Source organism: Eumetopias jubatus, unplaced genomic scaffold, assembly GCF_037043125.1.
Source record: "Eumetopias jubatus isolate StellerSeaLion01/CBP00866 unplaced genomic scaffold, mEumJub1_p1.0 scaffold_2, whole genome shotgun sequence".
Taxonomy (NCBI): Eukaryota; Metazoa; Chordata; class Mammalia; order Carnivora; family Otariidae; genus Eumetopias; species Eumetopias jubatus.
The window spans coordinates 45002682-45071775 of NW_028274808.1; the positions used below are offsets into that span (position 1 = coordinate 45002682).

The 69094-nt window shown below is 43.3% G+C and overlaps 1 protein-coding gene and 1 pseudogene across 5 annotated transcripts; both read right to left on the reverse strand.

The window, feature by feature from the left end:
* Positions 1 to 9700: 9700 nt before the first annotated feature.
* On the reverse strand, positions 9701 to 48858 carry ENTPD4 (ectonucleoside triphosphate diphosphohydrolase 4). Of its 5 annotated transcripts, none has more exons than XM_028114326.2 (13): positions 48686 to 48858; positions 39647 to 39745; positions 38017 to 38214; positions 37314 to 37519; positions 34287 to 34437; positions 33595 to 33698; positions 26338 to 26397; positions 25733 to 25863; positions 23668 to 23834; positions 19893 to 20217; positions 18028 to 18113; positions 16922 to 17083; positions 9701 to 14940 (listed from the first exon to the last, which is right to left on the reverse strand). In XM_028114326.2, exons 2-13 carry the CDS (start codon positions 39652 to 39654, stop codon positions 14595 to 14597), a joined length of 1944 nt encoding a protein of 647 aa, XP_027970127.1. In that variant the 5' UTR covers positions 39655 to 39745; positions 48686 to 48858; the 3' UTR covers positions 9701 to 14594. The 5 variants fall into 5 exon arrangements, with proteins under 5 accessions (XP_027970127.1, XP_027970126.1, XP_087877122.1 ...); XM_028114325.2 differs by having other exon boundaries at positions 25709 to 25863; XM_028114328.2 differs by having other exon boundaries at positions 14651 to 15023.
* Positions 22691 to 23290, reverse strand: LOC148164827 (ubiquinol-cytochrome c reductase complex assembly factor 2 pseudogene; annotated as a pseudogene).
* Positions 48859 to 69094: the final 20236 nt, after the last annotated feature.

The window sequence follows — 69094 nt, forward strand, 5'->3', positions numbered from 1 at the left end:
TAACCTTGGGGTGAGAAAGAATTTCCTAAACTAAAAACCAAAAGCAGAAACCACAAAGATAATTGATATATTTTATTGTGTTAAAATTAAGAACTTCTGTCCATCAAAATACAGCTTTAAGAAAGTGAGAAAGCAAGCTACAAACTAGAAGATAATTTGTAACAAATATAGCCCCTAAATGTTAATATTAATAACTTTATTGTTTGATCTATTATACAAATATATAAAAATTGATAATATATTTTTGAAATCATTTAATAATAAATGAATTACCAGAAACTTGCTCATCTATTAACAATGTATCAAAGACAGCTTTGTAAGGTCTAAATAATACATTTAGACCTAACTCACTCCTTTTAATTACTGTACTATTTTGTAGCATGGAGGTTTCATGATTTATTCAGCCATTCATTCCACAGTGGATGAGCATTCAGATGATTCCATTTTTGCGATCACAAGCAATTCTGTGTTTAGGAGTGTTTGCTATGGAGACAGATTGCCTAGGTTGGAATCCTAGTTTCACCCTAGCTATGTGCTTTACCAAGCTGCTAGACTTAACTTTCATTCCTTATGTGAAATGTGGGGATAGTAATAACTCTTGCTTTGTGGGATTGTTGTAGGGATTAAATGAGGTTATGCACATAAGGAGGAGTGTAGAACCATGCCTGGCTACATCATGAAAGCTCAGGAATGTCAGCTATATATCCTGTAATGTAGACACATTTTTAAAAAGATTTATTCATTTATTTGAGAGAGAGAAAGAACGAGAGAGAGAGAATGTGCTTGCATGCATGTGCGCACACAGCGAGAGGAGGAGCAGAGGGAGAGTTTTTTAAAAATATTTTATTTATTTATTTGAGAGAGAGAGAGGGAGGGAGAGGGAGAGCACAGAGAGAGAAGTAGGCTCCCCACCGAGCAGGGAGCCCGATGTGGGGGCTCAATCCCAGGACCCTGGGATCATGACCTGAGCCAAAGGCAGATGCTTAACTGACTGAGCCACCCAGGCGCCCCTAAGTTATATTTTCTAATTCTCTTGCCAATGTATAGAAATGCAATTGCTCTTTGGATATTAAAACCTTGCTAGCTCTCTTATTAATTCTAACAAATAATCTTTTATTAGAATCCAGGTAGGCAAGCATATTATTTGTGAAAAATGATGCTTTTGTTTCTTCGTTTCCAGTTCTTATAATTTTGTTCGTTTTCTTTGGCCTCATGAGCAGACCTGGTCATTCAGTAAGAGGCTGAATAGAGGTGGTTGTAGTAGGAAGCCTAATTTTGTTTCTGATTGTAGACAGAATGTGTAACTTTTCACCATTACAAATCAGGCTGACTGCAGGCTGGGGTACATAACACTTAACAGGGTCAGGGAGCTCCCTTCTGTTCCTTGTTTGTCTGAAGATTTTATTATTACAGGTATGTTGAATTTTATCACATATATTTCCTGTACCTATTGATGTGATCTTTGCCTTTAATTAAGGTATTGGAATTACAGAAATACATTTCTCAGTTTTTCCTTTTCCTACTGTCTTTTTCTAGTTTTAGCATTAGGCTAGCCTCACGGAAGGAGTTGGGGAGTGTTCCCTCTATTTCATACAATCTGGAAAAGTTTGCATAAGACAGGAATTATCTGTTCTTTGAATACTGGTAGAATTTTCCTATAAAAGTACCTGGCCCAGTGAGAAGATTTCAAATTACTAATCCATTCTTTTATGAATGTAGGACTATTCAAATTCCTTATTTCTTCTTGAATCAGTTTTGGAAAAGTTATAATCGTATGGGATTTTGTTTGTTTCATCCAAGTTTTTAAACATAGTGGCATTAATATATTCATAATTTTCTCTTATCGTTTTAATATCTGCTTTATTTGTAGTTATAGCTTTTATTCATAAAATTGTTTATTTGTGCCTTCTCTTTTTTTCTTGAACAATTTTGAGGAAAGTTTGTTCATTGTATCAGTCTTTTCAAAGCACGAACTTCTGGCTTTGCTGATCTATTTCTATGCTTACTGTTTGCTTTATCCTATTTTTTCATTGTTATCCTTTTTTCTACTTAGTTTATTAAATTTTACCATTTATGTCTTTCTAATGTATACGTTTTAAGGCTATAAATATTCTTCTTAAGCAGAACATTAGCCACGCCCTTGCAAGTTTTCAGATTTAGTATTTCATTAACGGTCAGTTCTAATTATTCTCTAATTCTCAGTATGGTTTCTTCTTTGGTACACAGATTGCTTAGAAATGTGTTTTAATTTTTCAAACATTAAGGGTTTAAAAATGATCTTTTGTCATTAATTTCTGACATAAAGATATTGTGGTCAGAAAACGTGGCCGGTGTGAAATAAATTGCTGAAAATTTGCTAAGCTTAGATTTTGTAAATGTTCCATATGGGCTTGAAAAGTGTGTGTTCTATAAACATTCATGTATTAAGTTTGCTTGGCATGTTGTTCAAGTGTGGTAAACTGATTTTTGCTGCTTGATCTATTAATAACTAGAAGTGTTAAAACCTACTGCCATGGCGAATTTGTCCATTTCTCACACTGGATTTCCTACATTTGTCCGATTAACCATGTCATCTCAAGAACCATTTCTTTCTAGAAGATGCTTAATAAATGTTCCCCCACTGTTGTGGGTTAAGTTCTGTCCCCCGAAAAGATATGATAAGGTCCTAACACCAGGACCTGTGAACCCGACCTCGTTTGGAAATCAGGATCGGCAGATGGGATGGACTTAAAATGAGGTTGTACTGGATTAGGGTAGGCCCTAAATGATAAGTGTCCTTGTAAGGAGAGATCTGAAGACACAGAAGAGACCCAGAGAAAAAGGATGTGAAGATGAGGGCAGGGCTGGAGCGATGCTGTCACAGCCAAGGGCGCCGAGGGTGTCAGGCAACCACTGGGAAGAGGTGAGGAGGGACCCTTCTCTAGAGCCTTGGTGGGGAGGGTGGGCTTTCAGCCTCCAGAACCATGAGAGTAAATTTCTGTTGTTTTAGGGCACCCAATTTTGTGGTGATTTGTTGGGGCAGCCACTGGAATCTAATGTACCTGCTATTCCAGTGGGTTGACCTGAAGTGAATTTCTTGCTAGCCGGCCGCTCACACCTCACTGCCATGGCTTGGAGTCCTCTGTGTGGGAGTCGAGGGATGAGTCTGTCATGCTCAAGCTCAGCTCTCCAGGTCTTCTCAGGCCAACCTCTGCTCTGGTGAGCAAGCAGTGCGAACACCCAGTGTTATCCCCGGGAGCTACCTGGTCTTCCCCACTAACATGAGTACTTCTAGTTTGGGATTATGTTGCAAAGGACACATTGCTTCTTCAGTAGGGCAGTTTGGGTTCTCACGGGGAGCAAGAGAGCGCGGGACTTAGAGCAGCCACTAGGTGGCGACATTTCTTCCCGCAGCTGGTCCGCACGCAGACTCAGTCCTTGACCGGGGGCTGCCCGGCACCTGCCACTCAGGCCCCCGGTCCGGCTCTCAGGGGAAACTATCAGGACAGGATGGCCGAAGCTGCACCTGGAAACTTATATCCAAGAAAAAGGGTGTATCTGATACTTGATTGGTGACTGATTTGATGGAGAGAGAGCGTGATAAGAAATCATCTAGAATGTTTCCAGGTTTCTGGTCTGAGTTACCAGCTGGTGCATAGAGAGAGGAGGTATGGGGGGAGGAGGGGTTCATATTTGGACATGAGTTTCAGGATCCTGTGGGACACCTAAGTAACGTCTGGTAGGAAACAGAAATCAGGGTCGGTAACTCCCAAGAGGAGTCTGGAAGGAAATGAAAGGCAGAGGGTGGGATCTTGGAGGCAGGATGCATTTTCTTAAAATTAGCCCCAGCATAGTGTAGGGTCTAGAGTAGGGGCTGGAAAACTGCCCGTGGGAAGAATTGGCCTACCACTGCTTTTTGTGAAGAAAAAAAAAAAAAAGTTTTATTGGAAGAAAGCTACACCCATTCATTTACATATGGTCTATGACACATTGCACACTATAAAAGCAGTGAAGTAAGTTTTGGCCAGAAGTCGTATGATCTGCAAAGCTAAAGTATTTACTAGCTGGCCCTTTGGTGAAAACTTTTGCTGACTCCTGGTCTAGAGCAGCACTTCTCCACCTTCACTGTGTATTACAAATGACCTGCAGACCTTGTAAAATGAAGAATCTGGTTCAGAAGGTCTGAGACCAGCCTTCTACCAGGCTTCTGTGATTCTGATACCACGGGTCTCGGGACCATGCTTTGAGAAGGGCCTAGAGCAGTGCTGTCCAATAGAAACGTAAGTGCACAAGTCACATTTCTAGTTGTCCATATTAAAAAAGTAAAAATAGGTGGCAATCATCTGTTATTTAACTCAATATAACCAAAATATTATGTCTTATGTAACCAATATGAACAAATTGAGATATTTCACTTAATTTTGTGTGCTAAGTCTTTGAAGTCTGTTGTGTGTTTTGCACTTACAGCCCATCTCAATTGGGACTGGCCACATTTCATGTCTAGAGTAGACAGGGGCCAGGCTGCCAGATTCCCAATCCCAGCCCCCATCTTACTAGCTGTGTAGCTACGGGCAAGTTATGTAACCTCTCCATGTCAGTTTTTCCACCAATAAAATGAACATCATAAATGCACCTCCTCCTGATGTTGTCTTCAGGATCATGTAAATTAATAAAGTGTTTAACAGCCCGCCGGGCACATCGTGGACCACTATTACACAGTTGGGATGATTCTGTACAGGAAGCACTTTCTTTCCCCCCACAGTAAAGGAAGGAGTCTGAGCCCTGCTTCCTGCCTCACGCCCTGGGGGTAGAGGGTGGAGTTAAGCATATTCCTCAGTTCTCAGCCCACAGTTACCCCCTGCCATAAGGATCTTTTTTTCTTTCATTCCACAAATATTTATTGAGCCTTTACTGTGTATCAGATCCTGGGTCAGGCACTAGGGATAGAACACTGAAATGAACACAGAAACCCTCTGTCCCCATGGATTACATTCTAGTAGAGAGCTTCACAATGAACATAATGAATGTAGAGTATGCTAGAAGGTGGCACCATGGGGGAAAAATGAAAGCAGAGTAAGGAGGATGGACAGTGCTGGGGAGAGGAAGAAGTATCAGTTTTAAGTAGGTGGCTGGCTGGGACTTCTTGGGGCAGCAAGTCATTGACGGTCTCAAGGCCAATGAGTCTGGAGCAGTGAGTCAAGGAGAGAAATGACAGGTGTCAGAGAGGTGTGCCACTGGGGAAGCATACCCTGTATGCTCATAGGCCATTACAAAAAGTTTGGTTCTTCCTTTGAGTGTAATAGACAGCCACCTGGTCGGATGCTGCCGAACAAGAGTTATTACCCGAATGAAGTTTTTCAAGGCTGCCATGTTGAAGGGACAGGATGGGAGTGGGGTAACCAACCACCCCCGTTGGCCCTGAAACGAGGCTTTACTGGGACGTGAGGCTCTCAGTACTACAACCAGGAAAGACCTGTGCAAACACATGTGGTTGGTCAGCTGAAAACCGAGACCAGTTTTATCCTTTGTCCTCCTTCCATAACCAATCAAGTGTCCTCAAAACATCCATTTTAACGTTTGAGAGACACCAATAGGCTACATTGCGTACCCTCATGACACAGTGTTGTGGGCCATAGTGCCATAAATGGCATTATGCTATAAGCCTTGTTTCTTTGTTAAGTGTTCAACATTATTTTTAAGATCCACCCATGCTGTTGTACTGACCTCTAGGTCATTGTTTTTAACAGCTGCTTAGTAGTCTATTGTAGGCACCTGCCACTGACTGATCCAAGACCGTGCTTGCCTCCAGCAACGGCAGCTTGAGTAACACAGTGGAAACCATCGTTCTGCAGCCGCCCTATGGCCCCCAGTAGACATTTCTCCAGGAAGCACTGGCACTTGGACATACGCACAGCCAAGTTTTCAAGCGCCTCCAGAGGGGCGCCTGGGTGGCTCAGTTGTTGAGCGTCTGCCTTCAGCTCAGGTCATGATCCCAGGGTCCTGGGATCGGGTCCTGCATCGGGCTCCCTGCTCGGCAGGAAGCCTGCTTCTCCTTCTTCCACTCCCCCTGCTTGTGGTCCCTCTCTCGTTGTGTCTGTCAAATAAATAAATAAAATATTTAAAAAAAAAAAAATAAAGTGCCTCCAGCTTGATTTCTAGAGTGCCTGTAGTTTACCCCACGACCAGCAATACAGAAGTTACTGTCCCCACATCACTGCTGACCCTTAAAGTTTGGCATTCGAGGGACTCTTTATTTTCATTTGCATTTCTCTGGCGTCCTCATTGATCTCTTCTTGTTAACCATTTGGGCCTGCCCTTCTGTGAACCACCTATTAAGACCCATAGCCCATTTTTCTTCCGACTTCCTTTTTCTTGTTGACTTGCAAGAAACCTTGTAAATATATATTAATCCCTTGTCCATTGTAGTCACTGCAAATACCTTCTTGGTCTGCCATCTGTTAGCTTTGACTATGGTGGCTGAACAGAAATCCTTACTTCTGGAGTTTCTTTTTTTCCTTTTTTATTATTTTTAAGATTTTATTCATTTGAGAGAGACAGAGCACAAGCAGGGGGAGAGGCAGAGAGAGGGAGAAGCAGACTCCCCACTGAGCTGGGAGCTGGACATGGGGCTTGATCCCAGGACCTGGAGATCATGACCGGAGCCGAAGGCAGACACTTGACCATCTGAGCCACCCAGGTGCACACTTTCTTTTTTTTTAAGATTTTTATTTGAGAGAGTGAGAGCTTTAGAGGGAGAGGGAGAAGCAGGCTCCCCGCTGAGCAGGGACCACCCCCCCCAATGTGGGGCTCTATCCCAGGACCCTGGGATCATGACCTGAGCCAAAGGCAGATGCTTAACCAACTGAGCCACCCCGGAGCCCCTCTTCTGGTATTTCCTTATTCATCCTTTCTCCCTTACATTTGGTGCTTTACGAGGTGTGTGTGTGTGTGGGGGGGGTGTTAAAAAGCGACTGACTTTTAAGGATAATTTAGAGTAAAAAAAATTCTGAAGTTATGCTTAGAATAAGATCAATATACAGAAATCATTTCCTCTAAGTTGGCTTTGGGAAACATCCATCTTACTTTATCCCTACTCATTTCTACCTGATTCTGGGGTTTCTTTCTCCTTTTTGCCAGGACTGAGTGGGTTAAGAAGAAAGGAAGCCACTTGAAGTAACTTTGATTTTCCTAAGTTTTTCTAAACAGAGCTCTAAGATGCACCGCTCCCTGAGCGAACTCCACGGTGGGAGGAGGAAGCCGGGGGACTGCTGAGCGCCCTGGAGCCCCATGTCCCCCTGCCCATCACGCCCCGGGCGGTGCTAAAACGGCACAAAGCTCGGAAATCCTGAAAGAAGAAAGCTGACGGAGCATGAGAGATGTGTAAAGAGAACTGCTTCGTAAACCCTAGGAACCTAAAGTGGTGATGTGACAAAGAAACCAGATTTTGATTAGAACAAATATTTAGGAAGAACTATATGCTACAAAGTCTTTCTTCATCGGCTTAGTTATGAATATAAAAATACAGGGAGCAAGCACATCATGACCCACGTGCAGGGAGCTTCAGGGCGGACAGACACGCTGACGGACCCCAGGGCCACCGAAGGCTGAAAGTGATCTAAGCATGTAACTTGAACAGAATGGAGACAGGCCAGGAAATTCCAGAAAATCCTCTTGTGCTGCTCATGACCGGAATAAACAACTTCACAAGGCTAGGTAGAACCCATTAAATATTTACGTTTCTCAGTCTTTTTGAATCTCAGATCTAAGTAATAAAAAAAGCTTATGCCGGGTAGAAAAGCTGCAATTTTAGGAGAAAGTACGGGCAGTGGTTCCTGGAGTTGAAGCTGTGAAATCACAGGCAAAAAGAGCATGATTCATCTTTCCAAAATTGCCCACTTCAAGCCTTGATTACCACAGAGGCCAAAAAAAGGTGAAAGGTGGTATCAAAACTACCAATTAAAAGCCTGTGAGAACAGCGAGACGAGCCAGCCTGGGTACTTTCTAGAAATAATGCAGTGAAAGTTAGTCCCACACCGGGAATGAGGCGGGCACTGTCTTCTGATCACCTGGCCACAGACCAACTCTTCCTCCTTCTCCTTTTTTTCAGGAGAAAAAAAAAAGTGTCCTTTCCCCTCCATTTAGCTGAGTTTATGTATTTAGACAAGACGCCTGTCTTTTGTGACCATCACCATTATGTTCTGTGAGGAGCCTTCGGTATTTTTCTCAGGGCAGAAATCCTTCTGAAGGCTGGGTTTTCTTGTTTAGGCTTACTTGGGTCTCTTAACACACAACAGGCTGTTGACAGAAACGGTTAAGTGGCCGTGAAGTCTGGAGCCCAAAGGTAATTCACTGCCAAACAGGATCAAGGGTGAAGGGCAAAGGTAGGAGGCCAGAGCGGCCCCGATCTGGGCTGTCGCAGGGTTTAGTCCACTTTAATGGACGCATTCAGAGACAGAGGCAATGCTGCACCGGGCAGGAGAAACCAACAGCTTGTTAAGAACAAATGAAAATGCCTTGACAGGTCACCTCTCCTTTTGTTACGAGGAGGTGAGATGGCCCGCAGAGGCCATCGGGCTCCCAGACAAGGTGGGGCTGGGAGGACACCTCAAGGTATTTGGTTTCACGCAGACGCGGATGCTCCAGGCAAACTGCCATGTAGGCCTTTGGGATAAAAGGACACTCCTTTGTCCTCTGATGACCTTTCCGTAAGAAGACGTCTGACTCTGACAGAGATGACGTTCACGTCTCTGCTCCCAGACCAGTGTGAGTGCCAAAACCTGTGCAAACCATTAGCATTTCAGGATCTCAAAAAAAAAAAAAAAAAAAAAAAGAGCCACTGGTGCATTCCAGATTCATGGGACAAATGGAAATAGATAACAAACAAACAGAAATCCCAAACCACTGCCTTTCGGCCCTGGTAACATACGCAGCCGTCAGAAACAGGTACTTACTTCTCTTTAATCAAGTGGAGTAAAATTTAGACATCTTTAGATGCCTTACGTATTTCATGTATTGACCCTTAGGCCCAAAGACCTACATTTACCGCCCTACCTCAGAAATTATTTAAGTCTGTTCTCTTTCAACATTGTCATGCCCTTGCTCCTGCCTTCCAAGCCCCGTGCCTCTGTGCTCACCCCACTCTCCCATTTTGCTCTGCTCGTCCCTCACCCCTTCTCGGACATCTTTCTTAGGCTCTTCTTTTTGTTGTTAACAGCCGGCCCCTTCCCTCTCCATCTGTCTCTATCCTCTGTTTTTTGGGTTATGTCTCAGGCTCACCTCGCCCCCGCCCCAGGGAAAACCTCTATTTTCTATATTCTCAAGTAGCTGAAAAAAAAGTTGTCATTTCTAATAGTTACTAGTAACAATAGTGAGATTCACATTTCTCTGGAAATAAGCCAATGACTTTAAGCCTAGATCTAACTGCAGAATCATGTAATATAAAGTTAGCATTGTAATAGCTACTTATAAGAAAAAACATGTAAAAGTTGGTTAATTTCCATTTTCTGGGCTATATTCCATAGTTCACAGGTATTTTAAAATGATAACTCTATCAACAGTTGTCTCAGAATGGCTGTTATTGTTGATGCATGGGTGGATACTACACCTCGGTAAATATTTCTCCCTGGGAAATGCTTGGCTTTTGTGCCGCAGAACACAGAGAACCCTCCCTCCAGACAACAGGGCTTCCTTATACGCACACAAATACAGCAAATGAGGAGTGTGCAGTCAGATTCAGACGATTTATTGTACTGAATTTAGATTCAAGTTCAACTAAACATTCTAACAGGTAACAAGATTCGAACAGCAGAGAAAAATCTATTTCAGTCATAAGAAAGCAAGCTCACAAAGAGTCTATGGGCGAGCGGATGAGCTTTCATTTTATTGGCTCTCGACACCCATCTGTGTGTAAGTGTGGTAACATGAAGCGGCAGAACATGGAAAATGATATGACACCACAATACCCCAAAGATGATTATTCTTACTTTGAATGGTAAACATCATTTAAATAATAATTACAAAAAACATTTAAAAGATCCAGTTTTTGTAATTCCTAACTGTAAAATATCATCTCAGTAACAGCACAAAGAATTCTCCTGGGTTGGTCATATCATTCATTACTGAACAGGAAAATCAGTATCATAAAAAATGAAACATGGAAGTAGAAATAAATAACAAAATAATTTACGTGTAGGTAGTTTTGCTGCATTGCACATAACCACACAAAATCCTAAAGCTGATTTTTTTTTTTTTTAAGTTTAGAAAACACATTTGCCTTTTTTTCGAGCTTCCTGCTAAGTGATGCATGCTTCTTCTAAAGAAAACTATGTGGGCCTGATCTTTAAAACTTAAGTATCTGTCAATCTAGATCTTGCCTGAGTGCACAGGTGTGGACAATGGGTGGCGAACAAGCGACCTTCCCAGGCTCTGGGGGGTGGGGGAGCAGGGTGCAGGGGGGGCCAGGCCTAGCAGCAGGCAGCTTCTCCAGCTTACCCCCAGGCCTAATGCCAGTAGTTTAGGGCGGAAATATGCAAAAAGCACTGGTACAAAATGGGTGTGTTTGTACTCAAACTGTGATGTCCCTCAGTGGACTCTAAAATCTTCACTCAAGTCCTTGGGGGGTTTAGCAAGAAGTAACACACAGCACGAGGATGGGAGAACAGTGTTGCCTGTAGCACTTCTAGCAAGGCTCAAGAGAGAGTGTTTTTCTTCCACAAGGCTCTTTTTTCAATGACAGCCTAGCTGGATATAGTATCCTTGGCTGCATATTTTTCTCGTTTAGTGCTCTGAATATATCATGCCAGTCCTTTCTGGCCTGCCAGGTCTCTGTGGATAGGTCTGCTGCCAGTCTAATGTTTCTACCATTGTAGGTTACAGATCTCTTGTACCGAGCTTTCAGGATTTTCTCTTTGTCTCTGAGACTCGTAAGATTGACTATTAGATGTCGGCGTGTAGACCTATTTTTATCGATTTTGAGAGGGGTTCTCTGTGCCTCCTGGATTTTGATGCCTGTTTCCTTCCCCAAATTAGCGAAGTTCTCTGCTATAATTTGCTCCAATATACCTTCTGCCCCTCTCTTTCTTCTTCTTCTGGGATCCCAATTATTCTAATGTTTCATCTTATGGTATCAGTTATCTCTCGAATTCTGCCCTCGTGATCCAGTAGTTATCTTTTTCTCAGCTTCTTTATTTTCCATCATTTGGTCTTCTATATCACTAATTCTCTCTTCTGCCTCCTTTATCCTAGCAGTTAGAGCCTCCATTTTTGATTGCACCTCATTAATAGCCTTTTTGATTTCGACTTGGTTAGATTTTAGTTCTTTTATTTCTCCAGAAAGGGTTTCTCTAATAACTTCCATGCTTTTTTCAAGCCCAGCTAGTATCTTTAAAATTATCATTCTGAACTCTAGTTCCGACATCTTACTAATGTCCATATTGAGTAGGTCCCTGGCAGTCGGTACTGCCTCTTGTTCTTTTTGTTGAGGTGATTTTTTCTGTGTTGTCATTTTGTCGAGAGGAGAATAGATGAATGAGAGAACAAAATGCTAACAGGTTAACAATGTCCCAGAAAATATACACTCAACAAATCAGAAAAGACCTTCCAGAAAGTGGTCGCTTTTCTGTTCAGAGAGTTGTTGCTATTCCTTTCTTCGATCTCCTGTTGAGTTCGTAGGTGTTCAGAATGGTTTGATCCATATCCAGCTGAATTCCTGGGACCAGACAAAATCCAGGTCTCCTACTCCTCTGCCATCTTGCTCCACCCCCTCTTCCACAAGGCTCTTAGCAAGTTTCCACTGGTCCAATTTCTTTTGCTTCCTATTTTCCAAGCATTCCCAGTTCCCTGCCTTCTTGGCCAGCCCTTAATTGATATGAATTCTTCTCCTGAATTAAGCTCCTCCCATGCTTGCCTCGCAGCCTGGCCCTCCACAGCATCAGAAAGAGCCACGTGCGAACCTCTTGAGACCACAGGCCTCTCAGCACCACACGATGGGCCCTCCCGAACAGCACTTTTTAAACCTGTCGGGGAGGACATGTTTGCTGGCTTAGGAGAAAACGGATCTTGAAAATAAAGGGAAAGATGAAGTGGAATTCTGGTGCATACTCAAATATTTTAAGATTGAAGTTTGGTCTCTTCTCTTGCACGTCTTTCCAGGCCCACAAATGGTAACTAGCGTCCTGAATTAAGAGAATGCCAATGCATATTCTTTCTTGAATGGGGTTGTCCGTGCAGGGGTCAGCGAACGTCTTAACGGGACGTTTGTCCATAAAGGGACATTTAGTAAGTATTTTAGGCTCTACAGGTCACATACAGTCTCTGTTGCATGTTCTTCCGTTTTTTTCTTTACTAACCCTTTCAGAATTGAAAAACCACTCGCAGCTCAAGAGTCTTCTAGGTTTTCCCTGTGGCCAATAGTGTGCCAAGGAGTTCTTTGACAGGGGAACATGGGCACTTAACTATGTAAAGTATAAGGCTGTTTGGGCCTCGGAACCCTGATTTGGGATTTCTTTTGGACAGTGAGGTAGGTCCTTGCCCAGGGATCCTTAGACCAGGCGTAAAGCAGAACTCCTATTTGTCTCCATTCTGCTCCCCAGACGGTACAGACCTGGACCAAATTGGCACCGTTTACGTAAAAGGTGGCTACTTATGGTAGGAAGTCTTAATTAAGGCCCATTTAAATTTGGGCCTACGCTGGCTAACACTTGCCTTGTTTTAAAGGCAAAATCACATACTCCAGGTGTCTGAAGAGTTTCATTTCCAGGTTACTTACTACTCCCAATGGTTGGCGGTAGAAAAGCTCAAGTGTAAACACATTTCCTCTTCAACACCGATGCTCCCCACAGTCCACAGAACAGGCCCTGTCTGAGGATTCAAGGGGAAGCACGCCAGCTCACTCTACTCCAGGGGTATCTACAACACTGCCCGTGTGTGGCTGGGTCTTGATAAGGAACAGCGTTTACCAGGGACCAAGCACTTTAAGAGCTGGAGACCAGCGTTTCAGAATCTGGGTCTTCCACAGGGACATTTACCTCCCTCCTCCCTGACAGAAGAGGCTGTACCACCACCGAGCTCCTCCAACCTTCTGGATAGCTGAGAGACAAAGATTCTACCAATAACTTTCTCACTGTTAGAATATTCACTTTGAAGAGCAGAGTAAGAGAATCTGCATTTCTTTTATATATTTGTGATCTTTTCAAGTCATCAATATACATATGATATATGCCCTGTTTTAAATAGTTAATAAACATAAATAAAATCCAATTTTTTAAAGTTGAATAAGGGCTACGGGATCTGAATCCTTTCTTTAATGAATACTGTCTGGAGAAGCAGCTGTTGGTTCTCAAAATACACATTTGCTACCAACCAGACGAATTTAACCGTTCTGGGATTAAGAAATAGCATGCATGTACACACACACTCACAAAAAGAACTTCACCTAAAAAAAACTAGCTATGAGAATTCCCAAAGCCTCTAAACTAAATGAATAGGTGAAAAACAACCAATCTCACATAAGCCAATCCAGTTGCTCTCTTCAGGTTTCTGTTTAGAATGTTGAACTCGTTTTCTCAAACTGTGAGTTTATTTCTTGTATTAAAGTCAGGCCCTTCTCTTAGTCAGGATTTACAGTGGCATTACCACCACAGCCTCAACTGTGACTGTAATAAAGACAACCGGTCAAGCTAAGCATGGGGTCTCCAAGATAAAACTGCTGCGACCATTTTTCATTAAGGACGGGAACACCAACTTGAAATTGGAAGAAACTGGAGCACATGAAACCAGCAAAAATGTACCACTAAGAAATGCTGACGTGCGTGTCAGCAGGCACTAGCTCCAGTTCTCATGACCTTGAAACCAGTGAAACTTGATGAATTTTCCAACTCAAGGACATAATATTCTAGGGCTGCTGAAAGGTGGGACTGAGAAAGTCATTACCTGTGGTCAGGAAAGAATGGTAATGGGGATTTTTCTACATAAAAAGAAATGAAACAAATTCTGAAGTGTGTGTTTTTAAAAGAAAGAGCACGGCATTCTCTCATCCTCTTTATCATTTCTCTCTCTCTCTCACACACACACACTCACACACATTCTATTCTCTCACATATTTTCTCTCTCACACATTCTCACACATACACAAAAACATTTCAGTTTCTCTCACACACATTCTCTCTCACATTCTCTCACACACACATTCTCACACACTCACACACACACACACACTGCTGTAGTCATTATTTCACATCTTCCAGGATTATCAATTTTAAAAATAGTTATCTCCTGGTTCCTATATTTCTATCTCAGGTATAAATGGTTTTGATTTTTTAAGCCTACAAAGAAAACATATAGTGACAGATCTGAACAAGAACTAAAAACCACACATCACCCTGTGTAGGTCAGAGCTTTTGAGCTAAACAAAAAGAGGACTATGATTCAGTCAGTCGGGTTCTGGTTCTGAGAAAGCATCACTCTCAGTGCTACCTCCTCTGATGGAAAACAGCTTTGCCATTCCCTCCAGTATCAAAGTGCATCTGTTTAAAATTTAACATACCTCAAAGAAAAACAGAAAGTCTTAGGTAGCCATCCTACGCAGCAAGAATGAAGTGATTTTCCCTTTTCCCTGCTCAACTTAAAGCTATATGCAAAACGGCTAAACGCAGTACTTCTGGGACAGCAGAGCTTACAAACAATGGATTTTGTTTTTGTTTCAAGGAACAAAAATTGGGAAAGGAAAAACAAAACCAAATGAGAATAAAGAGGAGAAACCCTGAGGCAAAAAATGGCTTTTCCTTCAGAAAGTCTCGCCGGGCTCTCGAATTCCCGTTCACAAGGTACCGGCAATCTTCTGGGACGGAAGGCCTTCCTCCAGCCAGAGGGTGGCAGTCGAAGCGCTGCGCGGTGTGCGCCTGTGAATGCGCCGGAGCCGCAGCAGGTACAGGAGGATGGAGAGCACGACCACCAGGAAGCAGCCTGAGAACAGGTAGTGATTGTAGACAAAGGAGACGCCCCGCCAGTGAGTGTGACTGGCCCGGAAGGTCTCCTGCTGGATATCTCTGCTCGCACGGAAACAAAAGCAAACACCACAGGTTAAGTAAGAACGGGACTCATCAGGCAAGCCACGCGGTGGAAAAGTGCGCAGCGTATGGGAACTGCACGCAGGCTATGGGAACAGTGCGCAGCGTATGGGAACAGCGTGCAGCGTATGGGAACTGCGCACAGGGTATGGGAACTGCGCACAGCGTATGGGAACTGCGCGCAGGGTATGGGAACAGTGTGCAGCGTGTGGGAACAGCGCGCAGGCTATGGGAACAGTGTGCAGCGTATGGGAACAGCGTGCAGCGTATGGGAACTGCACGCAGGGTTATGGGAACAATGTGCAGCGTATGGGAACGGTGCACAGCATACGGGAACAGCGCGCAGGGTATGGGAACAGCGCACAGCGTATGGGAACAGCGTGCAGTGTATGGGAACAGTGCACAGGGTATGGGAACAGCACGCAGGGTATGGGAACTGCACGCAGGGTTATGAGAACAATGTGCAGCGTATGGGAACGGTGTGCAGCATATGGGAACGGTGTGCAGGGTATGGGAACAGCGTGCGGCGTATGGGAACAGCGTGCAGCATATGGGAACAGCGTGCAGGGTATGGGAAGAGCGCGCAGGGTATGGGAACAGCGCGCAGGCTATGGGAAAAATGTGCAAGGATATGGGCCGGAGGGAGCTGGTTTAGGACTCGGCGCTGCAGACAAAAACTGTCATCTCGGTCTCTGAGACTCAGTTTCCTCACCTCTAAAATGTAGGCTAATGTGGCCTAACAGAGGGTGGTTGTAAGTAGTAACAAGAGAACACATGAAAGTGCATTTGTAAGTCTGTGGCAGTTACCATCATTGTCATTCGGTAAACAAAAATCAGAGAAATGTAAAAGAACAGTGACAGTTTCACTAACACACAGAAGCCAATGTGGAACGAGAGCACCTGTCTGTGAGCCATAATACCCACTACTGGGACACGCTCAATTAGATGAAGGGAAAAAAAACCCCAAGAAGCGAATTCCTTGTTTATCAGTGGCCCAGGGTTCTTACATGGGGACAGCGGGCAGCCGGTCTGTGAACGTGAACGGGGAAATGTCCATCCTTACTTGCCAGTCTCTGACTGGCATTCCCACTGACCATGAATGCGGACAGCAAAGAACCGCAGTGTCAGCAGTACTTGTGACTGACTGTGGGGAAGCTTGAAGATCTTTTATATCACACTGTGGTGGTTTGCAGATGCCTCAAAATACCGACACATATCCCTATACTGAAATCACAGCAAGTAGTAGCGCTGCTGCCTGACTGGTTATTTCATGTGTGAACAAAAATATGTCACAGGCCTGTGTTCTGTAATAATTTTTTTTTAAAGATTTTATTTATTTGAGAGAGAGAGAATGAGAGATAGAGAGCACGAGAGGGAAGAGGGTCAGAGAGAGAAGCAGACTCCCTGCTGAGCAGGGAGCCCGACGTGGGACTTGATCCCGGGACTCCAGGATCATGACCTGAGCCGAAGGCAGTCGCTTAACCAACTGAGCCACCCAGGCGCCCCTATTCTGTAATATTTTGATAAATGTATTTCAATACGGGGGTTTCCTCTGTACCCTATGGTATTTATTTTATACCTTAAGAACAGTATTTTGAGGAGGAGTCCAAAGCCATAAAGGTGAAGAACCAGAAACAGCCCTTCTGTGCAGGGGTTAGGGAAAGATGCTTGAGATTAATCAAAAGCTTTTGTGCTGCACAGGATGGGATGGGTGGGGTGGGAAGGAAGCATGGGTGGGGAAGACCAAAGTCAAACTGTGGTCTACAGTCCTGTCCACGCCCAGCACGCCCAAACACCCGCAAACCATAGCTGCCGTGCTGTATCACAATGCAGAAAAGCCTATTTTGTTTTTCTTGTTACCAAATCCATAGCCATACCTTAAGGGTAAAAAACGGGTCCTGTAAAGGATTGCTCCGAGCGTCCACTGAACCTCCTTGTCATAAACTTGTAAGGCTGTCTTTAAATTTTTATAGTTGACAGGAAACGAAAAGCCCCTATGAAACACCTCGAACATCCAGGCCGATTTGAAGCACTGATACCTAAGAACACCAAGCATAAACGTAAGTGGGATTCATTTACTTGTCAAAATGAACCATACACTGAGATGTCCTTCCCCCACGACCACGGTGGGTGCACAGGCCGGCACTTTGGGCAGCCAAACAACCCTATACACTTCCAGTTGATCGACTTGGTTTGTGCCCCTTGTCCCATAATCCGAAACAGTTCACCTGCCAAAATCGGTTAGCGCATGAAACTTGGTCTCGGTATGGTTTCATACCTTGCTATGACAGATTTTTTTCCTCAGGCATTCCATCATTTACTGTCTGATAAATACTGAGCAAGTCCCAACTTCTTTGGACCTCAGTTTTTTAAATTATAAAATGAGAAAGCAGAAGGGTCCTTTTCAGCTTTGATATTCTATGATTCTAAATATTTATCAGAAGCTTTGCAAAGTAAATATTTATCAGAGGCTTACTTATTGCAAAGTGCTGAGCTAAGTTAGTAATGAGATATAATAGCAAATAATAAGATAGCCCATGTACTTAAATGACTTATAATGACGGCATTTTAAAAAAGCAACAAAGAATTACGAAGTAAGGCAGAATCTGATAAATGCCACTAGGGAAACATAATGTGTGCTCTGGAGACCGAGAGAGGGATGGAGTCTGCTTGAATGGGCAAGAGGGAGACTCGAAAGGGACAGCGTCTGACCTGACTCTGAGGTCTGGCCAGGACTTCAACAAGCAGGGGATGAACAAGGGAACTCCAGGTGGAAGGAAAAGCAAAACTGAATAAAAAACTGTCAGCTATGTTTGGACACAAGTATCTGTTGTCCCGTCTGAAAGTAGCCCCAGGATAGAGGAGGAGAAACAGTGATCGATGAGGATGTGAAAGCAGGTCGGGGCCAGGGTGTGGCAAGCCAGGTGCCAACACTGATGCACGGTTCTGTGAAACCGCATGGGCTCAGCCACCCACTGCTTACTTTAGCCTGTGGAGGTCGGCATGGGAGGCGTAGAGTCCTCGGTCAAAGCGTTCCCGCAAGATTGACCACTTTGTTGCACAATAATCCTAGAAGAAATTTCACCCCAAAGAAATCATTGGTTAAGGTTTAACGGTTTCTTCATTTTACAAACGGTTGACTAAATTCATATTCCTAACAAACAGATCCTTCCAATTAGGCAACACAAGCTTAACGTCTATGTGTAACGTGAAGACAGGATGCACAAGCTTCCAGCAAATACTCACTGATTAGCAAAGACAGTGCTTGTTCTGTCTTAAAATGCTGCCAAAGTTATTGTTACAGAGAATTTCACTGCCCACAACCAACCTCTTCAAAGCTGCTTACGTTTCCCCCTGCGTGACTGCCTGTGACAGGCAGAAACTTTCGGAAAAGTGAAGTGGTACTTCAGCTAGGTCCGAGGGGGTACCTAGGTCTGTGGCTCCACAGTGCAAGGCCCTGGGAACACCAACATGACTACAAAAGGCCTGTCTTTCAGAGAAGGGCAAGAGGTGCCATCTTTTCCTGAAGTTATTTGTAATAATATTAATAGCTAACATTTATTGAGCACGAAGTGCCTTTTCTGAACAGAATACTTAAAGCCATTCCTTGGCATGGCTAGGATTCCAACCTCTATTTCAAGGACGAAGAAACTGAGGCTCTGAGAGATGGTGAAATGTGCAGCAGGGAACACAGAACAGCACTCAGTCTGGGGTGAGAGGTGTGGACAGGCATTGAGGGCAGAGGAAACACTGTGAACAAGGAGGGAAGTAGGCTGGATGTTAGGGAAATGAAGTCCGCAGTGATGAGAGTGAGGGCGTGCGTGCTGGGTGGGGAGGGGACGCTCCTGGGTGGGGATGACATGTGGAAGCACTTGCAATTTATCCTGGTACAAAAGGAAGCCGCTGAAGACTATAAAAAGGAGAGGGGACTGCACTTGTGTCTTGGACAGAACTCTCTGCGAGTGGCGTGGGGAGTAGACGATGGAGGGAGACCAGAGGCAAGAAGACCAACTGGGAGGCTCCTACAGGTGACAGCCACAGGCCTCACTAGGGCACTGAGAGCAGGACGGAAAGTAGGGAGGGCTTTGAGAAATGGTCATGCATCAAGTAATGTGCTTGTTGACTGATTATAGGGCATGTGCAGCGAGGTGGGAATGAATGGCGGGGAGAAGTCTAGAACTCCTGAGTTTTGGGAGGTGGACTAGATGGTCGGGGACGCCATTAACCCAGACAACATCACAGAACGAGGGGAACAAAGGGAAAAGGGTGGGTTTGTTTTGGGACATGAAATCTCATAGGCAGGGGTCAGGACTGGACCCTTTTCTTGACAAGCAGTAGCAGCAACCCGTGAGCAAGGGTGAGACTGTCTAAGAGCCTGAAGGTCCAAGGGCCAAAGATGGCTGTTGGGGATCACCCAGGGTTAAAGGGTATAAAGGTGGGGAACCCCTGAAAGAGCCTAAGCAACCCTCAGAAAGGCAGGGGCCAACAAGAGAACAGGGGTCCTGGCAGCTAAGGGACAGGAAGGCTGCCAGGAGTGTGACCAGATCATGGCTACATTATTACCCAGAAGTGTACAAGTCTGTCATCTGGAAGCCACTTGTGATCAGGGCGGTTCATGGAGTGGTGGGCCGAGGTCCGCTCACCGTGGACTTCTGACTCCTGCTGGGACTACGTCTCTTGCTCAACCAAGGGAACAGGATCCCCAACATGCTGCACTACACCCTTCCATCCTCCACCTTCCCCATCTCTTGACCCGGGCCTCTCGATGTGCAGGACGGACATAAGCTGCCACTGTCTACACCAGTCTCTCAAAAGCATGCGGGCGAAGAGGGTTTCTTTGAAGGTTACCTTTGCAGCTTTAGTAAAAGTAGCAGCATTGTAATCCCCCCCCATTCGTAACACATCTTCAGTGCAATAGTAGAACTCCGAAAAGCCATAGAATTCGCTGTTCTGGAAGTGAATTGGGGGCTGGTAGATGCCATTGAGGGAGGTCTGTGTCTCATTTGTTTTATTCATGAAAGGCTGGATGGTCTCTCGACACAGGTCAAAGTCTCCTGTTCCCCGGAGGTACATGGTCTGTCCATTTTGCTGGATTTCATCTTTAATGTCCAGGGGCAAGCAGGGGTCCAGGTATGGCGTATCAGGAGCCAGACCGGTCTGTTTCCCCAGAAGCCTACAGGACAAAGAGAAACTTGATTTGAGACTGACAGAAAACCATGTTTTGAAGAAGCAGCTACAAGTCAGTGTTTCTTAAGACATTCTGTGGACCATGAGCTCTGTGAGGTGTTCTGTGGGAATGAAGAAGGGTTCTGGGATCATAAGGTTAGGGAAACAGGCTCTTGGGCCCCTCCTGGAGATTCACCATCCATCCACATGTGTGTAGGGCAGACACTGAAACAGGGTCCAGTGAGACAGCTACCCTGTCGGATGACCAGTGCTTTCCGTACCCTGGAATGTGGCCTGGTGCTCTCAGCCCGAGCATCTGTGGTTCCTACGCTCCTCTCGGTTTCAAGTTCACTGAAGGTGAATGCCCACCAGCTGTGTCATTTCCAATCCTGTTCTGCCACTAGAGCCTGTGGGTTTCAGTATACAGAGATGAAATGTGACCGCGGAAAGAAGTCACTGGCCCCATCTAAGCCAGGCTCCAAGCCTTAGATAAAGGCAAGGTGCTTGCTTGAAAACTGCTGTCAAATTCAGTATTAGCAAGGTTTAAAAAAATGGGGAAAATCAAGAAGAACTGGTATCAAATTGCTTCACAGATGTCTGTTAAGCCCTTGGTAGTCTTTAAAGAAGCCAGAATGACACTGAGATGAGCAGGTGCAGTGCGTGCCAGAGCTGTGACGGGTGTAGCCTGAGAAAAGACCTCAATCCAGAGCAAAAGACTGGCACATGAATACTTAAAACAAAATAAACCTGCTGTTTCATTCTATTTTTGATTCTCTGTTTTACCTGATTTTTAAAAATCAACTCTTGATCCCGATTGCTGCAGGTAAGAGAGTTTCTATTGTAATACAAGGTTCTGAGAAGTCCCATGGAAAAGAAATCTTAACTGTCCACTGAAATGCACTGTGCTTACAACTGACTTCCTGATGAAATGTCCCTGCACTAAGACCTGTCATCCCACTGTATGTACTCACCACTTCTCACCGCTAAGCAACTGAGGAACAGAAAAGAGCTCACAACAATGGCGTCTATGTTAGTGTTTGATACCGTGACATCACATGGGCCTAAAAGGTGTTTAAATATTACTATCAGTCACTCAACTGACAAGTTGTCTATTCTGAAGATCAGGGCAACTCAACATGCACTTGAATGTAATAAATTAAGGTCTTTGCCATTAATTAAAAATGTCTTATTTTGAAAACTCAGTTGCTACTGATGGCAAAGAGATAACTATGCATTTCAAGGCTCAATTCATGACATATGTATAAAATGACGACTGTTTATAATTATTACAAAAGTCCAAGATGGGGCACCTGAGTGGCTCAGTTAAGTGTCCGACTCCTCGTTTCAGTTCAGGTCATGATCTCAGGGTTGTGAGATCGAGCCCCACATCAGGCTCCACACTCTGGAGAGTCTGCTTGAGATTCTCTCCCTCTGCCCCTCCCCTGGCTCACACACACTCGCTCTCTCTAAAATAAATACATAAGTAATATCTCAAAAAAAAAAAGTCCAAGACTAGTCAAATGTACTTCAACACTACTGTTTTTAGTTGCCCTACATCTAAATTAAGAAGGACCACTGAACTGTTATGCAAGTTTCTTGACATTAAAACCAATTAGTAAAAATTAGCATTGCAGGTGTTTCTCCAAAGTTCTAATTCAAACATCACTTATAAAATATTTCTATTTAAGACTATTATAAAAAATTATTATAACAAAACGTACTATAATATATACATTTAAAAGAAACGATGGGACTAACCAATCTCTTAACTAACGCCATTCAATTAATGTCTGGAGCAGAAAAAGAACAAGTTTTTTATTGCTCTTCCTATTCACATCTGTGAATTTCTGGAAAATGTGGTACTGAATGGCTCTGACTTGGTCTTTCTTAAAGTTCAGGCCTCCACAGGTTTATCAAGATTAAACTGATCAAGGAACATACTACCATTTATCTCTACGAATTGGGATTTTTTTCCCTCAAAACTGGTTATCAAAAAAAAAAAAAAACTAAACTAAACATAGTAATTAAGAGGATATTTTATAAAACCCCAGATTTCAGATATTTTTATTCATCCAAACAGCTTTGCTTTTCTTATGGACCAATTTCAAATATAAAATTGCTATATACTTAAACTTATAAATTTAAACTGATTAGAGTGTTGCCTGGGTGGCTCAGTCCGTTAAGTGTCTGCCTTTGGCTCAGGTCATGATCCCAGGGTCCTGGATTGAGTCCTGTGTCAGGCTCCTTGCTCGGTGGGGAGTCTGCATCTCCCTCTGCCTTTGCCTGCCACTCCCCCTGCTTGTGCTCTCTCTCTGACAAATAAATAAATAAGATCTTAAAAAAAAATTAAAGTGCTGCTTTTGTTTTATATATTTTTTATAGCAAAATTTTTTATAAACTCAGTTTTTTGTTTTTGTTTTTCTTTTTTTTTGTAAATCAGGGCAGTTTTATTTATGATGGCAAGGTACAAGACTCCACGCTTAGGTGCATGGATGAGATAAGGACCGAGCCCAGGCCTTCTGCTTCTCTTTGGGATTCCTGGGGGCAAACTTCTCCTGCAGTGTCTTCCATATGCCTTTATTCATTTCCTTAACTCTTCCAAAGTGTCTGTGGACAGGATCAGCTTGTACTCGTCCATGGACAGGCCGCTGAAGCTCGCGTCACTGGGATGAGGGTACTTGTGTTTGTAATAGTTTGAATGGAATTGGCTAAGCTCTCATACATCTAACCACAGGCCTCAGGCTCTGGAATCTGAGTATTCTCTCCCTCCTGAAAGGCCTGTGTTACCTGCTGCTGCAGGTTAAGTGCCCAAGTCCCAGCCCTGTTTGCTCTCATCCATTGGCAGTCCTCACAGAACTTAAGGAAATGCTGGTAGTGGCTGGTCGCCCTTTGGGGCACCCCATAAACTCATTTTTAAAAGTTTCACTGCAAAAAATGCTTAAGATCACTAACTTAGACTTCTAGATCACTTCTTTTTCCTGAATGACTTCTTTCTCTATGGTCTTATCCACTAAATGACTGTACAGGCTGGTCTTATCCACTAAATGAACACACCAGAACATCACATAATTCACTTCCATCGTCAAAGACAATTTGATCATCACTTACTGCAGGCCTCCAGGACATCTGCAGTGGCCCAGGTGCTGAGCTTCCCAAGGACTTTGCAATGTGAAATACACTACCTGGGGCTTAAAACTATTTCAAAACATTAATAGTGAAATTTCTAATCCAGGGAGGTGTGGGTCTGAGAGAGAGCTCTTCCTTCAGAGCCTCGAAGGATTCAGGGCCAAAGGTAGGGATCCTGCTGTCCTTTCATTTCTCAGCTGGCAGGGGAGTCAAAACTGACAGTGCTGATAGACTTCTGCTGCTTGAGGTCTCCCTGCTTTGCCTCCATATGTTTTCTATGAGGAGAGACCCAGGTTTGAAAGTGAATCCTGAGAAGTGGAAGGTGCTTTACCTGTTCTTTTGAACTGTGCTGGCAAATATTCGGTCTTCATATCTCTGTCGAGCAGCATTGCCACCAAACCCAAGAAATGTGGCCACATAGACTCGGTACACATGCTCAGTCTGGTGAACATCACATCCCAAGTTAAATTCAGCTAACAAGTTCTTAGCTACTTCTTCCTGCACATGCAAGGATAAAAAGCTTTAATATTTTAAGCAATACAAAAAAAATTACCTCCTGTGAAAAAGAAGGATCTAAAAAGATTCTCATCTAAAAGCAGCAAAAATATCTGCTTCTGCATTTCCCAAGGACCCCTCTAAGCGTCCCTCAGATTTCAATATGACAATTCTGACTTAAGAGAATCCAGAGAGGCTGCACATCTGTGATACTGTTGCTTTTTGTAAAGGGAAGTTAGCAACATAGTTCATATCCTCTGATCTAGTCAACCTACTTATGGAAGCCTATGCTTTAGAAATAATTCTAAACATCGAAAAGTCTCTACATACAAAGATGACCTCTGTGTTCTGTGAGAGAAAAAACTGAGTGTCATCTAAATCTACAACTCTGGGGCGCCAGGGTGGCTCAGTCAGTTAGGCATCTACCTTTGGCTCAGGTCATGATTTCAGGGTCTTGGGATCAAGCCCTACATCGGGCTGCCTGTTCAGCATGGGGTCTGCTTCTCAGAAACTCTCCATCTGCCCCTCCCCACCACTCCTGCTCTCTAATAAATAAATAAAATCTTAAAAAAAATTGTTTTAAAAGATAAAAAAAAATCTACAATTCCAAGGAGGGTTTAGTTAATTATGGTAATCAACAGTTTATGGAGGAACATGCTTACGCACTGTTAAACAAGGGACACAAAATTGTATAAATGGTAAGATATAATAACTATATTTGAAAAAAAACCATAAAGACAGAAAAATGAATGAAAAGAAACACACCAAAATGCTAACAATGATTTTTTTTTGGATGATGCACCCATGGAAAAGTTTTAACCCTGCTTTTTCAGTATTTTTCCAAACTCACTTTCTATGTATTTTTTTACTTTGTCTTGGGGGGGAAATATGACTTTTAATAAAGAGTGTAATAGTTTCTAGAGGCATGCCTGGATGAGAAGCAGAACACACAGATCGTAATATTTGAATTTACAAAGCATTTTTGTAAAGAGCTTAATAAATATACCAATAACATTTAGTAAGCGAACACGAGGTGGCTGGCAGTACATCGGATATATTATATGCACTACCTCATTTCAGCTTTATAAAAACCCTGTGTGAGAGGTGCTTGCATTCACATTTATAGATGAAGAACCTACAGCTCAAAGACATTAAGCGATGTGCTTAAGGTCACACATCTAGTGAGGCCAGCGTGATGATGGAGCCCAGACTTTTTTAACCACTACCCCATGCTAGGGGAAAGTGTAGGACACCAGGCTTTGGTAGTAATTTACAGCTGAGTGGAAACAGAGTCGTGAAGACACGTAGCAGTTCAGGAACACATGTGGAAACCTTTCTGGTGCTCTCTATACAAGGCTGCCTGGTCTACTGGGAAACTCCAGGCAGTGACTGCGAGCCCTGAGGGGCATGGGAGAAAACAAGAAACCCTAAGTTCAGAAATGTGCAAGCAGTGCATACAAACCCCAATCCTTTCTAGAAAAGTCAAAAGCTGTCTAAGCCTTAAAAGAAACCCCAGTACATTCCTCAGCTATAACTTAAAAGAAATATGATGCCATTACATTAAGTCTTAAAGTATCTGTTGAAAAAGAAGTAACTGAAGAGAAAACACAAACAAAAATTCAAGCATGTGACTAAAATTTATACCAAACAAAAACTCCCAGTTTAGAAAACAAACCAGCTGACTTCAATGAACAAACACAAACGGCTTAGCGGAGGTTTGCGTGGCTTCCTCCTGACTCCGTTCTCCTGGGTTGGGAAGGTAGGGCCTCAGCAAGCATAGTAAAGATGTGTTCAGACTCAGAAAACAAAACAAAAATGATGGAGACATGTTAAAGGAAAACCAAACCAAAAGGAAGAAAATTTGTACGGATAGTAACCTGCTGTGAGGAGGCAAAGCTTACAGTTTTGGGAACTTCGTATGCTATCTGAGTTGACACGCCTCCCATGTCCAGAATACCGGCTGTCCTTTTACGGAGAATAGCTTCCCTGCTTTCACTACCAGGAATGTTAACCTCCACAACTGCATCCTCATCTGCAAAGAACAAGAAACATCCATTGGAACAGAATCAATCCGGAGAATGGGGATCTTCTGACGAGTCCTCTTGTCTTCATGGTACCTTCAAGCCCACCTGGGCAAACTCAGCCTACTCCTCCCACCTAAAGCCAAGTTCATAGTGGGAAAGAGCAGCTCCTCTCTCTACTCCTACACGCTTAGCTGTGTCACAAAACTCAGCTCCTGGGGCACCTGGGTGGCTCAGTCGGTAAAGCGTGTGCCTTCAGCTCAGGTCATGATCCCAGGGTCCTGGGATCGAGTCCCAAATCGGGCTCCCTGCTCGGCAGGGAGCCTGCTTCTTCCTCTCCCTCTGCCCCTCGATCATGCTCTCTATCTCAAATAAATAAATAAAATCTTTAAAAAACAAAACTTAGCTCCTTTTTTATCCTTTGGGATTAGACAGACCAGCCATCATTTCTAGTCAGACACACTGGTTGGAAACATGATACTTACCATCCTCAATATGCTCGAATCGTCCAAGGACAAAATTAATGCCAATCCAAGCATACACACCTATAGACATTTTATGGGGGAGGAGATAAGAAGGATAAAGTTTTAAGATACTTTGTACAACTCTTATCGATGCAGTTAGGGCAAACAACTCGTTTACTTTACTCCCTGACAACCTGTGAACACATTATCTGAAATAAAGCATCCCTACTGATGTGTATTTTCCTAGAGGCTTTCCAAGAACTCTCAACTTTAAAATTTATAGTTTCCTATCACTTACATAGGTAAAAATAGAATTCCCTCAGTGCCAGCTTCCATTTGAAACTGTTTTGAAATAATGGAATTTTTACTTTATGAAGTTAAACCATTCCCTAGTAACCACCATTTTACTCTGCTTTTTTCACAGGTTTAAACTAAAGTCTGTAATTAGAGACACAGAAGGACACTATATCATTCTTAAAGGGTCTATCCAACAAGAAGATCTAACAATTGAAAATATCTATGCCCCCAACATGCGAGCAGCCATCTACATAAGCCAACTGTTAACCAAAATAAAGAGTCATATTGATAACAATACGTTAATTGTAGGAGACCTCAATACTCCACTCTCAGCAATGGACAGATCATCTAAGCCGAAAATCAACAAGGAAACAAGAGCTTTGAATGATACACTGGACCAGATGAACCTCATAGATATATACAGAACATTCCACCCTAAAACAACAGAATGCTCATTCTTCTCAAGCACATTTGGAACTTTCTCCAGAATAGACCACATACTGGGTCACAAATCAGGTCTCAACTGATACCAAAAGACTGAGATTATTACCTGCATATTCTCAGACCACAATGCTTTAAAACTGGAGCTCAATCACAAGAAAAAATTTGGCAGAAATTCAAACACTTGGAAGCTAAAGACCACTCTGCTCAAGAATGTTTGGGTCAGGAAATCAAAGAAGAACTTAAACAATTCATGGAAATCAAGAGAACGAAAACACATTGGTCCAAAACCTATGGGATACTGCAAAGGCAGTCCTAAGGGGGAAATACACAGGAACGCAAGCATCACTCAAAAAAATAGAAAAATCCCGTATTCACCAACTAACTCTACACCTTAAAGAACTAGAGAAAAAGCAACAAACTATACCTAAGCCACGCATTAGAAGAGAAATAATTAAAATTAGAGCAGAGATCAATGAATTAGAAACCAGAAACACAGTAGATCAGATCAACGAAACTAGAAGTTGGTTCTTTGAAAGAATTAATAAGATCGATAAACGACTGGCCAGACTTATCCAAAAGAAAAGGACCCAAATTAATAAAATTATGAATGAAAGGGGAGAGATCACAACTAACACCAAGGAAATAGAAACAATTATTAGAAATTATTATCAACAACTATATGCCAATAAACTGAGCAATCTGGATGAAATGGAGGCCTTCCTGGAAACCTATAAGCTGCCAAGACTGAAACAGGAAGAAACTGACAATCTGAATAGGCCAATAACCAGTAACGAAATTGAAGCAGTGATCAAAAACCTCCCAAAAAACAAGAGTCCAAGGTTTTGTTTTGTTTTTTTAAGATTTTATTTATTTGACAGAGAGAGACTCAGTGAAAGAGGGAACACAAGCAGAGGGAGTGAGAGAGGGAGACGCAGGCTTCCCGCTGAGCAGGAGCCCGATGCGGGGCTCGATCCCAGGACTCTGGGATCATGACCTGAGCCGAAGGCAGACGCTTAACGACTGAGCCACCCAGGCGCGCAAGAGTCCAGGGCCTGATGGATTCCCTGGGGAATTCTACCAAACATTCAAAGAAGAAATAATACCTATTCTACTGAAGCTGTTTCAAAAAATAGAAACAGAAGGAAAACTTCCAAACCCTCTATGAGGCCAGCATCACCTTAATCCCTAAACCAGGCAAAGACCCCATCAAAAAGGAGAATTTCAGACCGATATCCCTGATGAATATGGATTCCAAAATCCTCAACAAAATCCTAGCTAATAGGATCCAACAATACATTAGAAGGATCATCCACCACGACCAAGTGGGATTTATCCCTGGGATGCAAGGGTGGTTCAACATTCGCAAATCAATTAATGTGATAGAACACATTAATAAGAGGAGAGAGAACCATATGGTCCTCTCATTGATACAGAAAAAGCATTTGACAAAATACAACATCCTTTCCTGATTAAAACTCTTCAGAGTATAGGGATAGAGGGAACATTCCTCAAGTTCATAAAATCCATCTATGAAAAACCCACAGCGAATATCATTCTCAATGGGGAAAAGCTGAGAGCCTTTCCCTTAAGATCAGGAACACGTCAAGGGTGCCCACTCTCGCCACTATTGTTCAACATAGTACTAGAAGTCCTAGCAACAGCAATCAGACAACAAAAAGAAATAATAGGTATTCAAATTGACAAAGAAGAAGTCAAACTCTCTCTTTTTGCAGATGACATGATACTTTATGTGGAAAACCCAAAAGACTCCACCCCCAAATTACTAGAACTCATACAGCAATTCAGTAATGTGGCAGGATACAAAATCAACACACAGAAATCAGTGGCTTTCTTTAACAACACAACTGTAGAAAGAGAAATTAGAGAAACGATTCCATTTACAATAGCACTAAAAACCGTAAGATACCTCGGAATAAACCTAACCAAAGAGGTAAAGGATCTATACTCTAGGAACTACAGAACACTCATGAAAGAAAATGAAGAAGACACAAAAAGATGGAAAAACATTCCATGCTCATAGATCGGAAGAATAAACATTGTTAAAATGTCTATGCTACCCAGAGCAATCTATACCTTCAAAGCCATCCTGATCAAAATTCCAATGACATTTTTCAAAGTGCTGGAACAAACAATCCTAAAATTTGTAAGGAATCAGAAAAGACCCCAAATCGCCAAGGAAATGTTGAAAAAGAAAAACAAAGCTGGGGGCATCACGTTGCCCAATTTCAAGCTGTATTACAAAGCTGTGATTACCAAGACAGCATGGTACTGGCACAAAAACAGACATATAGACCAATGGAACAGAACAGAGAACCCAGATATGGACCCTCAACTCTATGGTCAAATAATCTTTGACAAAGCAGGAAAAAACATGCAATGGAAAAAAGACAGTCTCTTCAATAAATGGTGCTGGGAAAATTGGACAGCCACATGCAGAAGAATGAAACTGGACCATTCTCTAATACCATACACAAAGATAAACTCAAAGTGGATGAAAGACCTCAATCTGAGACAGGAATCCATCAAAATCCTAGAGGAGAACATAGGCAGTAACCTCTTTGACATTGCCCACAGCAACTTCTTTCAAGATACATCTCCAAAAGCTAGTGAAACAAAAGCAAAAATGAACTTTTGGGACTTCATCAAGATAAAGAGCTTCTGCACAGCAAAGGAAACAGTCAACAAAACAAAGAGGCAACCCACAGAATGGGAGAAGATATTTGCAAATGACACTACAGATAAAGGGCTGGTATCCAAGATCTATAAAGAACTTCTCAAACTCAACACACAAAAAACAAATAATCCAGTCAAAAAATGGGCAGAAGATATGAAAAGACACTTCTCTGAAGACGACATACAAATGGCTAACAGACACATGAAAAAATGTTCATCGTCATTAGCCATCAGGGAAATTCAAATTAAAACCACATTGAGATACCACCTTACACCAGTTAGAATGGCAAAAATTGACAGGGAAAGGAACAAATGTTGGAGAGGTTGTGGAGAAAGGGGAACCCTCTTACACTGTTGGTGGGAATGCAACTTGGTACAGCCACTTTGGAAAACAGTGTGGAGGTTCCTCAAAAATTTAAAAATAGAGCTACCCTATGACCCAGCAATTGCACTCCTGGGTATGTGCCCCAAAGACACAGATGTAGTGAAAAGAAGGGCCATATGCACCCCAATGTTCATAGCAGCAATGTCCGCAATAGCCAAACTGTGGAGAGAGCCGAGATGCCCTTCAACAGATAAATGGATAAAGAAGATGTGGTCCATGTATGCAATAGGATATTACTCAGCCATCAGAAAGGATGAATACCCAACTTTTACATCAATATGGATGGGACTGGAGGGGATTATGCTAAGTGAAATAAGTCAAGCAGAGAAAGTCAATTATCATATGGTTTCACTTATTTGTGGCACATAAGGAATAGCATGGAGGACATTAGGAGAAGGAAGGGGAAAATGAAGGGGGGGAATCGGAAGGAGAGATGAACCATGAGAGACTATGGACTCTGAGAAACAAACAGGGTTTTAGAGGGGAGGGGGGGTGGGGGGATTGGTTAGCCCGGTGATGGGTATTAAGGAGGGCACGTACTGCATGGAGCACTGGGTGTTATACGAAAACAATGAATCGTGGATCACATCAAAAACTAATGATGTATTGTACGGTGACTAACATAACATAATAAAATTTTTAAAAAAAGTTTGCAGTTTGTTTAGTCTCCCCTTTTTTTATGTTTTGTGTCTCTCTGTTCTGATGTTTGCTTTGTGGTTACCATGAGGTTTACATAAAACATCTCGTAGGTAGAACAGTCTTTTTTCTACGGGTAGCAATTTATTTTTGTTCGCCTATAAAGTTTCCAACCTTTTATTCTTCCCCTTTTATATTTTTGATGTCACAAATTATCTTTTTATGCTGTGATGGTGTGACCAAGTTATAGTAGCTATGGTTACTTTTAATGTTTTCTTTTAACCTTTTTCCTTGTTTAATATATTATTCTAAAAAAGTTAGTTTTTCTATTTATCACCTTAATCAGACTTTGGTGTACCTTCCTCTTTTCATTTCAGCTTGAAAAGCTCCTTTCAACATTTCTTTTAAGTTGTCTGGGTGGTGAACTCCCTTAACTTCTGTTTGTCTGGGAAAGCCTTTATTTCGCCTTTATATCCAAAGGATAACTTTGTCAGATAGAGTATTCCCAGCTGGCAGTTTGTATTTTTCAATACTTTAACGTGTCATTCCACTCTCTCCTGGCCTGCAGAGTTTCCACTGAGAAATCTGCTGATACTCTGACGGGACTTCTTTTGTAGGTTACTGTCTTTTTTTCTCCCTAGTCTCCTTCAGAATAATTTATCACTGACTTTTGACAGTTTTAATCTGGTGTGTCTTGGAGAAGGTCTTTTTGCACTGAGATAAATAAGGTGGTCTATTAGCCTCATAGACTTGTGTATCCAGTTCCTTCCCTGGGTTTGGGAAGTTCTCTATTACCTCTTTAAATACGCTCTCTTCTCCTGGGATACCCTCTAATCTTACGTTGGTTCTTCTCATGGAGTCTGATAGTTCTCACAGGGTTTCTTCACTTTTTAAAAATCTTAGGTCTTGCTCCTCCTTTTAAGGGAACCATTTCTATACTCCCATCCTCAAGCTTGCTTATTCTCGCCTCCATCTGCTCTATTTCCAATGCATTCTAGTGCATTCTTCATCTCATGTATTGAATTCTTCAGCTCCAGAATGTTTGGTTTTTTAGAAGTTTAATCTCTTTGGTAAAGTACTCCCTTCTGTTCATTCAGTTTATTCCTGAGTTTTCTTTAGAGCTCACTGAATTTCTTTATAATAGTATTTTAAATTCTTTATCAGTTAGATTTAAATATTCCATGTCTTTGGGCTCAATTACTGGGAAAACTGCCATGTTCTTTTTGTGATACCATATTAACATGATTTTTCAGTGTTTGATAAAAAGTGCTCTTTCTGCTGCATTTCAAGTTGTGGACACCTTTCTTATTTAGGTAAGGCTTTTTTTACTTTGATCCTAACAGTTCAACAGTTGGTAATTTAAAAAAAAAAAGGTGACCGCAGAGTTGGTGGAAGTGTGTGCTTAGTACTTGGGGCTTTGAATGTGCCCATAGCCTGGTAGGGGATCTGCAAGTGGGGGTGGGGATCTCAGAGGTCCATGGGTGATCCTCTTGCCAGAATCCTGGGGCAGACAGCGGGAAACACATTCTCTGTGCCTTCCTCCTTTTCCTTTCCCTCCTCTCAGTCACTGCAATCTCTGCTCAGAGAGATCGCTGGCACGTGTTGTCGGGTAAACCCCTAACTCACCACCTTCACCCTCCACCTCCTCTGCTAGAAAAATTGTGTTGGTCCACTGCTGCGCCTGCTGACACTTGCCTGGCTCCATGGCCTCCTCTGAGGTTCAAGCCACCCATATTCAGATGGATGGATCTGTTGGGTGTCCTATGCAGAGCTGCTTTTTCTGGGTTATGGAAGTCTGATTAGTTTTAAATCAAAAGGGAGAGAAAAAAGGAGCAACTCACGTTGCCATGACACTGACATCACCAAGACCTGGGCAACTTTTTGTATTACTACCACCTTTCAAAAGGGCCATAAGCCACTCCAACTATTTTTGTTCCCCTGTCCACAGTGCAAGCTTTTCTAACCTACGCTGCCTCAAATCATTTCTTCTGCTTGGAATGTACTTCCTATCTCTCTCTCAGAGCCCTACCCTTACCATGCTCCAGCATGCTTATAACTAGCTATCCCCGGGGGCACAGTTTAAATCGTCACTTGCTCCATGATGCCCCTAGCAAGGAAAAAAAAAAAAATCTCCCTTTTTCAAACTCCCATGGTACTTTTTCCTAACCTTCCTTATGGCACCTAAGACTCTACCTCATATGGCAGCTAACTGTGTACCTCACTTGTCTGTAAACAGCTCAATGGCAGTATCTGAATTTCACCCAGCTTGTATTTTCTACAGTGCCTCTGACGGAGGAGGTATTTGCTGAAATGACAGATGATTTTGAAATAAATGCTTTGGTCTCTATTTCCGGCAAACTCTTCCCCAGATAATATTTCACTGACTTGTCACTTCATTCTCAAGTAGAATCATTTACATGACAACAGAACTAATATTTTCCCAGTGTATCAAAGTCAAGAATAATTTCCCCTTTGTAGCAAATAAATCAACAGAAAGCTCCAATAACGCAGCAATTATCATATTACAAAAAGCTGTATACCTTAGGCAAGGAACACAAACCTTTTCTATCAAAATGAATCCAATGTATGTTTCCTGGATGTGTAAAGACAAACTAAGCTATTTTTTAAATGGCTTAATGTTTGGATAATAAAGACCAGTCATATAAGAAACTAATTTTGCCATTTAAAAATAATATTTCAAGGCTATGATTTCCTAAATTTTAAGAGAGTAAAAGTAATTTAATGAAGCGTACACTGGGAAAAACGGGGAGGATTTAAAGGAGTAACTTCCCAAATTTCAAGTTGAAGACCAATATACCAACCTTCTTGTTTCCCTGAAATGACTTCTGCATGAGAGTCAGAAAACAGAAAGTCAAAGTGCACAGGGATATCAGTCAGGAGGTCCTCCAGGATGGCTTTCTGCTGGCTGGAAGACAACCCCAAAATTGACACATCAAAATGGAGCCTACATTTTTCTGTTTTAAAAAGAGGAAAAAGCAAAAGAAAACAAAACAGAAACTATGGCTCTGGTATATCCTGTACAAAAACAGTAAATTTTAAATCCAAAGTAATTCACCGAATAAAACTATTTTGGGAAGGAATTTCATGAGTTGTGTCAATTCTGTGATTCCCAGATGTAAAACTACAACTGCAATCGTTAAATTAGTAACACACAAAATCAGGGGTTTTTTTTATGACCACTTGATAGGTTATAGTTTATTGTTTACTTTATAGTTTACTATTTGTAGTAATAAACAGATACATAAAACAATTTTTGGTGAGTTCTGGCTAAGTTCTGGAATATCTGGAATAACAGTTGTGGTACTATTCCAAATTTGAAGAAAGAATTTATACTGTCTTCCTTTCGGTGATGATAACGGAAGAGGAGGAAGAGAAGGAAAAGGGACGGCGGAGGGGGAGGTGGGGAATACATACACCACTACTACCACCAGCACCAACAACCACGGCCACCCGCCCCGGGCCTGGCCTGCCCTGACCCCATGCAGAGGATCACCTTTCAGGAAGGATTCTCATTCCAGCTGTGCAGAGAATGTAGAGAGGTGTCTCTTTGTGTTTTGCCCGTGGTACATGCTCTGCAGCAAAGTTCAAGAGTGGAGAAATGTAATCACTGACCTTCTCTGGAGAGGTAGCAAATTCTGAAATGCCTACAGAAAAAAGGACACTTCTGTTAACAACCAGGTAGTTAATTAACAAGTTATGTTTCTTCAATGTGGCTCATTTGAGAGAAATTCTGGCTATACACCACACTCTCCTAGTTTTTCCCTCTCCCTCTAGCAACAACCTCCACAGTCTCTCTTCCTTACGTGGTGGTGGTACTAAATGTTCAGTCTTATGCTCTCTTCTCAGTCTCCAAAAAACAGACCCAATTGAGCAACCACTATGTGTCAGACACTGGGACCAACAGCACGTGAGCTCACGCGCCTGCCCTCCAGAAGAGGTTCCCACTTTGTTCAGGCAAGCTCACTCATTCCTTTGGCTGCCACCACTATCTTTGTGTCTCAGATCTCCAAATCTCACCAGCAGCCCCCAGATCACATTCCCAACCTCCAGATCAGTATGTGAGAACTGTCCACTAGACATGGCCAGGTCTTGTCCTCACAGACCCCCAAACTCAACATATACACATATACAAACCTGAACTCAACTTCCACTACAAATCTACTCTTGCTGCTTAGGACCTACCGCAGTGACCACCATCACTAGCCAACCAGCAGCCCAAGCCAGGATTCTGGATAAAATCCCTCTCCCTCCCCCAGTATGTGTTCTGGGTGTCACTGATTGCCTCTCCCTGGTTCCTCTCACATTATTTCACTTCTCCTCCTCCCTCTGGCAGCCTGATGCAACATATCCTACCCTCCAGTCTTGGCGATCCCTCGACCATTCCCTATACAAAGGGTGTCTTCCTGGCTTCAAATTTTAGAAGTCCAAAAATTTCTCATTTCACAGATTAGGAAACTGTGGATCCAGAAAGATTAAGTGATTTGTCAGAGCAATCAGCAGAAAACAGACCAAAAGTCAGATTTTTTTTTTTACTCCACATACAATGCTGTTTTAACAGACGCCAAGCCCCAACCTATCCAGAATCTATTAAGTAAGGAAATTTCGAGAGCTTTGCTGAAATGCTATACATGAGAGTCCCTGCTTCAGGATGGAGAAGTGCTATAAAAAGGTACTTGAATTTCTACTTCCAACACTTTCTGTAGCATCAGAAAGAACCATGTTAAGCCCGGGATGATGTCCCAAAGGACAACTCCAAGGCATGAAAGATTTTTATCTTATTTCATGTGAGCAGTTTAATCACTGATGGAGCCTGGTATGTGAAGCTAGATGAAATGCAATGTGCTTTATACAGTTCTAGTTTTCAATCTTCTGGTGAATTTTTTATTTGATCAACATTACTTTAACCCTGAAAATGTTTCTAGATTAGGAATACAGCAAAATTTAAGGAATGGGATAACAGAAAACTAAAATTTCGTTCATTCATTAAGACAGAAAAAAGATGATCTTTGTTCATGGAGATGTACTTTGACATCAAAATAATGCTTATATGAGAGACTCAGATTAAGTTCCCTGTCTTTAACCTAAGAAATGAGGTAGAGGTTTTGGATTTTCTGAGCAATATGCTGGTGCCCAGCTGCCCAAACATCAAAGAATAATCAACCAAGGGTTGCCTGAAGAAGGAAGTGGGGCCTAAATTTTTCAGTGAAGAATGGGGAGGACTCAAAGAGCCCACAGTCAATGTCATTAGGAACCATTTTATGAGGAAAGTATTTTATCATTAAAACTGAACCTCCTTTACATTTACATATTTGAAATAGGAGAGAATAAGCTAAGATAATTATTTTTTTATCAACATTCTCTAATATTTTACAAGATAAATTCCTTGGGTTGTTTGGGTTTAATATTTTACTATTTAACATACTAGCAAGATGAAATAAAAGTGCTGAATCTCTATTAAGATCTGTGGTCCTCTGTTTTATTAAGTTTATTTTATTGTTTTAGTAATCCCCACATCCAACATGGGGCTCGAACTCATGACCCTGAGATCAAGAGGCACATGCTCTTCCAACTGAGCCAGCCAGGCACCCCTGTGGTCCAGTTTAAGTCAGTGATTATCAACTATCAAGACATAAAATTCCTATTGCAAGGTACTCCTGGACACCTTCCATTCCTAATACTTCTGACAGAAGGGCAATGCCCATGGAAATGGTGTACATACAGAAAAAGGTTTGAGAACCACAGATTTAAACTGTTTAATGGAGAAAGCAAATCCCAATTTTTATACAACACACGGACTTAGAAACTGTGATAGCTTTAAAAACTGGACATAATAACATCAGCTCTTCTAAGTTCTACAGTCACTCTTATTAAATAATGTAGATGATTAGAAATATATTGGGGGAGGCGCCTGGGTGGATCAGTCAGTTAAGTGTATGACTTTTGGTTTGGGCTCAGGTCATGATCTCAGGGCTCCCTCTGCACTCAGTCTGCTTGAGATTCTCTCTCTCCCTCTGCCCCTCCCCCACCTGTGCACATGTGCTCTCGCTCTCTCTCTCAAATAAATAAAATTTTAAAAAAAAGAAAAGAAATATAATGGAGCACTTTTTAAAAATGAGGGGAAAAAAAAGAAATACATACCAATGTATCAGAGTACAGATATCCATGAGTTATCTGAAATTACCCTGTCTATAGGGATAAAGACCAATGGCTACCAAAGAGGGGAAAAAAAATCCCTCCATAATTAATGTCAACTAGCAAACACTTGAGGAGACACATGAGTAAGGCACTGTGATAAATGCTGCAGAAGACACAAGAAAGACAGGGTTTTGGATATTTTATCAAGGAGTTAATCGCCTCATGCGGGATGGACAGAAGAGGGGAAAGAAAGTGAAACAATCAGGTCCTGGTGTGAGCTCTGAACCAGGGCAATGACTGCACGGAGAGGGAGAGGAGGACATGAAAGACCTCACAGAGAAAGGACAGAACCTGATTATCAATCAGATATTTATCTTTTACGTACCGGGTTTTATTTTCATAACCACTGGCTTCCGGTTTTTATCCCTCATTTGTCTGATATCCAACAGATCATGAGGATTGCCGTTGTGCCTTGGCCAGCAGTAGACGAATATTCGAGACCCACTGCTACCACAGTCCACCACGATACCGTAGTTCACATTGGGGCTACTGGTGTCTGTAGCTTCAATGTCAGTAACTCGTGCCAAGTACCTTGTTCAGAAAAATGAACACATGCTTTTACTGAGACAGAGACTCTCATCCTGAACCTGAACAGACCAATTGCAATAAATATACACCAAGTCTGTGAATTCTGAGCTGACCCACAATTGCATTTTTACAACTGCCAAATGATTAAAGAGTCAAAATAAAACAAAACGAGTGACAGTGATAAAGATAATCTAAATCAGATACACAGTCATTACTCCTTTTAAGAAGTTCAAACAAGTTCTGAGAAGCAAAACTATTCCCAAACTATTGACATTAACTGAAAAATCAGCTTAAAAGATATCACAGGAGAAGCTTATGTTTAAATCCTCTTACGATGTGGATTTGGTGGTTAATGATCAAACAGTTTCCAACAGTTTAATTTTTCCTGCCATGCTGTATTCGGCACAGATTCTGTTTCCTACAGCTGCAGGCTCCTTCAATTCCAACCTAATCCCTAATGTAAAATGAAGCATCCCATCTAGAAATGTTTTTTCTCTTACCTTTGAAACTTCTTATCTCTGGATAGTCGCCCATACTTATTTCGGATTATAACAACAGAAAAGTATAAAAGTGAAACAGCAGCAGCCAGGATACTAATAACAATAATCTGGCGTAAATTGGTATTCAGAATTCGAGGACACCCCACTGGAGAGATGCTAAAATGCCAGGAAGCAGGAAAAAGACAGGAGATGCCAATCCTAAAATTAAAAAAAAAAAAAAAACCAACTAACCAGATTTTAAAGCAATCTGCTCCAAAGAGGCCTCTCCTCACCTAAACGGATCTCAAGGTTAAGACATTTGGCTCAAGCCACCCCTGTTACCCTGCAGGGAGGTATCTGTAGGCCAGCATCTTCCCTATTGCTATTTTGCTATTTTACTCACTATTATAAAACTGCATGAATGAAAATTACACCCTGATGTTTATGACACTTCTGTGTTTTTCTACCTTTCTTGACAATATTATGTAATTATTATTTGTACCATACTTTGTTCCCCCCAAAAAAAATTAGAGACAAGAGTCAGTTCAATATGATAAATATATAAATCTACAATGAACTCCTGTTTAAGGATGATGAAACCGAGAAACAATTCAGTACAAAGAAATACGTATAATAAGACAGGCCTGTAAAGGTGGTCTAGAGGCCAAAACCTTGTCCATCAGATTAGAAACATATAAACAGCTCAGGAGGAGGAAGACTTTCTTAACATTGAATCCCAAGGCAAATATCCCCGATGACTGAGTGAGAAAATGGCAGAAAAAAAGTGTCTTTAATAACATCCCCATAATAAAGCCAATAAATGAGTTTTGTATGTCCTGTGTTTTTAGAATTATTTGAGACATTTTTGCAAATAAACACTTTTCTTCTCCGTTTATGTCAGGGTTAAGAGATTATTAGTAGGCTTAAAAAAAGCTTGCTACATTTAGAATAGATGTTATTGTTTTGTGGTTAATTTCTTTAAAGAGTGCTTCCTGGACTAAAATACCTCACAGAAGGGGGAGATATCCTGCTAACCTAGTGGAATTTTGCACCTGCAGTGTCTAGTCTCCATGTGGGTCCTTGGGCCACTCCACAGAGTGTGTCATCCCCTGCCCACTCCTCCAAGGCTTCCAGACAGCTATACTGTGCTTAATACAACCCCTCACAGATTCCAACACACCTGCCCTTCACTGTAAGCTACGTTAACCCCTGCAGAATCCACCTGGCATGACCATTTTCTGTAACAGGCGCCCTAGTGAGGCCTGGAAGAACAAAGTTGTTAAACAGAAGTGTAGCATAACTTTGAACACTTTTCACTTGGAATTCAGATTTTTTTTTTTTTCCTTTCAAGATCTGCTCCTGTGGGGGCGCCTGGGTGGCTCAGTCGGTTAAAGGGCTGCCTTTGGCTCACGTCATGATCCCAGGGTCCTGGGATCGAGTCCCGCATCGGGCTCCCTGCTCCGCGGGGAGCCTACTTCTCCCTCTCTCTCTGCCTGCCTGCCGCTCCCCCGCTTGTGCTGTCTCTCTCTCACTATCTCCTTCTCTCTGTGTCAAATAAATAAAAATGTTTAAAAAAAAAATAAAAGATCTGCTCCTGTGGCACCAAAACCTCAGGTTTTACAAGTACTGGCGATGAGACACCGTCACTCACCTCCCCATGCTGATGGGTCCAAGACCAGGCAACGTTCTAGGAGTCAGTCCTCACACACCATCACAGAAATAATGGGGTCCTCCCGGAGTTAGAGACCTCCTGTTCCAGAAAGTGAGAAAAGTCATAAAGATGGCACAATCCAAGACGACATCTATGTTCTTTCACCAAGTACGGGTTTAAATCCAACCACACATAATCTGGGACACGAACCTTGCACTGAAGCTGGCAGAAGGGCCTATTCTGAGCACCACACTTCTAAGTCAATTTCATGCTGTCAGAGATACAGGCCTAAATCAAGAGATGGTAATAGTCTGGTGCTCGCTAAAATTGGAAAGAGATGGTAATAGTTTGGCAACTAGTTAGTGCTCTCTACCTAAAAGCCAATCAGTGACCCCAAAATACCAGCTCATCAAATAGGTACTGAATTAAGGAAGACTCGGGGTCAGGGCAGTAGGCAGGAAAAGTCACTGAATGGGAATCTGAAATACGGACTCACAGAAGAGAGAGGTGAGCTCACGCACAAAGGACCACACAAGGTACCGTGTTCCGAGTCCGCCCCGGCGCATCCCCCGCTACCGCCTCGCACTCCTTCAGCTCCCGGGCCTCAATTCGCAGAGAAAACAAGGGCTAGTGGGGGCTGACAGCTAGGGCCTCCTTCTGACCTACTGGATCCAAAGACCTCCCTCTTCCTTGGTTCTGTGGCTTTACCTCTTCCAGGCCTCTCAAGACAGCCATCTGCCCTTGCCGGCTTCCTAGCCCTTGAGCAGCAAGGACGCCCCCAGGTCTCCTTCCTAAAGGCCTGGCTGCTCTGCCGTGCCCTGGGCTTCTTCCTGGCTAGGCTCCGTTTTCCCCCAACTCTGATCTCTGCTCCTGCTGCTCAGTCTCATTGACGGCTTCAATTAGCAGATCACTCAAAAACTTCTTTCTCTACCCCAGGCTTCTCTTCTGAGCTACAGCTGCAGAGATCTTCAAGCATCCACCGACACCTCCATCTGAACACAGCAACAGCCCATGAAAAGGAGTCCTAAAACCCACGCTTGGACTGCAATCCACCCTCCCTTCTCCCTTAACCTGGCCCGCCCTACAATCTCAGTCTTAATTCCTCCAAGCTGCTTGAACCAGAAACGAGGGAGTCAGGCCTGACCCCTTGTTCTCCTTTACCTTTCACAGCCAGTTTCTTACAGATTCCTCCCTCCACTTTTTTTAACCTCACTTTATCTAAAATCTGTTCCTTTTCTCATCTCTTGCTCGGTCTATCAGAATAGCAGCCTAACAAGTTAGCCTCCTACCTACAGTGTCAACCCAGTGGCTCTCCAATTCTTCATCCAAGACCTTTAGGCACATTTTTTTTTTTTTAAGATTTTATTTGACACACACAGAGAGAGAGAGAGAGAGAGAGAGAGAGAGAGAGAGAGAGCGAGCGCACAAGCGGGGGGAGCAGCAGGCAGAGGGAGAAGCAGGCTCCCTGCATAGCAGGGAGCCCGACGCAGGGCTCGATCCCAGGACCCTGGGATCGTGACCTGAGCCGAAGGCACATGCTTAACGACTGAGCCACCCAGGCGCCCCTAGGCAGAGATTCTTCACGTGAAGTTGACACTCCCCCCGTCCCTGCTCAGGCACGAGATCCCCTTACTCTCGTACTTGAAATCCTCCAGTGGCTCCCACTGCATTTAGAGTACATGCCGAAGGCTTTACTCTGACTTTCGTGGTCCACGGAACCTCGCCACCTGTCACTGCTCTGATCTCATCGTCTGCCCTCCCTTTTCACTCCACACCAGCCATACTGGCGTCCTGCTGTCTTCAAACATGCCAGGTGCCGTCTGGTCTCCGGGCCTCTGAACGCGCTGCTCCCTCTGCTCAGAAATCATCTGGGTGATTCACTTTCTCACTTCCCCCAGGTCTTCACTCAGTGTGACCTTCCCAGGGAGGCTTTCCCTGGCCACCCAATCTATCAAACTATCCTCTCCACCCATCTCTTTTATTTTTTCCCTTAGCTTTTACTTATTTATTAAATAGAGCTTTTTATGTGCTAGGCCCTGCTTGCTTACAAATATTAATTGATTCCCCTTAATGACCCACAAGGTAGGTGCTATTTTATCACATTTTACAGGAGAGGCGGAGAGGCTAAGTAACTTGCCTAAGGTCACACAGCTAATAGAAGATGACTGTACACAAAAAAGCTGAGATTCCAGCATGAGAACCCACACTCTTATCCTTGTCTCTAACATACTGGGTGTGTGACTGCATTTGTCTTGCTCATGTGTCAAGTTCCACAAGGGGCCAGATTTCTGTCGGCTTGGTTGACTGCTGCATTCCTAGTACCAAAAAACCCTAGGAAAGTGCCTGGCAAAAAGTCAACTGAGACCCAAAATGTTAAGAACTTACATACTAGAGTGATCTTTCCAAAACAACTGGGAATCCTGACACCTCCCCACCTCTTCTTTCTTTTTTTTTTAAGATTTTATTTATTTAAAAGAAAGAGAAAGAGCACAAACAGGGGGAAGGAGCAGAGGGAGGGGGGACAAGTAGACTCTGCACTGACACGGGGCTCAATCCCACAACCCTGAGATCATGACTTGAGCTGAAATCAAGAGTCAGATGCTTAACCGACTGAGCCACCCAGGCGCCCCATTTTTTTTCCCACCTCCCCACTTTTCTCTCCCACTCAAGAAGAAGTCCTAACTCCTTAGGATGGTAAAGGAGGGCTCTCACGGTCTAGTCTTATGCTGTTTAATAGGGGGAGCCACTGCCATGTGTGGCTATTTAGAGTAATTGAAATGAAAAATGCGGTTCCTCAGCTGCACTAGCCATATTTCAAGTGCTCAGTAGGCACATGGAGCTTCTGTATTAGACAGCACTGATCTTGCCCTTGTCTTCTAGTCCTATCCCGACAGACTAGACAGATATGTACCCTCTGCTTTAGCTATACTAAACACAAGCAGCGAGTCACCGAAACGCCCCACATTCCTCTACCTTTCTAGAATGCTTCTCTCTTTCGGGTCCATCTATTGGTGGACTAACACAAATTAGGCCTGATTCCTCTGTGAAAGCGTCCCTAGTCCTCATACCCCCAGAGCATTTGCTCATCACATTAGTGGGCTATTGTATTACACTTGTGGTTGACTTTCTCATTACGTGGCAAGCCTCTCATTGGCAGGTGCAGCCTCCTCTTCTGTTTCCCCAGTAACCAGTGCCTGTCACACAAGTATTGTCTGCTTCATGGATGGCTGGGAATGGGAGAGGTAAAGATGAATCAGGTATGGACCCAGCCCTGAAATAATTTATAATGCAGTAGAGGAAATAAAACACACACACACACACACACACACACTAGAGTAAAAAGTATTAATGATGCCTATTTGACAGAAGGGGAAAAAAAATCACTTTAATTCATTCAGGTTTCAATATGGTATCCATATCAGACCATGTACCCAACACTTGGGACAAACAATATTTGTGATTAAAAGTTTACACAAAAAAGAAAAAAATTTCAATTGCTGAGATGTTTAAATGAATTTTAATGTGTTTTTATAAAGTAGCTATCTTTCAGCATTTGAATATGGTGAGATTACTACATCACAACTTTTATGAGAATTCCAATGGTTCAAAAATTAGATGTTAAAAATATGCATAAAAATGTAAGATGAAAATGTACCCAACTCGGAATCAGTGAGGCTTTTCTACAACTGACATCAATGTCTCAATCCATAAATGCAAGAAAACAGACCATATGAGTTTAAGACTTCTTAGTGTTTTAAAAAAAAAAAATCCCTTCCCAAATACACAAGGCTTGGGAAAATTACTTGAAACATCTATAACAAAACGTAAATATCCCTGATATATAAAAGGTTCTTCTAAATAAGTAAGAAAAACACTGAAATAGAAAAATGAGCAAGGATAATTGGAAATTAACCAAATAAGAAATACAAATGGCTGATACAACTTCATTTATATTTAGAGAAACATAAAGAAAAACAAGACTTCACCACTATCAGACCGGTGGAGATTAAAGTCTGACAATACTTTGCTAACAAAGGGGAATACTGTCGTGGAGAATCTAAATAGGTACTAACCTTCTGGGGTATGGGTATATGGGTAACATATACGAAAATTTTTAAACATGCTTACCCTGTGCTCTATCACACAGAAATTCAACCTTAGGAAATAATAGGGTAAATTCACTAAAATATGTGTAGGGCACCTGGGTGGCTTGGTCAGTTAAGCATCTGCCTTGGGCTCAGGTCATGATCCCAGGACCCTGGGATCGAGTCCTGTATCTGGCAGGGAGTCTGCTTCTCCCTCTCCCTCTGCCCCTCCCCCCCCCCGCTTGTGCACTCTCTTGCTCTCGCTCTCTCTCAAATAAAATCTTTAAAAAAATTAAAACGTGTAAAGAAATTCATGACAGTATTGAGTATAATAGCATAACATGGTTACTGATGTGCATTATAGGGGGTGGGCTAGACTACACGTGGACCATTTCTGCAGTGGTGGAGCAAAATGTGATTATTAAAAGTGATGATGCAGATCTGTACTTATGGACAGAGACAGATATCCATGATATATTACATGAAAAAAACACACCACGCACAGAGCAGGGGAATGGAAGGACAGAAACCAAAACGTTAACATGGTTGGCTACCGCTAAGTAGTGAGATAACAGGTCATCTGTTTTTCTTCCCTGGGTTTGCCTTTATTTCCTAAAAGGCATACATGAACTTTATCAGCAGAAGAGACAACAAAACTATTTTTAACAAGCTACCTTCAGGGGCACCTGGGTGGCTCAGTCGTTAAGTGTCTGCCTTCGGCTCGGGTCATGATCCCAGGGTCCTGGGATCGAGCCCCACATCGGGCTCCCTGCTCGGCGGGGAGCCTGCTTCTCCCTCTCCCACTCCCCCTGCTTGTGTTCCCTCTCTTGCTGTGTCTCTCTCTGTCAAATAAAATAAATAAAATCTTAAAAAAAAAAACAAAACAAAACAGCAAGCTACCTTCAACTGAGATCTCCAGTGTCCAGCATCAAATTCTCTTCTGGATATATCAAGAAAGCTTATGTTAGCAACCATGACATAGGAATTCGAATCTGAACGTTTTTAAAAATCGATAATTATGTGAGAGCTGAACTAAGGACAAAAGAAAAGAATGTTCTAGTTAACAGCTTAAAGTCAAGGACCTAGGGGGAAGAAAGACCTTTAAGGATTCAATGATGTGAGCTTGAAGGGGATAGGAAGGGCGCAGAGAATTAACAAACCTGGCTCCAGTTTTCAAGGAGTGTGCAGACTGGTTACAGAGAAAATTCTAATATCCGTAAAATAATCAAGAAAATAACAGAAGGCAATGTTAAATCATCCAGACTCTTGCTGTAACATATAACAGTTCAGAGAAGAGCACAGTGGAAGCTAGGGAACAGGAAAAGATTCTTGGAGGTGAGAGGTACACTTTCAATGGGAGAAGCGAAAAGGGAACACATTTCAAGGAAGTTGCACTGTTTAGAATGATCATAGCAAACTTGGTAAACATTATTTAATCTGGTGTTTGTCTTAGAACTTTTTTTTTGAAATACGTGAGGATTTTGACAAAAAGCATAAATGGCTATTTTTGTAAGTGACAAAACTGGTGCTTAAAGAGAGAGGAACATAGGACAGCTTATAAACTGCTGAAGTAATTACTTTTATTTAGGACAAAAGTATGACTATTACCCAGCAGTCAGCAATATGGTAATTTGATCTCAAAACGTAAACTCCAATTGTATTTGTGGCTAAGAATCTTGGCACCAGAGTTTAGAATGTTACATAAAACTGCCATGTTTTTAAAGGGCTTAAATTGTGTTAGATCTACCACCAGAGAGATGCACTGACTCATGATTTCAGCTAGTGGGGAGGCCCTCCTTAGCTGAACATTCTCTAGTGGAGAGAAGTCCATAAGGTCATGGTTCAATGTCTCTTTCATTTTCTTACTATTAGTCCTAAGGAAAACAGTGAAAACAACATAAATCAATTGCAAAGTGAAATGGCTCTTCTGGTGAAAAATGCAGCATGCAATGAGACAGACATTAGCAAATTCTCAAATCACAAGCAAACAAAATAATAGACAAATGAGACTCTGGAAGAGCTAGACCTGAGTAAGAAAAGGTAAGATGACACGAAGAAAAGAATGATATAAATATCACAGGATTACAAGAGGACCTTGAACAATCAAAGGAGCCCACACACACTTAGGCAGAACTTTGTAAGAAAGAAACAACTGTCAGGGGACACCTGGGTGGCTCAGTTGGTTAAGCGTCTACCCTCAGCTCAGGTCATCCCAGGGTCCTGGGATCGAGCCCCACGTGGGGGGAGGGGCGCTGCTCAGTGGGGAGCCTGCTTCTTCCTCTCCCTGCCTCTCCCCCTCTGTCAAATAAATAAAATAAAATCTTAAAAAAAAAAAAAGAAAAGAAAAAGAAACAACTGTCAGGGTGCCTGGGTGGCTCAGTAGGTTGAGTGTCCGAGTCTTGGTTTGGGCTCAGGTCATGATCTCACGGGTCATGGGATGGAGCCCTGCAGCGGGCTCTGTGCTCGGCGGCGAGCCTGCTGGAGATTCTCTCGCTCTGCCTCTCCCCCTGTTCACATGCACGTGTGTTTCTCTCCCTCTCTCTCTCTCTAAAATAAATAAATCTTAAAAAAGAAAAGAAAAGAAAAAGAAGCAACTGCCTTGGGAGAATGAGAAACCAAAGTGAAGTGCAGGATGATGTGCCTCACTGGGTTGTGGGGAAAGACATCAAAATAACTTAATTCAGTCTTTGTTTCAGAAGAATGCACGTAGTTGCATTTATGATCTACATTTTCTTCAATATTTATTTTTAAAAATTTTATTTTTCAATAGCAAGTCCTAATCAAACCTCTTCCTACCTCTCACTATTCATTTGCAACATTCTGGTCCCTATTTTAAATGACCTTTTACTGGTCACACTTTTCCCACATCACCTCTGCAATTTCTGAAATCTGCAGCTCTGACTTTCCTCAAATTCCAATTCCACATCCTGAACTTACTGACACCCTGTTACTACAACTTGTTTAGTCCAAATCTGGGGTCACAATCTTTTGGCAGAAACTAAGACAAATTCCAAATACCGTCCAAATTCTCTAGGCCAAGTGGGATATCACTATTGGCTGGGGTCACCTGGTTCTTAACCTTGAATCCTACTTATCTGTGTGTCTACATATTATATCATTCATTGGGTCCTGTCAAGTCTTTTTCAAACACACATCTAAATCAGTTAGTTCACACATCTAAAATCACCACAGCAGACATCACTACCTCAAGACAAACTCTAGGCAGATCAACTACCTTCTGCCTTTACTCTAAATGCCACACTTCAGAAACACCTGTGTAAAATGCTGCTTTCAAAATATGATCAGCTGAAGAAACTTCTGGAGCCTATGGGTCAACACCAACTTCCCTGTGTGGCATCTGAAATCTTAACATCCATCAACTGGTCCCATCTAATTTTATCAACTTCTCTCCTCAGCCCCAGATAACATCTCTCTGCTGTAGTGAGATGGGTCTCTTCTTGTCCACATACACTCTTCTCATTCTTGCCTCTGGCCTTTACTAGTATCACTTCTAGTATGTTCTACTCTCAATATTACACTTCTTTCGAAGCACTGGTCCAGTATTTTTCTTTGACAAGATTTAACCTGTTTTACTTTCTAATGTTTTCCCACACTCCGAATCTTCTCTTTATTCAAGTGTAGTTTGTTTTATTTTATTTTATTTATTTATTTACTTAAGTAGGTTTCATGCCCAGCACGGGGCTTAAACTGATGACCTGGAGATCAAGAGTCGCATGCTCTACTGACTAAGCCAGCCAGGCACCCCAAGCGTTGTTTATTTTAAATAAACATGTTGAATACATATGTACAATATAAATCCTTAGATCAACTTTATTACTTTCTTTCCTTCTTTCTAGACTATAGACACAGGAGCTGACTGAGATCAGGCCTTCCAATTAGACCTGGAAGAATGTAAACCATAGATTCAATATGTAACAGACACAAGTGATTAATCAGTGCTAAGGTAAACACAGAAAGAAATCATTAAACCACTTATGCAAACTAGTACCACATTCTAAAATTCTGCTAATCTGTCAAACTGAATAAACCTAATACAAAGACAAAATAACATCAAATACAAGGTATCACAAAGAATATGATTCTTTTAAGCCTCCAAGGCTGAAAAAAATTCATTACGCAAAGCAAGACAGGGTAAACGCTGCCATGTGAAATCAAACTAGGGATCTGAGTCTCTAATTTAGAATTCTTTAATGATTTGTAGTTTATCTTCTAGCATTGAAGTTCCAGAACTGTAAAGCATCTCTTTTCTTTCCTAACAGTGATAAATGTTCTCTGAAAATGCTCTGCACCAGTCTTCATCTAACGGGTCTGGGGGCTCTTGTAAGTTCTGGGACATATTCTACAGAATGAGATCTGTGTCCTTAAAAGGTGTCCACGCATTACTCAGGTTTGAGAAACACTGCTTTCACAATCACTTTATTGTCCAATTAGTTCCATTCTTCCTAGGAGCAATCTAAAGCATAAAACTTAGTAAGAGCAGAGCAAAGCAAAACCAGGGCTGAAAGTACCAATGTTAGGATGAGGCGGCAGGCAAGAAGCAGTCGGTGTAACATCCCCTTTCCCTGGCCAGGTCCCTCCCCAGTGGGGGCCAGATCCGCCCACACTGAGTGTGAGAGAGCGAAAATCCAGCGTGGTCACCGGAGCAGGCGCGACAGCACCATGCCAGTTTCTCCTGCCAGGGGCTGGGGGAGGGCACCTGCCGCCCGGGGTCACCGGCGCTGACCGCCGGGGCGCCCGGATGTGGCCGCGCGCCTCGGGCCGCAGGGGCGGCGCCGACGCCAGGAAGACCGCCAGCAGGCGCGGGGAGGGCTCCCCGGACAGAGGGGTTCGTCCGTGGCCCTCGCCGCTGCGCCGGGCCCCACACTTCAACCGTCCCAGCTCCGCCGGGCGCTTCCCCACCCTCCCCTCGTCCGCGCCGGTAAGGCCGCCTCACCTGCTCGGCAGCACCCGATTCGGCGGCCGGGACTCCCGGCGGCGGGAAGCTGGGAGCGGAGGACATCACGGCCACCGCGGCGCGGTGGTGGCGGCGGCAGCACGGGACCGGCTTCCTGGCGGGTCCGCTCCTTTCCGGGAGCAGCACCGCGGCCCCGGCGCCGGCCCGTGCGCGTCACCGCCGGCGCAGGGAGCGCGCACGCCGGGAGGGGGGGATGGAAGCGCGGCTCCGGGGGCGGGGCCTGAGCCAGAGGCGGGGCCTGAGTCAGGAAGAGTGGCGTGGAGGGCAGAGCTGTGGGTAATCACGGTGGTGGGGCTGGGCGGAGTGAGTGCCAAAAGGGACAGTGGTATCACAAAAGTAACGGGTAGTGTGGCTTGGTTACCGCCAGTCGTAGCTGGTCTGGTAGTCAGCGAGCGGCAGTGCGCTTACTACACCGCGGTTATCTTTCCTTTGTGCCCCCAAGGATTATGGAAAATAACACTTGAAAACCTAGGCATTTTCGCTGAACTCTTGACAGGTTTACAACTTTACCAGTTGCTATCCCTGTTTTTTTTTTTTAAGGTTTTAATTAAATTCTAGTTAACATACAGTGTGACATTAGTTTCAGGTGTACAACTGAGTGATTCAACCATTAAAATCCCAGAAGAGAACACAGGCAGTAACGTCTTTGACATCAGCCATAGCAACTTGTTACTAGATACATCTCCTGAGGCAAGGGAAACAAAAGTAAAAATGAACTATTTGGATTTCATCAACATAAAAAGCTTCTGGGGGCGCCTGGGTGGCTCAGTCGTTAAGTGTCTGCCTTTGGCTCAGGTCATGATTCTGGAGTCCTGGGATCAAGTCCCGCATCGGGCTCCCTGCTCCACGGGAGGCCTGCTTCTCCCTCTCCCACTCCCCCTGCTTGTGTTCCCTCTCTCGCTGTGTCTCTCTCTGTCAAATAAATAAATAAATCTTTTAAAAATAAATAAATAAAAAGCTTCTGCACAGTGAAGAAACAACAAAACTGAAAGGCAACCTATGGAATGGGAGAAGATATTTGCAAATGGCATATCTGATAAAGGGTCAGTATCCAAAATATGTAAAGAACTTATAAAGCTCAACATCCAAAAACTGAATAATCCATTTAAAAAGGGGCAGAAGAAATGGATAGACATTCTTCCAAAGAAGACATACAGATGGCTAACAGACACATGAAAAGATGCTCAACATCACTCATCGTCAGGGAAATACAAATCAAAACTACAATGAGATACCCCCTCACACCTGTCAGAATGACTAAAATCAACAACAGAAAAAACAACAGGTGTTGGCAAGGATGTAGGGAAAGGGGAACCCTCATGCACTGTTGGTGGGAATGCAAAGTGGTGCAGCCACTCTGGAAAACAGTACGGAGGTTTTTTAAAAACTTAAAAATAGAACTACCCTGATACAGCAATTACACTACTAGGTATTTACCCAAAGAATAAAAAAATATTAATTCCAAGCAATACACCCACCCCAGTGTTTATAGCAACAATGTTTACAATAGCCGAACTATGGAAACAGCCCAAGTGAATGGATAAAGATGTGGTGTGTATATATATATATATATATATATATATATATATATATATGATGGAATATTAGCTATAAAAAAAGAACAAAATCTTGCCACTTGCAACAAAGTGGATGGAGCTAGATAGTATTATGCTAAGCGAAATAAACTATCCCTGTTTTACAGATGGGGAAGCTAAGGCTCAAACCATCCAGTGACTCTATCAAGATACACATAATTAGTAAGAGCTAAGATTTCATCCTTGCCAAAAGCATGTTCTGGGGGAGACAGACTGCCCACACACAACGGTTCTGAGAAGAAATAGTAGGGTGAACACCAGTTCCTGAGATTGACCTGATGACCTGGTACTTAGTTCAAGGCCACTCTCTATCTCTAGCTCGACAAAAAAACTGCCTTGAAGTCACAGCACTGGAAGAGACATTGAGAATCATAGCTTCCATCTCCTTTATCTCTTTTTCTACAGGTGAATACATTGCTGTCCAAAGATAGGAAGTGACCAGCTAGCCTAGCCACTTTAAAATGTTTTTTTTTTTTTTAAATGAGAGCCCTGGAAATATCTATATCGTTACTTCCATCAAGTAAAACAAATGTGGACAGAACTAGTAGTTACATATTTCAAGCAGAATCCTTCTTGGTCCAGCACCAGCCTGGGTCATCTCCTTGGAGTAATATTTCATCCCTGGATTCTTTTTTTTTTCTTTAAATTTTTTATTGTTATGTTAATCACCATACATTACATCATTAGTGTGTGATGTAGTGTTCCATGATTCATTGTTTGTGCATAACACCAAGTGCTCCATTCAATACATGCCCTCTTTAATACCCAACACCAGGGTAACCCATCCCCCCACCCCCCTCCCCTCTAGAACCCTCAGTTTGTTTTTCAGAGTCCATCGTCTCTCATGGTTCATCTCCCCCTCCGATTTCCCCCCCTTCATTCTTCCCCTCCTGCTATCTTCTTTTTTTTTCTTTCTTAACATGTATTGCATTATTTGTTTCAGAGGTACAGATCCGTGATTCAACAGTCTTGCACAACTCACAGCGCTCACCATAGCACATACCCTCCCCAATGTCTATTACCCAGTCACCCCATCCCTCCCACCCCCCACCACTCCAGCAACCCTCAGTTTGTTTCCTGAGATTAAGAATTCCTCATATCAGTGAGGTCATGTGATACATGTCTTTCTCTGATTGACTTATTTCACTCAGCATAACACCCTCCAGTTCCAACCACGTTGTTGCAAATGGCAAGATGTCATTCCTTTTGATGGCTGCATAATATTCCATTGTGTATATATACCACTTCTTCTTTATCCATTCATCTGTCGATGGACATCTTGGCTCTTTCCACAGTTTGGCTATTGTGGACATTGCTGCTATAAACATCGGGGTGCACGTACCCCTTCGGGTCCCTACATTTGTATCTTTGGGGTAAATACCCAGTAGTGCAATTGCTGGGTTGTAGAGCAGCTCTATTTTCAACTTTTTGAGGAACCTCCATACTGTTTTCCAAAGTGGCTGTACTAAGTTGCATTCCCACCAACAGTGCAGGAGGGTTCCCCTTTCTCCGCATCCCCGCCAACGTCTGTCGTTTCCTGACTTGTTAATTTTAGACATTCTGACTGGTGTGAGGTGGTATCTCACTGAGGTTTTGATTTGGATTTCCCTGATGCCGAGAGATGCTGAGCACTTTTTCATGTGTCTGTTGGCCATTTGGATGTCTTCTTTGGAAAAATGTCTGTTCATGTCTTCTGCCCATTTCTTGATTGGATCATTTGTTCTTTGGGTGTTGAGTTTGATAAGTTCTTTATAGATTTTGTCATCCCTGGATTCTGACACTGTTCATGGAACAGGCTAGTAGTGGACAGGGAGCCTGGTAAATACCATCTTGGGCGCCTGGGTGGCTCAGTCAGTTGAGCAGCTGACTCTTGATTTCAGCTCAGGTCATGATCTCAGGGTCTTGGGATTGAGCCCTGAGTCAGGCTCTGTGCTCAGCAGGGAGTCTGCCTGGGATTATCTCTCTCCCTCTCCCTCTGCCCCTCCTCCCGCTCCCTCTCTCTCTCTCAAATAAATAAATCTTAAAAAATAAAGAAGTAAATACTGTCTTTTTACTCTTGTTCCACATTAGAATCATAAAGCCACAGAATGTTCAAGCCAGAGGGACTGTGGAAACTGTCTGGTCCAAACTACCTCCTTTTGCTGTTGAGGAACCTGGACCCAGAGAGGTTAAGTGACTTGCCCAAGATTCCTGGATACAAAGGGGGGAAGCTATACCAATGATCCTGACTCCTACATCAGTGCCCTTTGGTGGCAATCTGTTTCTATTTTTAAAATGTCCAGTTTGGATGGCTTACACGTATTAGCACCTCTGTGATACTTAAGTCTAGTTTTTAGAAGCTGAAGTAGTTAGCTACCAACATGTGATTTTAGGGCCAGTCTCCCTCAGAATGATGTGCCTTTCAAAGCCCTTAGCATCTGAGATATTGATTTGAACTATGAGTGGTCTCTCTTAAGGAGGCCCCCACTAAAATGACAGACTACCAGCTTTCTTGGTAATTCATATATAATAATTATCTGATAAAAGCTAGGAAAGAAAAGTATAAAGAAAGTATGAAAACATGTAACATGGTGTATTCATTTCCTAGAATTGCCCTAACAAATTACCCCAAACTAGGTGCTTAAAATGACAGCAATTTCTTCTTTCACAGTTCGAGAGTCCAGAGGCCTGAAATCAAGGTGTTGGCAGGGCCATGATGTCTCTGAAGACTCTAGGGGAGGATCTTTCCCTGCCTCTTCTTAGTTCCTAGTAGTTCCCAGCATTTGGCATTTGGCATTTCTCAGTTTGTAGATGCATCTCTCCAGTCTCTGTCTCTCTGTTACATGCTGTTCTCCTGTGTGTCTCTCTGTGTTCAGATTTCCCTCTTCTTATAAGGACACCAGTCATAATGGATTTAGGGCCCAACATAATCCAATATAATTTCTTAATCTAATTCTGTCTGCAGAGACTTTATTCCCAAATAAGGTCACATTCACAGGTTCTGGGTGGATATGAATTTTGAGGGACACTATTCAGCCAGCACATGAGAGGACCATCCCAGTCTAAGCTGTCAGGGAAGACCTCTGAGGAAGTGGTGTTTGAGGTCACACCCTCCAGATGAACTGGAATTAACTAGAAGAAGGAGGAAATCTGGGTCTATTTGAAGAAGTAATGTAGTAGCAACAGCAAAGATGCTCTGAAGGGGGAAGGAACACAACCGTCAGAGTGATCCATCAATTTATTCTCACTTATTAACAAAAGAAACAAAAAACTAAGCTAACTGGAGATAACATTTACTGAGTACTTTATTTTAGGCATAGTTCTAGAGCATTAGAAAACATAACAAATAGAATGATAACGAAAATGCATCAGAATTCACGGAATGCAGCTGAAGTAGCAGCCTGGGAGAAATGTATAGCTTGAAAAAGCTTATTTTAGTAATGAAAAAATATTTGAAATCAATTATCTATGTTTCTATCTTAAGAAGTTAGGATAAGAAGGGTGCCTGGGTGACTCAGTCAGTTAAGCGTCTGACTCTTGGTTTCAGCTCAGGTCATGATCTCAGGGTTGTGGGATCAGGCCCTACAATGGGCTCCATGCTTAGTGGGGAGTCTGCTTGAGATTCTTTTCCCCTCCCCCCCTGCTCCTCCCCCAACTCATGCGTGCTCTCTCTTTCTCTCTAAAATAAACAAATAAATAAAATCTTAACAAAAGAGAGAAGTTAGGATAAGAAAAGCAATTTTTTTTAAGATTTTATTTATTTGACACAGAGAGAGAGATAGCACAAGGAGGGGGAGCAGCAGGCAGAGGGAGAGGGAGAAGCAGGCTCTCCACTGAGCAAGGAGCCCGATACGGGGCTCAATCCCAGGACCCTGGGATCGTGACCTGAGTCGAAGGCAGCAACTTAACCGACTGAGCCACCCAGGTTCCCCAGGAAAAGCAAATTTTATTAACCCTTTAAGAAAGGGATTATGCCAATCTTATATAAATTCAGAGAAATAGAAGAGGAGGGAATACTTCCTAACTCATAATATAAGGTCAAAATGATCCTGATACCAAGAAACAAAAAGGAAAGAAAATTACACATCAATATCCTTTATGAACACAGATGCAAAAATTCTAATAAAATGTTGGCAAATCAAATTCAGCAATATCTAGAAAGAGGAAGATAGCTTAACCAAGTGGAATTTCTTCAAGAAATGCAAGGCTGGTTCAACCTTTTAAAACCAGTCAATGTCATTCATTTCATAAACAGTGTAAATTGGACAATTCATGTGATTCACATGATCTCAATCAATGTAGAAAAACATTTGACAAAACTCAACACTCATTCATGATTTAAACCAAAAAGCTCTCATCAACTCTAGAGGGAATGATCTTCCTCAGTTTGATGGGAAGGTCTACAGAACTATACATCTACAGAACTATAGCTAACATGTCTGCAAGAACGAAGTACCTCATTACCTGTTTGGTATTTTAAAAGTATTAAAGGAAAGTCTGAAAAAGAATGTGACATCTGGATTGCAGAAGCCACCTTGCAACCATGAGGCAACAGTAATGAGGATAAGAAGGCCATACTAAATATGATGAAATAGAAAGGAAGAGTTGCTTGGGTCCATCATGGCATCATGAAACCACTGGACTAATACTAGCTATTGGGTCTACCTCCTGACTTCTTATAATGGGAAGAAAATAAAGCCTTTATTTATATAAATTAATTTAAATTAGTTTTGGCTGGATATTCCATTACTTGCTGTTAGGTATTTAAAAATATTTGTGGACTGGTTGATTGGAAACTAGAAGGTCCCTCAAGAGGTCTTATTTCCCAGCTGCCTTTTTTTTTAGTTAGTGTACGGTCTGTTTACATTTTATAGATGAGACAGCTGGGCTCTCAGAGGCAAAGCGGTTTGCACAATCTCCTAACACTAAGGGACGGGATCACTGAATGTAAAGAATACCAGACTGGGAGGGGGACACCTGAGCCCTAGCCCCTGCTATGCTGTCAATTGATCATGTAAGCTCAGAAAATTTAGTTTACCTCATTGGTCCTCACTATCAATATGTTATTTTATAAAAGGGAAGGGGGGGTGGCCAGGCTGACCTCTAAGGTTCTTTTCATGTCTCAAATCCATAATTTCTAAGAGGCGAAAGAGAAGCCTGGGAACAAGGCCCTCTTCTTCTTCTTCCTCCTCCTTATGTAATCAAACATAAATGAGCTCTTTCCTTTTTTCATCAAACTCTGGATTGCTCTCAATTTATGCATATGGGAACCTTGATGAATGGCTCAATATTTAACCATCAGTATTTCAAACCCAAACAGGATTTCTTTTAAATTATCTTCTTGGAAAAAAAAAAAAAAACCCTCAACATGGCAATTGCTTGGCATCCTGCTGGCTTTGCCCTTTAAATGTTTTAACCCATCATTCCAGGGAGCCTGAGTTGGCTAAACTGTTCCTCCTGGCAGTGTGGGTGTTCAGAGGAGGTAACCATAGGCATTGGATGTCACAGAAACAAAGGAATCAAGTGGCCCTTGGAAATGCTGAGTCATGTTGTTCTCCCTTGGTCCTGTTTGCCTTCTGATGCACTCAGGCACAGACTAGTTTTTGAGGAACTTGGCTAATAATCCTATATACTTGTACAGAATTTGTCTTCAAGGAGATTATAACACTTGACAGACATGACCTCATTTATAAGCTCAGCATTCCTAAGGCAGGGAATGGGCCAAGAAAATTCTTATTTTATGGTGTTTTGTTGTGGAGAGAAAATGCTTGAGATCCAGAAAAAGTGACTTGTTTAAAGCAACATCAAAATTCAGGGTTTCCTTCAACTTTTTCTCATCACAGCATCATGATCAACTGTATGTAAAGGGATTATGAGGGATATGGGTCATTACACACACACACACACACACACACACACACACACACACACAAGTAGGGAGTGAGTGGACATGGTTGCCGCTCAGAACCCATCCTTCTGTTTTTGGTAACAGTACCTCAAATTTCTGAAAGAATACACCTGTCTCACACTTGGTCCATTTGGGTCAGAACACATGACCCTGGCCTGATTAAGCGGAGTAATTTCGTCCCCAGACTGCTGTGATTGGTACATGCATCATGCTACTCTGATCAGTACAAGCCCCCTTCGATATCAGCTTCATCTGCAGAAACGATGAGATTTTGGTTTTCATATGGTTTTTGTTCCATTTCGCAAACCAGTCAGACTTGGGCAGGAAGCAGCTGGGTATTTATTGCACCCCTTGAATCTCACCACTTCTGTGTTCCTTCCTCATTCCAGCTAACATACCACTCTCCTTCACATCCTTCATTCATTCCCTATCACCTTGAGGTTAGAGTTGTAATTCGTAGCAAATCAGCTCTGGGAATCAGTGGGTGATTTGATGTTATTGGCAGGTTGGCCTCATGCCTACCTCCTGAGCATGACACTGCAAGGTCATGACTGAGTCCCCTCCAACTTTGAAGCCCCAAGTCCTAACACTTCTCCCCATATCCCCTGGTTCTAACACGCTTAACCGCTTGCTTGCTCCCAGAGTGTTCCTTATTTCCATGCCTCTGTATCTTTACACACATTTCCTATGACTGGAATAATTTCCTCTTTCTTGATTGCTAGGGAAAAAAAAAAAATCTATTCATCCTTCAGTTTGCCCCTCTGCAGCTGTGTTATTGTCGAGCCGTTCTTAACCTCCCAGGCCAGAAAGTCCCTCTCCTTTATCGCTCAGCACCATCATTTGATATAACTGCTGTTGGTCTTATTCTTCTGTGTATCCTTAGCCCGGAGCAAATATGAATTCAATTCAACAAATGCATCTTGTGTGTCCATGATGTGTTCCTCCCATGCCCCGCAGAACTAAGGCTCTAGCTACCTTGTCTTCCGCCGCAGAAATAGATTTCACCCATCTCCTGCTGCAATGATCCTACTCTTGCCTGATCTCCAAGTTCATCCCTGTTTCAGGTCCATGCCTTATTTTTTAGGTAGCTGCCCAATAATGTCTACTCGAACTGAGGTGGGTATTTCACCTTGTTCAAGTCAAGCCAACAGTTCCACCTGTCAGGATCTTTGGAATTCATATTTTGTTATCCAACTTGCTCCTTATCCTTCTTAGCTTGGAATCATACTTACTTGCATACATGTCTTAGTCCTCATATCCTCTCCCACTAGACTGTAACCCCTTGGAAGGCAGGTACTGCGTCTTCTACTTCATACTCTGCAGAGTGTTTGGTAGAGTGCCAGGCAGATAGGAGGTGCTCAAAACACGTGTGCTAAGTGATGAATGAATGAATGAATGAATGTATGGAAGAATGAATGAATGAATGCTATTACTTTCCTTATAGACAGAGCTTGGCAAAACAGGTCTCTTCTCTGCTTACCACCCTTCAAAGTTCCTGAGGTGAGGGGACAGAAAAGGGAGAGAAAGCAGTGGGTGATCCATAGATAAGCTGGATACCTTTCTTTCTTTTCTTTCCTTCTTTCTTTCTTTCTTTCTCTTTCTTTCTTTCTTTCTTTCTTTCTTTCTTTCTTTCTTTCTTTCTTTCTTTCTTTCTTTCTTTCTTCTTTCAGATTTTATTTATTTATTTGACACACACAGAGAGAGAGAGAGAGACAGCGAGAGAGGGAACACAAGCAGAGGGAGCGGGAGAAGGAGAAGCAGGCTCCCTGCTGAGCAAGGAGCCCGATGCGGGGCTCGATCCCAGGACTCTGGGCTCATGACCTGAGCTGAAGGCAGACGCCTAACAACTGGGCCACCCAGGAGCCCCAAGCTGGATATCTTTCTTCACAACATTCTGATCCTACTTGCCTTGTATGCCTAGCACAAAATTCCTTCGAGTTTTTGGACTTGGATGGAAAACTTTCCACTTGAATGATGCAGGTTGAACCCTATTTTTACATTGTCTCATCATTTCAGCCGGAATTGGGGCCCAAGAGTTGGTTGTGTATTCTCACTGCAACATCTTTCTGAGGCCTTCTCTGCCCTCCAGGTAAAATTGCAAGCTGTCACCCTTCGACCCCACACTCTTTGCCCATCCCTGCTTTCCTCTTTCTCTGTAGCCTGTATCACCATCTATTTTCTTATTTTGTCAGTTTACAGTTTGTCTCCCCCATCAGTCAGGAGGCAGAGACCATATATGTTATTTCAAAGGACAATTTTAATATAAAGAATTGCTACCTAATAGAACATGCTTACCTACTAAAAGAGAGTTTAAAAAAAAGAGAGAGAGATTTCGCAAAATGGTCCAGAAGTAGCAAATGCAGCAAAGCATCTCCTACCTCTAAGCTTTGGGGGGAGTGGACAAGAAGGAACTGAAGATCCATGGAGCGCCCCTGACCCCCTTGTGTGCCCATCCCAAGGCTGAGGCTTAGAGCTCTCTCTCCCAGGAGGGTGCAGCTACCTGGGACTGGCTATATCACATGCAGACTCCGTGCAAAATGAAAGTGCGGGAATTTTAAAATTCATAAATTACCAAGAATTCTATGACAGCAATAGCAGAACATGAAAACAAATGCAGGGCTTTGCCAAGTGTGGGGCCCATGGGCCTGACTCCATAAGTCTGTGCAGCTCTGTGGCCACTGCAGGAACCCACAGCCTGCTGGTAGCAAAGAAATTGCCAGAGGGTTCCGGCTGGCCCTGCTGTGGCCGGAGAGATGCGCTGGCCCGGGCTGCTCACTTGCGCAGAAGTGCCTGGGGGAGTGGGGAGAGCCTGGCCCAAGGACAGAGCCAGAGCCCTGATAGTTGGCCCACTTCCGGTGTTCTAGAAACCACAGCTTTACATACTTTCCCACTTTGTTGTTATAAAGATATGTTTTTCAAGTCAGGATGATCAAACATGCTATTTACTCATGTGTTACCCAAATTCGTAATCTTCCGCATCTCCGAATAGATGCATGTACTCTTGCTGCCCGTCCTGCTGTTTGTGATGTTTGTGTCCATTCTGGAAGGGTGAAAACAGAAGGAACCGCCTCCTAAAAAAAGTGGCATGATATAGGATGGACGACACAAAGGGAGCAATCACTGTGGAGGAAGAGGAAAGGCTTCTTGTTTTCCTTTTTTAGTGTGGTAAAATACATGCAACATAAGATTTACCATCTTAACCGTTTTTCAGTGTACAGTTCAGGAGTGTTAAATATCGTCACGTTGTTGTGTAACCAATCTCCAGAACATTTTTGTCTTACAAAACTGAAACTCTACACCTATTAAATAACAACTCCCTATTCCCACCTGCCCCAGCCCCTGGCAACTACCCCTCTACTTCCTGTTTCTGTGAATTTGACTACACCAGAGACCTCATGTAAGTGGAATCGTATGGTATTTTTCTTTTGTGAGTGGTTTGTTTATTTCACTTAGCGTAATGTCCTGAGTTCATCCATGTTGTAGCCCGTGTCAGAATGTCCTTCCTTTTTCAGGCTGAGTAATAGCCCTTATATGGATGGACCACATTTTGTTTACCCATTCATCCGTCGATGGACACTTGGCGTGCTACCACATTTTAGCTGTTGTGAATAATGTACAGATACCGCTTTGAGACTCTGCTTTCAGTTCTTTTGGATATACACTCAGAAGTTGGATTGCTGGATTGTACGGCAATTCTGTTAATTTTTTGAGGACCCTCTCTACTGTTTTCCATAAGGGCTGCACCAGTTTGCATTCCCACCAACAGTGCACAAGCGTCCCATTTTCTCCACTTCCTGGCCAACACTTGTCATTCTCACTTTACTTAAAAGCACCTTCGGGCTCGATAGGAGAAGGTGAGTCAAAACAGAAGCTGAGACCTCTATGAGTGCCTTTCCTAACCACACCCTACCCTACACAACCATGTTGTGCAATTAACGTTCATCGGTAACAAGTCTTTCACTTTTGTCATGAGCTCTGCACTTGTTCAGTCATCTAAGTGGTCTTCCAACCTGCACCATCAGAAAAGCGTCTTCAGATTGTAAGCTCATGGTCAGGGCTGTGCCTACTTGGGCTCCATCTTGCTTGGCCTAGAACCCCGCACAGCTCCCACAGGTGCAGCCTTTAGAAGGCACTTTAGAAATGAACAAGCCCTTACTTTTCTTGTTCACCCCGGGAAACTGAGGCAGGCCCAGGGTAGGTGGCCTACCAGATACAGACAGTGGCGTAAAAACGATGGGTATTGAGCATCTGCTTTCACAGTTAATGTCTCAGCCGCTGGGGAGACAGGTGGTGACCCTCAGGGCCGTGCCTAGTGTAGCGGAAGTTTCCCAAGTACACAGAGCTGAGGGTGTCAGGTCAGACTCAGATGCTGCCTCCCAGAGCTGACTCCATTTGGAAGGACCTGTGTGTACAACTGGATTCCTGCTCCCCTGGTGGGAAAGAGCCTGGCCTCCTGAACTGCCAGGCTGTTGTTTGTTGTATTTTTTTTTAAGATTTTTGTTTATTTATTTGAGAGAGAGAGGAAGAGAGCACAAGCACGGGGAGGGGCAGAGGGAGAGGGAGAAGCAGGCTCCCCTCTGAGCAAGGAGCCTGATGCGGGGCTCGATCCCAGGACCCTGGGATCATGACCTGAGCTATAGGCAGACGCTTACCCGACTGAGCCACTCAGGTGCCCCCGTTTGTTACATTTTTAAATGGTGGATCCAGACCCCGCTTCATCCGCGAGGAGCCTGGTGCCACTCCTGCGTGACTTAGGTCCAGTGGTCTACGTTTTTTCCTGTCCTATCCTTTAATACAATGACTATAACTGGAAAGATAATGAGAAGGTTAAGGAAGATTTTTACCATGCCCTAGCATAAACTTTGTTTCATTTTTTGGCACGTCTCCTTCCCCGTGTATCCATCATTTTCCATTTTTGCAATCATGGCATACCTCAGTGCACAGGGCTGTGAGTATTATCTACTTTGATTCCACTTAATTGCTTGTTGCTTGGTACAATCCCTGATATATAGCGTGTGGCCAATAAGGGGTTATTGAATGAATACTATTTTATAAGATGCTGCTTCCATTTAACGTCATAAGAATGTTCCCCTGTGTTTCCATAGCATGACTAATTGCAATCTTTAATGCTTCCGCAATAGCATGGGATAGTAATTTGTTAAGGGTTTCCTTATGTTGGAATTTTGATGTTTCCTCTGTTGCCGTTGCTTTTACTCTTATAGATAATCTTATCATAAAATTTTTAATGCACATTTTATTTCGCTTTTTTTTGGAATCAGTTTCAAGTCAAAAAATTCCCAAGAATGGAATTACTGTGTGTTTAGGAGCTTTGGACAACTTTATGATTCAATAAAGATTTCTTAAGCAGCCAGGGCTTTCTGGTAGAGACAGTCCATGTATGCCTACTCTCCGGTATATATTCATGTATCTATTTCTCGAGTGTGTCCAAGTCAATGATGAGGGGCGCAGAAGCTACCCCCAAGAGCCCCCTAATTCAGAGCTTTTTGAGGAGTCTGAAGACATTTATTGGAGGCCCACTAGGTGGGGCTGAGTAGATCTTTTGGTTTCTGAATAACAAAATAGATTATTAACAGAAATGATCCCTTTCCCTCAGGTCCTGAAATAAAATCCCAAAACCATGGCCCCTATCAGAGCAAAGTCTCCAAGACACAGCATAGCTTCAGGCGGTTCTTGCTTTGATGCTGGATGAGACTCTGCGATCTCAAATCCCAAAGAGACCTGTGTTAGTTTGGCTCCTCTAACAAGTTACCACAAATGTAGCGTCTAACAACAATGCAAATTATCTTCCAGTTCTGCTGAAGTCTGACATGGTCTTGCTGGGCTAAGAGCAAGACGCCCACAGGGCTGCATTCCTTTCTGGAGGCTCTAGGGAAGGATCCATGTCCTTGCCTTTTCCAGGTTCTAGAGGCCACCCACAATCTTTGGTTCATATATGGCCCTCTTTCTCTGCCTTCAAAGACTGTGTGTCAAATCTCTTAGACTTATCTCCTGTTGTTCTCTCTCTCTCTGACCATAGCCAGAAAGGTTTTCTGCTTTTAAAGGGCTGATGTGATTAGATTGGGCCCACCGCGATAATCCAAGATCATCTCCCCATCTCAGGTCCTTAACCTTAATTACATATGCAAAGTCTCATTCGCCATGCAAAGTAATGTATTCATATGGCCTGGGAATGAAGGTGTGAACATTTTTGGAGGGAGGGTTAATCTGCCTACCAGAAGACCTCAAACTGAAATATATTTTTAAATTAAAACGTATGCATTCACAAAACACATCACATTATTCATGAATGATTAAACTGGGTGAATCAGGTACAAAAGTCAGTATGAGCGGGAAGAACTCTTCCTCAGCCAGTTGTATCCAAGAAAATCCTCTAGGATGCCATGTAGATTCTCCAGCACCTCTCCCATTGAGGTCAAACTCACAGCTCCGGACCATTGAAACTACTAGTCTCCCCTCCTGTCCAGGTCCAGGCTCTGCACGACTGCCTGCCCTGTGGATGGTGGGGCCAGAGCTGAAATGTGGCATACCAGGCAGAGAGAGAGGACAAGAGAGTTGGAGGGAGGACCTGAAGGTAGCCAGGACCTCGAGAGAGAGCTGAGGAGGCTCCTGTTTGCTAGGTTCTGTTTATGGGGGTTCCTTTTGCAAGAACAGCCTTTTCTTCTTTGGCGGTCTTCATCCCTTGGCCTTCCCATGCTACTGATTTTTTTCCACCTGGATCTTGTGTTTAGGACAAGTTCCCTTGGAGAGGCTTTCTGATGAATGACCCTGGGTGTGTGTGTGTGTGTGTATGTGTGTGTGTTTGGAGCTGCAAGACGAGATTAACTGAGTCTTGTTTTTTCTCACCTGTCAATGACATGAATGCAAGTGCAAAGGAGAGTATAGAAGGGCATTCAGGTTTCTTTCTGGAAAGACTGGAAGGTGAAGGTGTGGGCTGAGAGAGAGGCCACTGAGTGCAGGGATACAGATCTGATGGCAACATGGGCAGCCGATGAATTTCTTTGGGGATGCTATGATGGGCTCTGGGCCTGGGATTCAGGACTCAGCCGGTACAGCTGACTGAGCCCTAACTCCTTGCCTATCCTGAAGGCATGTTGGCACCAGATCCTTTCTCAAGCCTGCAACGAGGCTTCAGACTCACCACTAGATGGCACCCGAGCCGCTGCTCTCCACCCGCAGCGCTGCAAGGCAACCCAGAAACTTGTTGGAGGCACCTCTGCGAAGCTGGGCCCATCACAGGACTGGACAGGGTCACTCACGGAGTTCTGCTTGGTAAGACACACCCACACCTGTCCCTGGTTTTGCTGAATTCCATTTGGTATCCACCAGGACCAAATGAGGCAGTTTTTGCTTCATCCTCTGGATCCAATCATAAGCTTAAAAAAAAAAAAATCTTTTCATTCCTGGGGCTACCAAAAGAAAGTGTGAAAACCAATGAAAACCAATTTGTTTTGCAACTGTATTTTGCTTTTTTGTTTATAGGCAACATGGAGCCAGACTGACTTGGGTTTGAGCTTTGGCTCTCATTTTCTGGGCAGTCCTTTCTGGGCCTAAGTTTTCTCAAAATGAATCATCCCTGCCTGATGGGGTTGGCAAAGAGGAAAATGCAAGAATGATACACGGTGTCCAGCAGGGTGCCTGGCGCTTGGTGGGTGCTTTTCTGTCTCACTTCTTCCCTAGAGGGGCAGGGGCTCGGGCCCACTCACCCGCATACCCTCTCAGCTATCCTGGCGCCTGGCACCTGATGAGAAACAAGAGGACTAATTTTGCAGCAGGGACACTGTGTCTACAAGGCCGACCTGGGTGGGAATCCAGTAGACAGCATGAGAGCATCAAGCTTCTAGGGATGGGATGGAGGTGCCTGGAGACAGAAAAAAAAAGGAATATATATATATATATATATATATTAAAAAAAAGGGAAGTGAGAGGATATTGAAGACAACATTTAGCCAAAGCACCATTTGGCTGATGATTTCTTCCCCTCTCTTACAGTGAGTAAAGTCTGGAAGCTACTTTAAAAGTGTTCTGGTTTGATCTCTTACCCAAAATAGAAGCCTTTACATAATAGCTCTGACTAGAGGCATTCAAATCACTGCTTAAACACATTTAGGGACAGGGAACTCACCACCTCAGAAGAAAGCCCTCTTCTTCATTAAACAGTTCTAACTGTAATTATTAGATCAAAACTTGCCCCTCACTTGTACACACTGGTGCCGATTCTGCTCTGGAGCCACTTAAACTAAGTTTCCTCCCTCTTCCAGAGGTCAGTTCTTCAGATCGACAAGAGCTGCTGTCAATCACATCTTTCTCAACTTTTTCTCCCCCAACTTCCCCACTGCTTTCAGACTTTTTCAAAGGACTCCTTGCTTCTCCTAGACCACAAACTAGCTGGAGCAAAGCACGTGATCACCGGGAGGCCATCTTGTGCCTTGGCTTCCCGGCTATGCCATGTCGAACCGTTAGGTGGCGCTATGGCCAAGGCTCCACTCTGGTGCTCTAGGACTACTATAAAGATTGCCCTCTCCCCCTAAGAAGTTATCAGTGCGGACCCCATCTTGCCTCACATTGGTTTTCCTCGGTGACCACCAGAGGTCCAAATCCCAGCCTCTGCAGTGATTCTATCACCCTGACTCTCATCCCCATCCTGCTCTGTATGTACCTGACATGGACATTCCATGTTCTGCCTGTCCAGTACCTGGCCCTCCTTCTCTTGATGACAGCATTGCTGTTTTCCTTTGAAGAACCATTTCCTTACTTGCCAACATGTGGTTCTGGTGAGTGCTGTCCACCATAAGTGGGCAGGGGATGCAGATCTGGCCAATCAGAGATGCCTCCCCACTAACCCCAGTGGTTGGTTGGGTTGGGATTTCACTCGTGTGATAAGGGAAAAGGCAGTGGCTGAAGACCATGTCTACCTGTTGGGCAGCCATCCATTGCTCTGCGGGGAGAAGCTGCCTGAGGATGTAGCCAACGCAGAGGAAGCACCCTGAGCACATGTTTGGGTCCCTGATGCATCTGAGACTAAAGCTAGCAGTCCCACCGGACTTCAGGTTTGTGAGCAATTAACTTCTCTTTTCTTTTGCTTAACTAAGTTTGAGTTGAATCTCTGACATTTAAAACCCAAAAGTCCTAATATAATTCCTAACCTGATTCACCCTCCCACCCCTCCGCTCTGGGGGGACATTTCCCTCTTGAAAGACACGTTGAGAGCTTGCCACGTGCCCCTGTATATTCTCACCTCTTCCCTGAACGCGCCTCCCACCTCCGTTGAGTAAGTGAAATCTGGCGCCCCCTTCAGGACACTTGTTCCCCTGCAGCACTCTCAGAAGACAGGGTTGGGGGGGGGCGGATTTTTTCCCCTTCACCTTCAGGTACCTCGGGGCGGGAAGTGGGTAGGAGCTCTTCTTGTTCTCTATCGCCGGCAGTTTAAAAAAACCAGTTCTTCTCCTTCTACTCCAAACTCTCCAGCTTCATTCAAGCTCGGTGTCCACCTGTCCCTACTGCTTACTGAGAACTTCAGCTCTTGTCTCATTGACCTTCCCTCTGGCCCTCTCCCAGCCATTCTCAGCGACTTCAACAGCTATGTGAATGATTCTTCCAACACATGGGCCTTCATCACCTCCGCCACCCTAGACCTCCTTATCCCCGTAACCACAACACGTCCAAAACCTCAAATTCATATCCCACTTCCTATCATCTTTTATCTTTACAGCTCACCTAACCAGCAGACCCCGGTGTAAAACTCTTTGACCTTAGGATTGCCAATTCACATGACCCCCATATTCTGGATCCTACAGTCCATCATTATAATCACTCCCCTGAAAAAATCCTAAATTGCTTGTCTATCTTTTCTTCGATTACACTCACCATGTTGTATTTTTTAATTAATTTAATTATTTACACTGGGAGATGTTTCCCAGAATCCCTTTTGCTGAATGGTTCAGGGATAGAGTTGGTCAAAAGTGAGGTTGTGCAAGATTTGGGAGGCAAGGTGAAATAGCAGCCACCATGCGCTGAAGGTTGTTGTTCGTTACAGGTAGACACAGGAGTCCCAGAGGTTCCCGGTTGTACTTACTCTTCCCCTGTCTGGGTCTCTTTTCCCACCTGCTGGCATTGCTGACCAGGTGAAATGAGGCCCACTCCAGACACTTTGGTGTGAACTCACAGACACAGTAGCAGAGGAGAACCAACAATCATCTTTGGACTTCTCCACCAGCCCTCTTTGTGGTCCTACTGCAGCTTCTAGATGTGGCTAGCTTCCAGAATTCCTACAGATGCCCACTCACTCCCCAGTGCCAGGGCTGGTTCATGGTTTTTCTTAGATTCTTCAGCTCCAAATTCGGACTTTTACTTCCCTAGCTCCTCCCATGACTGTGTAAGTTCTAATTACTATAATAAGCTCCTTATTCCAGAAAGCTTACTTAGTTCAATCCCAATGACACACTTTCTTTGAGCTTGCCCCAGAGAAAAGTATTGCTGGAGAAATCACACAATCCTACTAACTAGTTATCCTTTAATTCATGACAACATAGTAGTCATCTGATTTTGTCTGTCCAGAATCCTCTCCCTCTTCTTCACGTAATAACACCACAGTTCTGCTGGATGAAGCATCCCCCTCCCACTGAGCACAGTCTTGGTGAGACTTACAATAAAATCATTGTCCTTTGCCTCAGTCTGGCCAATCAGATGCTCTCTCCTTGGAATCTGAATGTGGGGGGATGGCACTCATCCCAACAGCTGCTGTCCATGAGTTTTTGCTATGGAGTCCCTGGTACTCTGATCCTTCAACTTTTCCTATGACAACGTGAACTCTCTCCATTCTTCCAGTTGATTTGTTGCTTAACTTACCCAGAGTCAATATCCAAGGCTTGCACGAAACCTCACATGGGCGCTCCATTCCTCCCAGCTCCTGCTATGCCTCCCTCATCAGCTGCAAGGCACTCATTTCCTAACTTTCCCTACTTCTCATACCTGCATTCTGCTCCACGCAACTTCAGGCTCATTCTTCATTAAGAAGATGGAAGTGTTTAACATCTTCCTACCACTGAGTCCACAAACCTACTGGCAGCGGACTTCATATTTTCCATTTTGTTTCTGGTTATAGTGCTTCCCTTGTAAGCATTCTGTCTTCCAGCTCCTATCAAAGGCCGACTCCTCCGCCTGTGCTCGGTACCCCTCTCCACTTGCCATCTCAAAGATCACGTGCCTCTCCTCCCTCTCTCCTGACCATCACTTGCCCTTCCTCTGCTAGAGCCTTCCCATCTGCACACAGTTGTGTCCTCATACCTTCCATCTTTTCAAGTACATCCTTCCTTGACTCTATGTCCCCCCTCTGGCTACATCCCATTCTCTGCTTCCCATCACAGCAAAACTTCTAGAAAAGGTGGTTTCTACTTTCTCACTTCCCATTCTCTCTTCAACCCACGCCAACTGGGCTTCTATTCTCAATATCCCAGACAAAGCTGCTCTGGGATTATGGCCACAAATGACTTCCATGTTGCCAAATTCTGTGGCTACTACTCTGTTCTGCTCTTGTGTGCTCCCAGCAGCACTCAACACAATCAGCCCCTCCCTCATTTTCTGAGAGTCCTCCATCTCTCTGACACCCCAAACTCCATTGTCATCTGCCTCACTAATTGCTCTAGAGATGATATCCAACCCCACCATTTTCCCTCCTTTATTTCTTTCATAGTATTTATCATATTGTAAATCTTGCTTATTGTTTTCATATACTAACTTATTTTTAGTCTCTCCCTATATTCACACCAGAATGTAAAATTTTTTGGGACAGGAATTTAGTTTGTTGTCTGTACTGGTCAACTGGCACATAGTAGGTACTCAATCAATGTCTTTTGAAAGATAAGCATGGCATGTTTCTTAGACCTTTTATCATCAACTCTGAACTCCCTTCTCAATGAGGCCCTGACTCTTGGGCTCCTGTGTTTGTCTCTGCTTAGTCAAGTTTTAGCAAGAATTCTGGGTCAGTTGAGCAAAAACTCCTACTCTTGATTTCTGGGCAAATTCCTTACCCCCTTCCCCCTGCCCCCAATATCTTACCACTCTGGCCTGCCTTCAGCAATAATCCTGGCAAGGTGGTTTAGTCAGAATCCCCTCTGTCCCTCATGTTTCATCTTAGTAACCTTCCATCCACTGCCTCTGCTCTTTGTCTATAAATCTTCACTTGTCCTTGTTGTATTTGGAGTTGAGCCCAAGCTCTCTCCCCTACTACAAAACTCCATTGTAGAAGTCCCCACTGAATAAAATCTGACCTTATAGTCTTCAATAAGTATCATGAAAAATTTTTTAACAACCCTGTAGTTCTGTTAAGACAGCCTAAATTCGTTGCTGCTTTTTGGCAACCATATCCAAGGCTGCCTTGCTGAAGTACATGTAAATGGGGCCCCTTGGAGTTGTGCAACACGGTGGCTCCCACAGTCCCTTGTTGGCCAGCACTAAGTGGGGGGAGTTAAATGCATCTTCAAACATTTTTAATAGACATGTTATTAAGTCCGTTTTCCTCCTTTCCCTGTGTAGTTTCCTCTTCTCTATCCTCCCCCCGCCCTTGGATGGAAGAGAAATCTTTATACTTCTTCCTCATAGGAAGAGTTTGGGTCCATCCTTGGGTCCACTGAGTTTGGAATCTTGCTCTTGTCACTCAGCATCTTAGTTATAGGTTACCCAAAATTTGGATAAGTCTGCTCTCTCCATTTTCATTAAAGTACTGAACAGGATAGGGCACCTAGGTGGCTCAGTCGGTTAAGCATCTGCCTTCGGCTCAGGTCATGATCCCGGAGTCCCGGGATCGAGCCCCTCATCGGGCTCCCTGCTCAGTGGGGAGTCTGCTTCTCCCTCTCCTTCTGCCCCTCCACCTGCTTGTGCTCTGTCTCT

Bases quoted from the DNA above. Each gene is read 5' to 3' on its own strand.
- ENTPD4 (XM_028114325.2), bottom strand. The intron at 20,218-23,667 runs GTAAAGCACCTT...TTTGTCCTGTAG, and splicing joins AGCACAGTTCAAAAGAACAG to GCTTCTGGGGAAACAGACCG. The intron at 17,084-18,027 runs GTAAGCAGTGGG...TGGTGTTCTTAG, and splicing joins GCCGACCTCCACAGGCTAAA to GTATCAGTGCTTCAAATCGG.